Here is a 72,089-nt window from a genome sequence, read left to right on the forward strand (position 1 = left end):
ATTGGATAGGGCCCACTTTCCCGTATGCCTCTCCCAATCCATATAAAATAATATTGCATCTGCCGATCACAACCTAACCAACACAACGACTGCCACCTCAACATGCTTCACTTCAGACTGTGTCCAGAGACTTCACGTGTGGAATGACAACCCTTCAACTTCATTACTCGGGTGAGACCTTTCCTTTCATAGTATACTCTAATTTCATCTCAGGTGGTTCATTTTCTAACAAAGTCCCAAAACCTAGATATACACCAGTTTCTGTAAGAGAGAGCATATGTTCACACGTATCCGTAAACTACTGCAAAATATATGCCTGAAAGCAGAAGTGCACTAGAGTTTGCAGTGAGTACCCCCCTAACACTTCCTCTCCTCTATTTTAAGCTTTGGGTCCATGATTGCTCAACAATTTGTTTGGTTTCATATGTTAACTCTCTTTTCAGTCACCAGGTTCCAGATGTCATCAGGATGTCAGCCAGGCTTCCCTAGACTGAAGACCCCAGCAATGTGTCCTAGAGCTCTACTTCCCCAGAGACCCACCCTACTAGGGAAAGAGAGAGGCAGACTGGGAGTATGGACCTACCAGTCAACGCCCATGTTCAGCGGGGAAGCAATTACAGAAGCCAGACCTTCTACCTTCTGCAACCCACAATGACCCTGGGTCCATGCTCCCAGAGGGATAGAGAATGGGAAAGCTATCAGGGGAGGGGGTGGGAAATGGAGATTGGGTGGTGGGAATTGTGTGAATTGTACCCCTCCTACCCTATGGTTTTGTTAATTAATCCTTTCTTAAATAAAAAAATTAAATTAAATTAAATTAAAAAAAAGAAGTTGGGTCATTAAAGGTGCAATGGGGAACAAGTTGTAGGCAGAAGAGAGTCAATGCCCTGCAATGAAGAGAAAGAGTACATTGGTGGTGAATGAGGGGGACCAGCACCTCAGTGGAGAAATGTAAAATTCTACCTCTGAGACAGCAACAATCTTATAAAAAATAATTTCTCAAAAAAGTCAATTTAAAAAATAGGATATAGAGGAATGCTATAAGTTTTTACTAAAACAAAATTTCACAATAAGGAGGAACAGTCCAGCTACTAATTGGGCAACAGACCTATAAACTTCACTAAAGAAGATATACATTTGGCATATAATGGAATTTGAAAAAAATCTCATATCTTATACCATTAGAAACTGCAAAGTAAAGCAATAGTATTATAGACCTACAATATACATCTACTACAGTGACAAAAATTTGACACCAATACCACACATTCATTGTTTATGGGTGAAAAAAATAGTCACATTTGAGAACAGTTTTGTTATTTCTTATATCTTCACTCATAACATATTTTAGTAATCATACACTCTGGTATAATTTTATTTCCACACAAAAATCTGAACATGTCACTTTTATTCATTATAATGGCTTAATTCATAACTGCAAAATCTTAGAAGCAACCAGGGTGCCTTGCTATAAGTGAAAATATAAATTATGTTGCATATAATGGAATGTTCATCAGCACTAAATGGAAATGACCTATGAAGTCATAAAGAAAACTTAAACAAATATTACTTAAATAGATAAGTGAATTTGAAAAGGCTATGTACTATATGATTACAACTATGACATTATGGAAAAAAAAAACCACTATGGAAACAGAAAAAAAAAAGAACACTGTTTTTCTGGTCTTGAGGATAGAAATAAATATTAACTAGATAAAGAACAAATAATTTTTAAGACAGTGAATATGATTTATATTATATAACAAACACAAACTATATTGTACATTTTCCAAACTGAAAGAATGTATAACACTACAGGTGATCCCCTGGACTGGAGAAGTAAGTAATCTAAATATCGTTTTTGCCTTGCCAGGCACTCAACCCAGGTTCAAGTCCAGCCCCTACTGCACTGGTAGAAGATCCACTGCTGTGGTTTTATTTTCCCTTTTGTTGCCCTTGTTTTTTATTGTTGTAGTTATTATTATCGTTGTTGTTATTGATATCGTTGTTGTTAGATAGAACAGAGAGAAATGGAGAGAGGAGGGGAAGACAGAGGGGGGGAAAGATAGACACCTGCAGACTTGCTTCACTGCATGTGAAGTGACCCCCCTGCAGGTCACTTCAGAGCCGAGGGCTTGAACTGGGATCCTTATGCTGGTCCTTGTGCTTAGCGCCACGTGAGCTTAACCCGCTGCATTACCGCCCGACTACCGAGTTTCAATCTTTATCAAAAACAGTTGACTTGGAGAGGAGAAAGTCCCATTAACAATATCAACAAGAAAAAGTGATTCCTAATGTAAACCATGGATGCTGGATTATAGGACAATGTCAGTGAAGACCCATTAATTGTGACAGAGGATTCTCATAGTGGGAAGGCTATGGAGTATGGGAGGCAGAAATTATTCCAGAAATTTGTGTGCCTTGTTAAATTTTTGTTATATAATTTTCCTAAAATATATATATTTAAACACACATATTTAAAAAACTATAATGAACTATAATTACTAGTCCAGTAATATGACCTCTGCTGGGAGCAAACAAGACCTCATCTACTGCCAGAAATGTATGAAATAGTACAACCACTTAGAAAAACTGTTTAGCAGTTTCTTAAAATGTAAACGGACCATTGTCCTGAGTCTCAGCAAATATACACTTATGTGCTTATCCAAAATAAATGAAAACAAAGAATTGCAAAATAAAAGTCCTTCACAAAAATATCCACAGTAACTTATGTACATTAGTCACATCTGAGAAAAAAAAGGGGGGGGGAAGCTGTGATATGTCCGTAGTATCGAATTCATTTCACATTTATAAGAAGTGTCACTGGGGGTCCAGCGGTGGCGCAGTGGGGTTGAGCGCACGTGGCGCAGTGGGGTTGAGCGCAAGTGGCGCAGTGGGTTGAACTCATGTGGCGCAGTGGGTTGAGCGCACGTGGCGAAAAGAGCAAGGACCGGCTAAGGATCCCAGTTCGAGCCCTCGGCTCCCCACCTGCAGGGGAGTCACTTCACAGGCGGTGAAGCAGGTCTCCAGGTGTCTATCTTTCTCTCCCCCTCTGTCTTCCCCTCCTCTCTCCATTTCTCTCTGTCCTAGCCAACAACGAACAACATCAACAGTGGTAATAATAATAATAACCACAACGAGGCTACAACAACAAGGGTAACAAAAGGGGGCAAAAATGGCCTCCAGGAGCGGTGGATTCATGCATGGTGCAGGCACCTAGCCCAGCAATAACCCTGGAGGAAAAAAAAAAGTGTTACTTTATTCATGACCAGAATCTCAAAAATACGCTGTATGAAAAAATCCAGACACATATAAAATATGTTATATTATTTCACTTAAATGAAAATTATAATATAAGCAAAATAGAGGGGTGATAGGAGAGTTTCATAAAGACATATTCTGTGAGGATGTAAATATTCTGTCTTGATGTACATGTGTCAAAACTGACTAAAACACACTTAGGCTAGCTAAATTTTGTCTCACTTTAAAAAGGGAAATGCTCTCTGATAATTTCACACAAGCACAGATCAGTTTTTCAGACCAGTTACCTAATACCACAAGCTGCTTTAATCCCTGATTAAAGCCAAAGTTGAGTGGTGCTGTCTCTTTCTCTCTAATTAAAATTTTAATGGGGAAACACAGGTTTATTGGGGAAGAAATAGTTTACAGAACAGTTACTGGAAAATAGGTAAAATTGCCTCTCCCTAGGTGCTTGCACACCTCTCCCACCACTAACTAAGGTCAATTTCATCACCATCTGGTGGGTACCTGAGGTCCTTTCCCAAACCCTATCTCTCCCAAGTCTGGAGTCCTTTACTTTGCTGTAATATACCACACCGAGTCCAAGCCTCAGTCTATGCTTCTCTCATTTCTTTACTTCCTAAGAACCACCTATAAGTGACATTATCTGGTATTTACCTTTCTCTCTCTGGTTTATCTCACATAAAAACACTCCTTCAAATTCAATATAGGATATGAAAAAGGAAAGGATTTCATAATGTCTTAGAACTGAACATATGTATCCTTATCAACACTTCTTGGTTCTGTCTTCTTTTTTAAATTTTTTAAAATATTTATTTGTTTTCCCTTTTTGTTGCCCTTGTTTTTTTTATTGTTGTTGTAGTTATTATTGTTGTTGTTATTGATGTCCTTATTGCTAGACAGCACAGAGAGAAATGGAGAGAGGAGGGGAAGACAGAAAGGGGGAGAGAAAGACACCTGCATACCTTGTTTATCATCTGTGAAGTGACTCCCCTGCAGGTGGGGAATCAGGGGCTCCAATGGGGATTCTTATGCTGGTCCTTGTGCTTTGCACTATGTGCTTTGTGCCACAGGCACTTAACCTGCTGTGCTACTGCCCGACTCCCCTTCTTTTTATTATTCTTATTTAATACTGGTTTACAAAATTCCAAAATAAGAGAGGAACAATTCAACACTATTCCCACCACCAGAGTTCTGTGTCCTCATTCCCTCCATTCAAAACAGCAGTGGCTCTCCCTAGGTTACAGATATTAGTTGATTATTATTTCTATGATGATGTGTCTTTTCATGTATCTATCATCTATCTATTTATCTATCTAATCTATGTATTTATATCTGTCATCTATTACTTATCATCTGTCTAGCTACCACCTATCTATAATCTGCCTTCTATCTATCTATCTATCTATCTATCTATCTATCTATCTATCTATCATCATCTATTTGCCCATTTTTTGTATGGCCCTGACTTTTCTTCCTTTCTAAGTCACACCTAAATCTATTATAACTTCTCAATGTCCTTTTTTTTCTCTCTCCAGGTCTTGATGGAATTGGGGTTCATAGCCCTCTAGTCATCTCCCTCAAATATTTCTCTCCCTCTGTAAGTATGGACCAGAATTCTTTTTGGGATGCAGAATGTGGAAAGTATGGCTTGTGTATGCTTCTCCACTGGACATGGGCATTGGCAGGTCTATCTCTACCCCCCATCACATTTTTATTTTCCCCTAGTTGGGCAGAGCTCTGAAGCAAGATTCCAAGACACATTAGTGAGGTTATCTGCCCAGGGAAGTCAGGATAGAATCATAATAGAATCTGCAGCTTGATGTTTAAAAGGCAGTTAAGATATGAAGCAGGACAAAATATTTAATAAACAGAAACTATAAAGCAGGGATAGGGCAGGCAGAAATAGGAACTTAAGGTGATAAGAAGCTAGGAAGTATATTTTAGGCATGTCCCAAAGAGTCCATGACTTTAATAATTTTCTGTTGAGCTTGATAGTTAGCATGGAGATAGATTAAGGATATTTTCTGGAAAGATGTTGCCAGAGTTGAGAACAGAGTTGAGTTGAAAGCTGAAGATGTGGAGCCAAGATGACAACCAGAAGCCAATTCTGGGGAACTTCTTAGTGAAGTATCTTCAGATCCTGATGTCCAAAAAGAAGATACTGGAAAACACACAGAGCTTTATAAATCAGATGTAAAAGTTGAAAAGAAAAGAAAAGAAAAGAAAAAGAAACTGAAGAAAACACAAGATCTCTCCAAGGCTCTTTTACTTATTTTTTTCCTTTCTCCACCTCTATTTTACCCTCAAGCCTTGAATATAGGCACTCAAGTCTATGGAGACTGCATTTCTGAGGCAAACAGGCCTGTGTCCTCTACTTGCACTACGACATTCCAGACCTCAAATTATACTGTTAAATTGCTTAGACTGTCTGAACCAGAAAAGGGTATCACAGATGTACTAGACTCAGCAGCACACCAAGACACACACATAAAGGGGCCTGATACCCTTTGTGTGACTGTATTCCAACTGGTTAATAGAATGAAGACTGACTCTTTTGGTCCGTATAGAATATTGGGGGAGTGAATAGTAACTTAGGTGAAACCCAGTGAGGTGCTTGTGACTACTGGAAACCAGAAGATAGTTCAATCTACTGCCCAAATTACCCTAGTTTCAGTGCTGTGCCTAGACTGAGACCCCAGACCTACTGACAACACTGAGTAGTCCCAGTGGCAGTGGGCTTGTGGCACTGAGGTTCTTGAGCAGGAACCTCCATAAAGTTAGCCTGGCTTCAGGCCAGTCTTACTGGTGTCTGAAAACAGGGCTATTGGGTATGGCCTCTATTATTGACCTTGAATTACAGATAGCCCTAAGGCAACTAGACAGGTTGTTGACCTGCCTCTTGAAACAAATAAGTAGCCACACCATCAACCCAAGCAAGCCCAAAGTTCCACCCACTTACCACTGAATCATCATCAAACATGAATATTCTACCTAGAGCCACATACAGATTTAATGCATTCCCTCCTCAAGGTCCCAATAACTTTTTTTCAAAACATTTTTTCTTTACTAGGGGATTAATGTTTTATAGTTGACAGTGAACACAATAGTTTGTACATGCACAACATTTTGCAGTTTTCCACATAACAATACAACCCCCACTAGGACCTCTGTTCCAGGACCTGAGCTCCTCCCACACACCTTTTTTTAAAAAAAAAAAAAATAGACCAAAAGCTAAAAAAATTTATCTGGAACCAGAAAACACTTAGAATCTCCATAACAGTCTTGAGAAAAAATAAAAAAGAAAAAAAAAATGAAAGCATCACACTCCTAGATCTCAAACTATATTATAGGGACATTGTAATAAAAAATGCCTGGTACTGAAACAAAAATAGACACAATACCAGTGGAACAGAATTGAGAGCCAATAAATAATTCCCCACACCTATGGACAACTAATTTTTGACAAGGGGACTATTAAATGGAGAAAGGAGAGTTACTTCAACAAGTGGTATTGGGAAACTGGGTTGAAAAATATAGAAGAATGAAACTGTTTCACTCCATTTCAGCACACACAAAATTAAACAAATTGATCAAGGACTTGGATGTTAGACATAGAACTATCAAATATTTAGAAGGAAATATTGACAGAACTATTTTCCATCCAAATTTTATGAGTGGGCATCTTCAATGATACAAATCCAAGTACATGGAAGACTAAATAAACAAGTCAATGAAACTATATGAAATTAAAAAGATTCTCCACAGCAAAAGAAACTACCACCAAGACAAATGACTCCTGATAGAATGGGAGAAGATCTTTACGTGCAAAATACCATACAAAAGGCTAATAACCAAAAAATATAAAGAGATCACCAAACCCTGGAACAAAACAAACAAAAATACCATTTCAAAAATGGGAAGAGGATAAAAACAGAATATTCACCAAAGAAGAGATTCAAAATGCTTTAAGTCATTGATTATCAAGAAAATGCAAATACAGAAACAGTGAAATATCACTTCACCCCTGTAAGAATGTAATAAGTCAGAAACAATAGCAAGAACAGATGCTGGAGAGGCTATGGAGGTAAAGGAACCTTCCTGCACTTCTGGTAGGAATGTAAACTGGCTCAAGCCCTGTGAAGAACAGTATAGAGTACTCTCACAAGGCTAGCCATGGGCCTACCTAGGTTATGACCCAGCATTTTCCCTCCTGGGGATATACCTAAAGGAGTTAAACACATCCATCCCAAAAGATATGTGTATGCCTATGTTCATAGCAGCACAATTTGTAATAGTCAAACACCTGGAAACAACCAAAGTGTTCAACAACAGATGAGTGGCTGAGAAAATTGCGGTATATATACATAATGGAATACTACTCAGCTATTAAGAATAATAAACTCACTTTTTTTTTTGCTTCCAGTATTATTGCAGGGTCTTGGTGCCAGCACTAAGAATCCACTGCTCCTGGTGACCATTTTTTCCATTCTTTTATTGGATAAGACAGAGAGAAATTGAGAGAGAAGAGGGGAGAAGAAAGATAGACATCTGCAGACCTGCTTCACCACTTTTGAAGCTAACCCCTGCCGCAGGAGGAGGCTGGGGGCTCAAACAAGTATCCTTGCTTGAGTTACCAATTCGTATTATGCGTGCTTAACCCAGTGCATTACCACCCAACCTTCTAAATTCACTTTCTTTATCCCATCTTAGCAGAAGTTTGAAAATCGCATTAAGTGAGAAAGAATCATGAATATAGTATGATACAACTAATAAATAGAAATTGAGACAGAAAAACATAAAGCAGAATTTGGACAGGGTTTGGAGTATTACACCAAAGTAAAAGACTTTGAGGGGGGGATATGGTGGATTATCAGGTTCACTGTAGGTGAGTGAGGATAGAAATAAAGACCTTCAGTGGTGGGAATGGTGTTAAATATTAGCATATAATTTTATAAATCACTATTTATTTAATGTTAGGAAAAAATAGAATGTCTCAAGTTATTTAAATGCTCAGATTTCAGTTCTGACTATATATTCCTTTATCCAAGCACTTAATGTTTCAAAATCATAAACTGAATACTGACACTGGGCTTAAATTGTCAAAGCACTTCTAAAATAACTTATTTTTCAAATACCACTACTTATAACATTGGCCAGATAGTACAAAATCAATTGGTCTTGTCAATTCTAATATATAGTAATTTCCAGATAGCATTAAATGACATAAATCATTGTGAGATAAAAATAGAGTACAATAAATCCTAACCATGGGATTTTCAAAGTAAACCAAGCTCCCAAATAACTTGCTTATAATAATAATTACTTAGTGCTTTCTTAAACTCTAAGACTGCAAGGAAACTTCCCCATTCTCTTTAATATCCATACTTCTCCTAGTACTGGAACCTCTGTGCCTTCACTGTATCATTTTTTTTCTTTTTTTACTTATAAAATGGAAGCATTGACAAAACCATAGGATAAGAGGGGTACAACTCCACACAGTTCCTACCACCAGATCTCTATATCCCATCCCCTTCTCTGATAGCTTTTCTATTCTTTAACCCTCTGGGAGTATGGACCCAACGTCATTGTGGGATGTAGAAGATGGAAGGTCTGGCTTCTGTAATTGCTTCAATGCTGAACATGGGTGTTGGAAGGTCGATCCATAATCCCAGCCTACCTCTCTCTTTCCCTAGTTGGGTGGGGCTCTGGGGAAGCAGAGCTCCAGGACACATTCATTAGTGGGATTGTCTATCCAGGGAAGTCTGTTTGGCATCATGCTAGCATCTGTAATGTGGTGGCTGAAAAGAGAGTTAACATGCAAAGCCAAACAAATTGTTGAACAATCATGAACCTGAAGGCTGGAATAGTGCAGATGAAGAGTTGGGGGTTCCTCCATTTTGTAGCTAGCTAGTAGGAGTATTTTAGTTATATTCCAAAGGGCCTGTGACTATACTAGTTTATTTTTTCCCTGAGCCTGAAATCTGATATGCAGGTGAATTCAATTTATTGTCTGGGGAGATGAAGTCATGGCTGGAAAAGGAACAGAAAGCTGGATCAGGGAAGAGAGTGAGTAGCTCCCTAATATGGTAAAGGGGTATAAATATTGTTGACTGTAAATCCCATTGATTTGATTTGGTCTGGGTCCCATATTCAGCTTAGGAGCCTATGTGACCTCATACTGTATCCCTCTAGATCTGAGCTCACATTCTATGGTCATGAGTAGGAACATTCCAAGCTGCCCCAATATCAGAACCCATCTTCCTGAGGTGTAGGATAGAGTATGTTGTCCATCCTCCTTTCAGAGGATGGAACATTCTCTACCATTGTTGATCCAAGCTGAGGGCAATGTCCTATGGGGGGCCCGCAAAGGGGTCTATTGTTGTTCCTGATAGAGATGACCAATAACAATGGAGAGAGGGATTTATTTGAGTTCTAGGCCCATCATGTCTGTTTGGGAATCTCAGGACTCCCCACTAGGTCCCCAGCTGATGGGGTGGCCTGATAGTGGCTAAAGAGTCATTGTTAAAGTATGCCAGTCTCTTGCCCTTATTCAGCTTTTGCAGTCCTTGCTTTGGTAAGGTTAGCTTTGGAGTGAATAAAGGAACTGTAATAGGAAGTAGGTGAGGAGGGTATCTATGTCTAATTAGATACTATTTCATTAGGAACTTTATACTGACTCACTGCAGACTATTGTGCATTTTTGCTTTCAGGTACATATTTTGCCCTAATTTATGGATACATGTGAACATATGCTCTATCTCACAGGACCTGGTCTACATCTAGGTTTTGGCACTTTGTTAGGAAGTGAACTGCCTGGAATGGAATTAGAGAATACTATAAAAGGAAAGGTCTCACTGGAGTAATGAGGCCAAAGGGTTGACATTCCATGTCTGACGTCTTTGGACACAGTCTGAAGTGAAGCATGCTGAGGTGGTACTTGTTGCTTTGTTCACTGTATTTCTTGATTACTCTCCTCTTGATCCTCTACCCTGTTAAACTGCTTCTGATGGACTTAACTAAATCAATGTAACCAGTGCCATCATCCCACAATATGTTACCAATACCTCTGCTTAATTTTAGAAATAATATTCAATATATAGAACTAATGTAGTTTCCAGGGGAAGGAATGGAGAACATAGAAGTCTGGTGGTGGGAAAGGTATGAAATTATACCCATATTATCTTATAATTTTGTAATCAATATTAACTCACTAACAGAAAATTATATATATATATATATGAGTCATATGAACATCTTTGTTGAAGATTCTATTATGCTCATATTCTGTCATTTTTTTCATGTAATAAACATTTATTTATTTTTTAATTTCTTTATTGGGGAATTAATGTTTTACAATCAACAGTAAATACAATAGTTTGTACATGCATAACATTCCCCAGTTTCTCATATAACAATACAACCCCAACTAGGTCCTCTATCATCCTTCGTGGACCTGTATTCTCCCCACCCACCAACCCCAGAGTCTTTTACTTTGGTGCGATATGCCAATTCCATTTCAGGTTCTACTTGTGTTTTCTTTTCTGATCTTGTATTTCAAATTCTGCCTGAGAATGAGATCACTCCATATTCATCCTTCTGTTTCTGACTTATTTCACTTAACATGAATTTTTCAAGGTCCATCCAAGATCGGCTGAAAACGGTGAAGTCACCATTTTTTACAGATGAGTAGTATTCCATTGTGTATATATACCACAACTTGCTCAGCCACTCATCTGTTGTTGGACACCTGGGTTGCTTCCAGGTTTTGGCTATTACAAATTGTGCTGCCAAGAACATATGTGTACACAGATCTTTTTAGATGGATGTGTTGAGTTCCTTAGGATATATCCCCAGGGGATATATTCCTTAGGATATATCCCCAGGAGAGGAATTGCAGGGTCATAGGGTAGGTCCATTTCTAGCCTTCTGAGAGTTCTCCAGACTGTTCTCCACAAAGGTTGGGCCAATTGACATTCCCCCCAGCAGTGTAGGAGGGTTCCTTTGACCCCACACCCTCTCCAGCATTTGCTGCTCTTAACTTTCCTGATGTATGACATTCTCACAGGAGTGAAGTGGTATCTCATTGTTGTCTTTATTTGCATTTCTCTGACAATCAGAGACTTGGAGCATTTTTTCATGTGTTTCTCGGCCTTTTGGATCTCTTCTGTGGTGAATATTCTGTCCATATCCTCCCCCCATTTTTGGATGGGGTTATTTGTTGTCTTGTTGTTGAGTCTGGCAAGCTCTTTATATATGTTGGTTATTAAACTCTTGTCTGTTGTATGGCATGTAAAGATCTTCTCCCATTCTGTGAGGGGTCTCTTGGTTTGGGTAGTGGTTTCTTTTGCTGTGAAGAAGCTTTTGCATTTGATGGAGTCCCATAGGTTTATACTTGCCTTAGTCTTTGTAATAGGATTCGTTTCATTGAAGATGTCTTTAAAATTTATGTGGAAAAGAGTTCTGCCAATATTTTCCTCTAAGTATCTGATAGTTTGTGGTCTAACATCCAAGTCCTTGATCCACTTGGAATTTACTTTTGTATTTGGTGAAATACAGTGATTCAGTTTCATTCTTCTGCATGTTTCAACACATTGTTTCCAACACCATTTGTTGAAGAGACTCTGCTTTCCCCATTTAATAGTCTGGGCACTTTGTCAAAGATTAGGTGTCCATAGGTGTGCGGCCTCATTTCTGGGCTCTCAATTCTATTCCACTGGTCAGTGTGTCTATTCATGTTCCAGTACCAAGCAATTTTGATGACAGTGGCCCTATAATACAGTTTGAAATCTGGGAGTGTGATGCCTCTGGTTCAGTTCTTTTTTCTCAAGATTGTTTTGGCAGTTCTAGGTCTTTTCTGGTTCCAGATGAACATTTGTAGCATTTGTTCTATTCTCCTAAAAATGTGCTTGGGATCTTGATGGGGATAGCATTAAATTTGTAGATGGCTCTGGGTAGTATATTCATTTTGATGATGTTAATTCTTCCAACCATGAACATGGAATATCTTTCCACTTCTTTGTGTCTTTTTCAATTTCCTTGAGTAGTGACTCATAATTTTCAGTATACAAGTTTTTCACTTCTTTGGTTAGATTTACTCCTAGATATTTTATTGTTTTTGTTGCTATAGTAAAAGGAATTGATTTCTGGATTTCAATTTCTTCTAACTTAGTGTTTGCATAGAGGAATGCCACTGACTTTTGAATGTTAATTTTACAGCCTGATACCTTACTGTATTGCCTGAAGATTTCCAAAAGCGTCTTGCTGGAGTCCTTAGGTTTTTCCATGTATACTATCATGTCATCTGCAAATAAGGAGAGTTTGACTTCTTCTCTTCTAATATGTATCCCTTTAATTCCTTGCTCCTGCCTGATTGCTATGGCAAGAACTTCCAACACTATGTTGAATAGTAATGGTGATAGTGGGCAGCCCTATCTAGTACCTGATCTGAGTGGAAGTGCTTCCAGTTTTTCACCATTGATTATGATGTTGGGTGTAGGTTTGCTATATATAGACTCCAGTATCTTCAGGAATTTTCCATCTATTCCCATTTTTTGTAGTGCTTTGATTATAAAGGTATGTAGTATTTTGTCAAAGGCTTTCTCTGCATCTATCGATATGACCATGTGGTTTTTGGTCTTGCTTTTGTTGATGTGGTGGATCACATTGATTGATTTACATATATGAAACCAGCCTTGCATGCCTGGAATAAACCCCACTTGGTCATGAACAATCTTTTTGATATACTGCTGTATCTGGTTGGCTAGAATTTTGTTCAGTATTTTCACATCTATGTTCATCAGAGATATTGGTCTGTAGTTTTCTTTTTTTGTTGTGTTCCTGTCTGCTTTTGGTATCAGAGTGATGTTGGCTTTATAGAAGCTAGCAGGGAGTATTCCAGTATCTTCAATCTTCTGTAAGACTTTTAAAAGTAGAGGTATTAGTTCTTCTTTGTAGGTTTTGTAGAATTCATTTGTAAAACCATCTGGTCCAGGACTTTTGTTTTTGGGGAGATTTTTGATAACTGTTTCAATTTCCTTAGCTGTGATGGGCCTGTTCATGTTATCTACTTCCTCTTTACTTAGTTTTGGAAGTTGGTAGGTATCTAGTAAATCGTACATTTCTTCCAGGTTCTTTAGCTTGTTGGCATATAGTTGTTCATAGAAGCCTCTCATGATATGTTGAATTTCTGCAGTGTTTGTTGTGGTAACTCCTTTTTTCATTTAGTATCCGATTTATTTGGGTATTCTCCCTTTTTTGTTTTGTGAGTCTGGTTAAAGGTTTGTCAATTTTGTTCACTGATTTGAAGAACCAACATTTAATTTCGTTGATCTTTTGTATGGTTTTCTTATTCTCAATGTTATTTATTTCTGCTCTAACTTTAGTGATTTCTGTCCTTCTGGTTGATTTAGGGTTCTTTTGTTCTTCTTCTTCAAGGTCTAAGATGTGCAATCAGGCTGTTTATTTGTGCTTTTTCTTGTTTCCTAATGTGTGCTTGTAAAGCTATAAACTTCCATCCTAGTACTGCCTTAGCTATGTCCTAAATATTTTGATAGCTTGTGTCTTCATTTTCATTGAATTCTCAAAACATTTTGATTTCTTCCTTTATTTCCTCTTTGACCCAGAAGTTGTTAAGAAGCGTACTATTGAGCTTTACATTTTGGGACTGTTACTAATCTTTTGTTGATTATAAAGTGTTAGTTTAATTCCACTGTGGTCTGAAAAGATGCTAGGGATGATTTCAATGCTCCTGAATTTTCTGATGCTGTCTTTGTGGCCTAACATATGGTCTATCCTTGGGGATATTGACACATGTGGATTTGAGTAAAATGTGTATTCCAGTTTCTTGGGATGAATGACTCTGAAAATGTCCAACAGTTCTAGTTTATATATCTCTTCATTTAGCTCCCTTATGTCTTTATTGATTTACTGCCTGGATGATCTGTCAAGTTGAGAGAGTGGGGTGTTGAAGTCCCCTACTATGATTGTGTTACTGTTAATATATTGCTGTAGCTCTTTCAGTAGATATTTGATGTATTTAGATGGCTTCTCATTGGGTGCATAGATGTTAATAATTGTTGAGTCCTCTTGATTGACTGATCCTCTGAGCATTAAGTAGTGTCCATTCCTATATTTTTAAAATTTATTTATTTTAAAGTCTATCATGTCAGATATGAGAACAGCTGCTCCTGCCTTTTTTTGTTGGCCATTGGCTTGAATGATAGTTTTCCATCCTTTCACTTTAAGTCTGTGTTTGTCTTGTTGAGTTAGGTGGGTTTCCTGTAGACCGCATATTGTTGGGTTGTATTTTCTGATCCATCTTCCAACTCTGTGCCTTTTAATAGGTGAATTCAGGCCATTGACATTTATTGATATCAAAGATTGAAGATATTTTAATGGCATTCTTGTAGAGTTTTATAGTGTTCTGACATATGTCCTATTTATGGTGGTGTGATTGTTTATAGGAGAACTTTCAGAACTTCTTTCAGGGCAGGCTTGGTGAGTTGATTCCTTCAACTGTTGCTTGTCTGAGAAGGTTTTGATGCCTCCATCTAGTCTGAATGACAGTCTAGCAGGATATAGTATTCTTGGCTAAAAGCCTTTCTCATTGAGCACTCGATAGATATCTTGCCATTCTCTTCTGGCCTGTAGTGTTTGTATGGAGAAGTCTGCTGCTAATCTTAGGGGTTTTCCTTTGTAGGTGACTCTTTGTTTTTCTCTTACAGCCTTCAGGATCCTTTCTTTATCCTTATTCATTTCCATTCTAAGTATGATATGTCTTGGTGTCTTTAGGTCTGGGTTAATTCTGTTTGAGACCCTCTGGGCTTCTTGAATCTTTATGTCTTTGGTGTTGTCTAGACTAGAGAAGTTTTCAGCTATTATGGCCTGGAGAATGTTTTCTTCCTCTCCTTCTCTTTCTTCCTCTGGTATGCCAATAATGTGTATATTGTTTCTTTTGAAGTCATCCCATAGGACTCTGTTGTTGTTTTCAGCATCTCTTAATCTCTTTTTGAGATCTCTTACTTCTTTTTTAGTTGTCTCTAATTCGTCCTCAATCTTGCTAATTCTGTCTTCAGCCCCATGGATTCTATTCTCTCTGCCTTCTACTGTTTTCTGGAGTTCATCTATTTTGTTGCCCTGTTCTGATACTGTTTTAGCTTGTTCAGCTAGTTGCGTTCTTAGCTCAGTGATTTCAGCTTTCAGCTTTCTAATAACCATGAGACAATTAGTATTTTCTTACATAGTCTCATATGCTGTTCCTGTATTTCTGATTACAATTTTTTCTAATTCTTTACTCAGTCCTATGATTATTTACTTAGCTATTGTTTGGATGTTGAACTTATTTTGTGCTTCACCCTCTATGGAACTTTTAGCTGGTCTCTTGTCCTGGTTCATTTCTCCAGTATTTCTTCTTGTTGTTTTAACCATTTTATATATTATGAGTTCCCTCTCTCAATACTTTTCAAATTACTGATCACTATTGCCTGGATTGTCTTGTGTCTAAGTAAGTTAATTAAAGGGTTCACAGTGGTGGAAGTTAACAGTTGTTTCACTAGTATTTTAATTCCTGAGTTGGAGCTCAGTGGTTTAAAACCCTTTTTTTTCTTTTTCTTCCCTGTAGGCTATGGGAGCCTGTGGGCTTTTAAACTATCAATAGATTGTTAGCTTAATCACTGACTCTTGACCAAGAGATAAAGCAGGGTGTGGCAGAGATAATCCAGTGGTTATGCAAAGAGACTTTCATGGCCCCTCAGCTATGCCACCAGGTATAGGTCTTCTCCTTAGTTTCCTGGTTAGATCTCTGTCCCCTGGTGTCCCTCCAGATTCTGAGGGCAGTAGCAGTGGAGACTCAGAGTTGCACTTGGTGAGTCTCTGGGGAGTCCTCTCCTCCCTTCAGCTGTCCCCTTGTTGGTGGAGCAGACTGGAGGTGGTGTCTCAACTGATAAACTGCTGGACTGTTAGCAGTCACTTAATCTCTCCTTATGCTCCTCTCTCCTCTCTGTCACCAACCACTCGTGTTGTACTCACCAGTGATTTAGTGGGCTCCTGTGGTCATTCTAGTCCTGTCTTGTTTCAGTCCCGGGTGGTGTCCCTTTGTATTCCTAGTTGATCTGGGAGAGGAGAGGAGAGGAGAGAAAGAGATCTGCTGTTGCTCATAGCTCTGCCTCCAGAAGACTCATCTGTCTTCAGTTTTAATGGGGATTTTTTGTGAATTCTTTATTTGATTATTCCCCTTTATGTTATGTATAACACTCAGTTGGGAACTTTATATTTTTCTTTCTTTTTTTATTCCATTTCTTTGATAGGACAGAGAGATTGGGTTGGGAGATAAGAGATAGAGAGAGGGAGAAAACAATAGACACCAGCAGACCTGCTTTACCATCTGTGAATGGTAAATCTCCAACTTTCTATTTTTAAAAAAATTTTTATTATTATTTATTTCCCTTTTTATTGCCCTTGTATTTTTTTATTGTTGTAGTAGTTTTTATTGTTGTTGTCGTTGGATAGGACAGAGAGAAATGGAGAGAAGAGGGGAAGACAGAGAGAGGGGAGAGACAGATAGATACCTGCAGAACTGCTTCACCGCTTATGAAGCGACCCCCCTGCAGGTGGGAAGCCAGGGGCTCAAACCCGGATCCTCGTGCCAGTCCTTCCACTTTGTGCCACCTGTGCTTAACCCACTGCACTACTGACCAAACCCCATCCCCCAACTTTCTATTTTGATGATGGTTACTTTTATTGTTTAAACATTTTTCAGTTTGATGTAGTTTTCTTGGCTTACTTTTGCTTTTGTTTTCCTTGCTGTTAAGGCTTGAGTCATCAAAGAAGATGTGCTTGGATAATTTGTAATATATTTGATAATGGTTAAATTTCCAATCTTTGACCCACTTGGAATTGACTTTTGTGTAAAGTGCTATGTGGTGGCCCACTTTTAGTTTTCTATCTTCTCAATCCAATGTTCATAGCACCATTTGTTAAAATAACTCTTCTTCCTCCACTCTGGGTACCTTTGACAAATTAGTTGTCCATATGCATGAGAACTTTTTTTGTAGACTTTAAATTCTGTTCCAGTGACATGTATGCCTATCTTTCTTGGACTGATATTGCTAAGAATATGAAGCTCTGGGGTTGTGGATCAATCTGCCGAAGTTCATGTCCAGCAGAGAAGCAATTACAGATGTCAGAACTCCCACCTTCTACACCTTATAAAGAATGTTGGTTCAGACTCCCAGAGAGGGAGAAATAATAGGGGATGATGACCAGAGGGGTCAGAACTCCAAATCATAGAGAAAAGAAATAAAAAAGGAAAGATACACAGAAGTAGTAACAGGTCCAGGTGGGACTTACAAAGAGAAGGCAGGACCATAGAATAAATGGGGAAATACATATAAATATAGATACTTATAGAAATAATACTCAACCCATATTTATGATCTTGGGAGAACTACCGCAGTTTCCAACGGAGAGAATGGTATTGGGAAAAGTGCTAAATTATGCCCCAAGTATCTCATAGTTTTATAAATCAACTTTAAATCACTAAAAAAAAAAAGAATGCTAAGCTCCTAGCATAATTAAAAACTTGAGTAATGGCAATGAATCTTCAGGATTCCTCTAGTCTACCTGGGCCCTACCAAGATAATAAAAGTGGCCAGGAAGCAAACCCTGGATGTTACAAAGAAACAACTACATAAAGGAGTGCTGAAGCCATAGCTTTCCATTTGCTTATTATCTGTTTTTGTTATTCTGTTGTTGTTTTCACAATATTTTCCCGTTGTCGAAAGTGAGACACTTCACCATCTTACTCTGAGTTTCTGAGTTCTTTAGAATGATTGAAAGATCTGTTTTCAGAAATCAATGGAGAAAGTGTCATTTTTGATGACATAAAATGATGTAGAGGAAATATGGTATCATCCATCTTCTCTTTACTGGAGGAAGCTAAGTACACTAAAAAGTGTCATGAGGCCTCAGAAAGAACTACTCACTTTTTAAAACACACCCAAGCAACATGCTGGTGATCAGGCTGCTACATGTTTAAACCAGACATGGCACACTGGCAGAGTTCTGACCCACTAAGCTGCCAACTGTAAGAAACTGAGTGTATAAACCACTGAAATTTCTTTATCCCAGCTTCTGTAGAAAAATCAGAACAATACAAAAGTATTGTAAATATAGATATTCTGAATCCACTCAATTCCCTCCTAGCAAAGTCTAATATTTTGGGGCAAGAGTATGCATCCTCACTTGCCCACGACCCCCTGCTTGACACTGTTGACCAATTTTAAGATTTTCTTTAAATTGCAGCCATTTGACCTTTGTCAGTTCCAAGAACCAAGGAAAAAATTTCCATTGACAATAAAACAACTTCTCATATAAAATTGCAAAAATTGAACTGCTGAGTTAATTCCTGCCTGAGTTACTTGCTCTCATACTGTTTTTTAGTAGGTGGGTTATGACCTTAAGAAATATCTTACTTCTCCCTGGGACTCAATTTTCCAACATATAAGAATATGTATTTAGCCATCTCTGTTGGCTCATTCCTCTAGGAATGTATCTAACCCTAACAATCTTGGCAGAGATAGCCTCTCAGCAGCTGGGAGGCACAGGCCTGGTCTGTTTTTCATGCAGTTCATTCAGAAAAGCACATGTTCATAATAATCTTTCTTCATGCCCAAGCCAGCATGTAAATGATCACTCAGAGCAGCGAGCACTTAAAATTATTGTGCTTTGAATAAAGCTCAAAACCAAAATGAAGGGAGATACATAGTCTGAGTATCTGTTCATATACTGCAGCTTAGTCTGTTCAGGCTCTGTGATGGCAACATCAGTGACTCCCACATGTCAAGGACAGAATTAAACATAAAAAAAAGCAGTCCCTTCTCTAGGAATTTTCTGCCCTCCCCCAACTAAATTAAAAAAAAAAAGCTTTAAAAAGAGGTCTATATTTATAGAAGCACAGTTTGTAAAAGTTCAAATTTGGAAATAAGCTAGATGCCCAGCAATAGATAGTGGCTTTAAGTGTTATGCTGTTCATCTGTAAGAAATGAAGAAATCTTTCTTTTTAATTAGCACAATTCCATTTATTTAAAAAATATTTATTTATTCTTTATTCCCTTTTGTTGACCTTGTTGTTTTATTGTTGTAGCTATGATTGATGTCATTGTTGTTGGATAGAACAGAAAGAAATGGAGAGAGGAGGGGAAGACAGAGAGGGGGAAAGACAGACACCTGCAGACCTGCTTAACCGCTTGTGAAGCGACCCCCCTGCAGGTGGGGAGCTGGGGCTTGAACCAGGATTCTTATGCCAGTTCTTGCACTTTGCGCCACCTATGCTTAACCTGCTACACTACTGCCCAACTCCCCAAAGAAATCTTTTTTGTTACTTCCTGGATAGAAGTTGATGTTATCATGTTATATGAGATAAACCACTCTCACCAATCCTATTCAACATAGTCCTACAAGTTCTTTCCAGTGAAATCAGGCAAGAAAAAAATGTCAAAGGATTTGATATCAAAGAAGCACCAAAGGATGTTGTTAAATTATCATTATCTCATATGATATGCTGTTATACCTAGAGGACCCCAAACACACTACCAAAAAAAAAAGCTAGCATGTTATCAATAAATCCAATAAAGTAGCAGGTTACAAAATCAGTACTCATAAATTTGTGGCACTTCTTTACACAAAATATTGATCAGAGGAAAGAGAACTGAACTAAATAATTTCATTTACAAATGACCCCCCACCCCCACAAAAAAAAATACCCAGGAGGTGAAAGAACTTTACAATGAAAAGAACAGGATATTGTTAAAAGAAATAGAAGACAACATAAAGAGATGAAAGAACATTCTTTGTTCAGCAATCAGAAGACTAAATATCATTAAAATGGCTGTCCTGCCAAAAGTCATCTATACACTCAATACAATCCCTATCAAAACTCCACTGTTATATTTCAAAAAAAAAGAAGAACAAGTTGTCCAAAAATTTATGTGGAATCATAAAAAAGATACAATTATAAAATAAAAGATACAAATTTAATATAATCCTCATTAAGACCCCCCACATTATTAATTATTATTATTATTATTATTATTATTATTATTATTATTTTTAGGAGAATAGAACAAAAGCTACAAATGTTTATCTGGAACCGGAGAAAGACCTAGAATTGCCAAAATAATTTTGAGAAGAATGAACAGAACTGGAGGCATCACACTCCCAGATATCAAATTGTATTATAGGGCTATTGTGATCAAAACTGCTTGGTACTGGAACATAAATAGACACACTGAGCAGCAGAATAGAATTGAGAGCCCAGAAGTAAGCCTCCACACCTATGGACATCTAATCTTTAACAAAGATGCTCAGACTATTTAATTGGGAAAGAGAGTCTCTTCAACAAATGGCGTTGGAAAAATCAGGTTGAAACATGCAGAAGAATGAAACTGAACCACTACAATTTGTGAAACACAAAAGTAAATTCCAAATGGATCAAGAACTTGGATGTGAGACAAAAAACTATCAAATACTTAGTGGAAAATATTGGCAGAACTCTTTTCTGTACAAATTTTAAAGACATTTTCAGTGATTCAAATCCAATTACTAAGAAGACTAAATAAAAAATAAATCAGTGGGACTACATCAAATTGAGCAACTTCTTCACAGCAAAAGAAACCACCACCCAAATAAAGAGACCTCTTACAGAATGGGAGAAGATCTTTACATCAGACAAGAGGCTAATAACCAAAATATATAAAAAGCTGACGAAACCCAGAAACAAGAAAACAAATGACCCCATTCCTGCACTGCTGGCAGGAATATAAGGTGGCCCAACCCCTGTGGAGAGTAGTCTGAAGAACTTTCAGAAGGCTAAAAGTGGAACTATTCTATGACCCTGCAATTCCTCTTGGAGATATCCTAAAAAACCAACCCCCCCAAAAAAAACCCTGTATACCTATGTTCATAGCAGCAAAATTTTTAATAGCTGAAAAATGCAAGCAACTCAGGTGTCCACCAAACAGGTGAACAGAAGACTGAGTAAGTGGTGGTATAGATACTCAACGGAATACTACTCACCTATTAGAAATGGTGATTCCCTAAACCTCAAGGACAACTTTGATGAAACAAAACCAATTGCAAGGAAGACTAAAGCAGGAACAAACCAATGGGACTAGATCAAATTGAAAAGCTTCTGCACAGCCAAAGAAACTATCACACAAACAAAGAAACCCCTCACAGAATGGGAGAAGATCTTCACATGCCATATATCAGACAAGAGACTAATCACCAAAATATACAAAGGGCTCAGCAAACTTAGCAACAAAAAAGCAAATGACCCCATCCAAAAATGGGCAGAGGATATGAACAGAACATTCACTAAAGAAGAGATCCAAAAGGCTAACAAACACATGAAAAGTTGCACCAGGTCACTGATTTTAGAGAAATGCAAATAAAGACAACCTTGAGGAACCACCTCAACCCTGTGAGAATGGCACACATCAACAAGGACAGCAGCAACAAATGCTGGAGAGGCTGTGGGGACAGAGGAACCCTTCTGCACTGCTGGTGGGAATGTAAATTGGTCCAGCCTCTGTGGAGAGCAGTCTGGAGAACTCTCACAAGGCTAGACATGGACCTTCCATATGACTCAGTAATTCTTCTCCTGGGGATATATTCTAAGGAATCCATGACACCCAACCAAAAAGGTATGCATACACCCATGTTCATAGCAGCACAATTCGTAATAACTAAAACCTGGAAGCAACCTAGGTACCCAACAACAGATGAGTGGCTGAGAAAGCTGTGGTATATGTACACAATGGAATATTACACAGCTATTAAGAAAAATGAACCCACCTTCTCTGACCCATCTTGGATGGAGCTTGAAGGAATTATGTTAAGTGAGCTAAGTCAGAAATATAAAGATGAGTATGGGATGACCCTACTCATAAACAGAAGTTGAGAAAGAATAACAGAAAGGGAAACTAAAAGCAGGATTTGACTAAATCTGGAGTAGGGCACCAAAAAAAAAAACCCTGGCTTTTGGTGAGGATGGATGTTTGGTTTCCTGGGGCAACAGTGGTGGGGTGGGTGGGTTGGAACACAGTTTTTTGGTGGTGGGAATGGTGTTTATGTACACTCCTATTAATGTGTAATCACATAAATTACTATTTAATTAATATTAGAGGGGAAAATTGATTGTATGTCTCAAACTTTTTAAAGCCTAGACTGGGTCTTTTTAATACATAGGCTGAGTCTTTCATATGTTTACTCTCTTAAAAGCCTAGATTGGGGGAACAGAAGTAACTGGTGGCACAGCTATATACAAATAATATCAAAGGATATAAATTATGGTGATGTTATGTATGATAGAGCAAATCCTAACAAAGATATTTTTCAAAATTAACCCAATTACCAAATAATGTGATTATAGCTGTAACTATCTATTGTCTCCTTAACCCTAAGACAGCAGGAACCTCACATTTACAATATGGACCCTATATTTCCCCCACTCCTGGAACCTCTAGGGTGGGGCTTACTTTCCTGCATGGTTCTCTCCATTCATACCAAATGATATTGCATCTGCTGATCCCAAGCTAATCAAGCAATGAATATCACCTCAGCATGCTTCACTTCAAACTGTGTACAGAGATGTCAGTCATGGAGAGTCAAATCTTCAGCCTCATTACTTGGGTGATACCTTTCCTTTCATAGGATTCTCTAATTCCATTCCAGGTGGTTCACTTCCTAACAAAGTCCCAAAACCTATTTATAGACCAGGTCCCACAAGATAGAGCATATGTTCACATGTATCCATAAAGTAGGGCAAAATATATACCTGAAAGCAAAAGTACACAGTAATCTGTAGTGAGTCAGTATAAAGTTTTTAATGAAATTGTATCTAACTAGACATAGATACCCTCCTAACCTACTTCTCATTTCAGTTCTTTCACTCTCTCCAAAGCTAACCTTTGCAAATCAACGACTGCAAAAGCTCAATAAGTGCAAGAGACTGACATACTTTAATGATGACTCTTTAGTCACTATCATGCCACCCCATCAGCTACTATTCAGGGAGTCCTGAGATTCCCAAAAAGACAGATGGGCCTAGCCCTCAGATTGATGATATTTTTATGCCATTCTTGTAGAGTTTTAGAGTGTTCTTACATATGGAATATTTACAGTGGTCTGACTGTTTATAGGAGATCTTTCAGAAGTTCTTTCAGGGCAGGCTTGGTGATAGTTGGTTCTTTCAACTGTTGTTTGTCTGAGGTTTTTATGCCTCCATTCTAGTTGGAATGACAGTCTAGTAGGATACAGTAGTCTTGGTTGAAAGCCTTTCTCACTGAGCACTCGATAAATATCTTACCATTCTCTTCTGGCCATTAGTGTTTGTGTGAGAGGTTTGCTGCTAATATTATGGGTTTTCCTCAGTAGGTTACTTTTTGTTTTTGTCTTGCAGCCTTCAGGATCTTTTATTTTCTTTTTTATTCCTTTTAATTCTAAATATGATGTGTCTTGGTGTCTTTAAGTCTGTGTTAATTCTGTTTGGGACCCTTTGGGCTTACTTGAACCTTTATGTTTGATGTTGTCTAGACTAGAGAAGTTCTCAGCTATTATGTCCTGAAGAATGCTTTCTTCCTCTCCCTCTCTTTCTTCCCCTGGTAAGCCAATAATGCGTACATTTTATCTTTTGAATCCATCCCATAGGTCTCTATTTTTGTTTTCAGTAACTCAATCTCTTTTTGATCTCTTACTTCTTTTTTAGTTGTCTCTAATTCATCCTTTATTTCTGTCTTTAGTCTCATTTATTCTATTCTCTCTCCTCTCTACTGTTTTCTGGAGTTCATCTATTTTGTTACCCTGTTCTGATACTGTTTTAGCTTGTTCAGCTAGTTGTATTCTTAGCACAGCTATTTCAGCTTTCAGCTCTCCAATAATCTTGAAATAATTAATGTTTTCTTTCAGGGTCTCATTTGTTGTTTCTGCATTTCTGATGACAATTCTTTCAAACTCTTTCCTCACTCCTGTAATTATTTCTTTAACTAGTGTTTGGATGTTGACCTCATTATTTTGTGCTTCAACCTTTTGGGGGCTTTCTGCTGGACTCTTGTTCTGGTTCATTTCTCCAATATTTCTTCTTGTTGGTTTAGCCATTCTATGTTATGAGGTCTCTCTCTCAGTACTTTTCAAATTACTGATCACTCTTGTCTGGATTGACTTGTGTCTAAGTAAGGTACTTAAAGTGCTCACAGTTGTGGTAATTAACAGTTATTCCAATATTATTTTAATCCCTTTGTTGAAGCATAGTGCCTTTTAAAGCCTCCATTGTTCTTTTTCTTCCCTGTATGCTTGAGGGCTTTTAAACTCTAAGTAGGCTTCTTAGCTTAATTGCTCACTCCTTACCAAGACATAAAGCAGGGTGGGGGAGAGATAATACAGTGGTTATGCAAAGAGACTCTCACACCCCAAGGATTTAAAGCTTCAGGCTCTACTCAGCTTCTCTGCCAAGCCAGGCAGCACTGCTAGGGCCTGTGAGTTTCTAAACAATCCTGTTTGTAGTCTGTAGGTTCTGAGGCAACTACTATGTTCTCATAAGGAGAACAACATGGAAAGGCTTTCACCACACAGCCCTACTGCTAGGCCACCAGGGTATAGATCTCCTCAGTTTGCTGGTTAGTTCTCTGTTCCCAGGTGTCAACACAGGGCCTCCCTGCTCCTGCTCCAGCCTCTGAGGACAGTAGCAATGGATACTCACAGTTGCATTTGGTGAGTCTTAGCAGAGGCCTCTCTTCCCTTCAGCTGTCTTTTTGTTTGTAAAACAGACTGTAGGTGGTACCTCAACTGGTAAACTGCTGGACTGTTACCAGCCACTTAATCTTTTCCTTGGCTCCTCTCTGTTCACGAGGCACATGTATTTGCACTCACCAGTGATTTGGTGGGTTCTTGAAGTCGTTCTAATCCTGCCTTGTTGCGGTCACAGTTGATTTCCTTTGGTATTCTTAGTTGACCTGGGAGAGGAGAGAAATACAGCTGCTGCTGCTGTATAGCCCTGTCTCTGGAAGTTCTCTGATCACAGCAGCACAATTTGTAATATCCAAAACCTGGAAGCAACCCAGGTGTCCAACAAGAGCAAGTTGTAGTATATATACACAATGGAATACTACTCAGCTATTAAAAATAGTGACTTCATTGTTTTTAGCCCATCTTAGATGGAGCTTGAAGTTATCATGTTAATTGTAATAAGTTAGAAACAGAAGGATGAATCCCATGATGATCTCACACACAGATAGAAATTGAAAAACAAGATCAATACAGGAAACACAAGTAGAACCTGAAGTGGAGTTGGAGTATTGCACCAAAGTAAAAGACTCTGGTGTGTGTGGGGGTGAGAATTCAGGTCCAGAAAGGATGACAGAAGACTTACTGGGGGTTGTATTGTTATGTGGAAAACTGAGGAATGTTATACATGTATAAACTATTGTATTTAGTGTTGAATGTAAAACGTTAATCCCCAAAAAAATAAATTTAAAAAAAGAACTCATACAGCTCTACAAAAACAAAAACAATAAAAAAGTGGGTAGATTATATGATTAGTCAGTTCTCTAAAGTAGAGATACACATGACCCACAGACATTTGTTGAAATTCTCCAATTTCCTCATCACCTGAGAAATGCAAATTAAAACTATATTGAGATACCACCTCATACCTGTTGGAATGCCCTTCATCAACAAAAAAGGAGAGGATACATGTTGGGTATGATATGACATGGAGAGAAAGGAACTCTTACATTGATAGTGGGCATCCAAACTGATCCAACCACTATGAGGAATAATATGCTGAATCCTTAATCAAATACAAATGGGAATCTAGCTATCCCACTCCTAGTATTTATGCAAAAGAGATAATAACATAGCTTCATTATTCATAATAGCCAAAATATGGAAGCAACCAAAATACCTTCAAGAGATGACTGGATTTAAAAAAAGATGATGTGACATATACTCAGTGAAGTACTACCCAACTATAAAAATAGTAATATTTAGGTCCATGATTGTTCAACAATTTGGCAAACAAGGTTCTAGATGCCAGCAAGATGCTGACTAGACTTCCCTGGACAGACGACCCCATCAATGTGTACTGGAGCTCCACTTCCTCAGAGCCCCACCCTACTAGGGAAAGAGAGGCAGACTGGGAATATGGATCGACCAGTCAATGCCCATGTTCAGCGGGGAAGCAATTACAGAAGTCAGACCTTCCACCCTCTGCAACCCACAATGACTCTGGATCCATACTCTCAGAGAGATAGAGAATGGGAAGGCTATCAGGGGAGGGGATGGGATATGGAGAGCAGGTTATGGGAATTGTGAGGAATTGGTTTTGTTAATGTCTCCTTTCTTAAATTAAAGTCATAAAATAGTAATATTTTGTCCTTAGTGAAGTAAGTACAGAGGCAAAGTAAAACTACAGAATGGTTTCACTCACATATCAAATATAGAGAATTGAATACAGGATCACGAAAGCAAACAACTACAACAACAACAACAACAAAATCAACCCATATCCAAGACTGTGGGAAAACACTAGTGGTTACCTGGGGTGGGGGCTAGAGAACTTGGTTGCAGAAGTGGTGTGAAATTATACTTCTATTAACCAATAATTTTATAAAGCACTATTGATTCAGTATGTCATATGTAGAAAAATAGATTTAATACTTCTGGTTGTCTAATTGCCTAGATCATAGCTCTGAGTGAGAATACACATTTTCTTTAGCTTCAGTATTTATGTCTCAGATTTGTAAAATTATCAAATTCTGACAATGAGCTATATTTAAATACTTAAGTTACCTAAAACCGTAGGTCACATAGCTCAGAATCATTTGTATCTGTCAGTAGCTATGATGCCATTATTAGAAGACGTCCTTGAATGTTATAAAGCATAGCAAGATCAAGTGCATTATGAATAAATTCTAACCTTTAGATTTTCAGAGAAAAGCAAGCTTCCAACTAACTTGGTTATAATAACAATTAACCATTGCTATTTTAAACTCTTTCTAAGACTACTGGGAACTCTTCTGATTCTCTTTAAGATCCATATTTCTCCTAGTCCTAAAGTCTGTAGGACCTTGCTTATATTTCTTGATGTTTCTTCTCTCTGATACTGTACCCTATTATACTGCCTCTGTTGACCTCAACTAAATCACTGTTTACAGTGCCACATCCCATGTGATGCTACTACAGGCTTGTTACTATGGACTGTCTCCAGAGACACCAAGACAAGCCTGAGATTTCTAATACATGGGACTGACTAGTTAAATTTCAGATGGCACATTTTCTAACATAGCTACAGATACTAGATACAATCTATGGCCTAGGATACTAGGTACATGCATACATGTATCCACAAGTAAAGGGTAATTATATACCTCAAAGTAAAAGTAAAAGCCCTTTGAGATTAGACTTAGTCCTAATAAACCTGGCATTCTAGTAGAATGGCCTAAAAAAAGCACAGTAAATTATTTAATCATATATTTATTGTTAGGTCTAAATACCCTCCTGTCCTACCCCTTACTTCACTTCCCTCAATAACTCTATTTACTCAATTAATATTCAAAAGGAAGTAAGAAATATTATTCTATCTTTATTTTACTTCTTTTTAAAAATTTTTTTATTTATAAAAAGGAAACATTGACAAAACCGTAGGATAAAAGGGGTACAGCTTCACACAATTCCCACCACCAGACCTCCATATACCAACCCCTCCCCTGATCTGGGAGTATGGACACAAGATCACTGTGTGATGGAGAAGGTTGAAGGTCTGGCTTCTGTAATTGCTTCCCTTCTGAACATGGGCACTGACAGATCCATCCATACTCCCATCCTGTCTCTCTCTTTCCCTAGTGGGAAGGGCTCTGGGGAAGTGGGGTTGTCTATCCAGGGAAGTCTGTTCGCATCCTGCTAGCATCTGGAACCTGGTGGCTGAAAAGAGAGTTAATATACAAAGCCAGACAAACTGTTGGACAATTATGGACTTTAAGGCTGGAATATTGCAGGTGAAGCGTAGGGGCCCCTCCATTTTGTAGATAGCTAGTAGGCATATTTTAGTTATATTTCAAAGGGCCTGTAGCTATACTAGTGTTTGTTTGTTTTTCCCTGAGCCTGAAATCTGATATGCAGGTGAATCCTAATTATTGTCTGGGGAGATGATGTCATGGCTGGGAAAAGGACCAGAAAGCTGGATCAAGGAAGAGACCTTCTCAGACCACAGTGGAAAAAAGTTAACATTTAACAACAAATATAAAATTACTAAAAGACACAGAATTTGGAATCTAAACAACATACTGCTTAAGAGCCACTGAGTCAGAGAGACACTTAAATAAGAAATTCAAATGTTCCTGGAAACAAATTAAAATGAAGACACAAGCTATCAAAATATTTGGAACATAACTAAAGTAGTACTGAGAGGGAAACTCAAAGCCATAGAGTCACATGTTAAAAAACAAGGAAAAGGGAGTTGGGCTGTAGCGCAGTGGGTTAAGCGCAGGTGGCGCAAAGCTCAAGGACCGGCATAAGGATCCCGGTTCGAACTCTGGCTCCCCACCTGCAGGGGAGTCGCTTCACAGGCGGTGAAGCAGGTCTGCAGGTGTCTATCTTTCTCTCCTCCTCTCTGTCTTCCCCTCCTCTCTCCATTTCTCTCTGTCCTATCCAACAACAACAACAATAAAACAACAAGGGCAACAAAAGGGAATAAATAAATAAAATAAATATTTAAAAAAATTAAAAAAAAAAGGAAAAGCCCAAATAAACGGCCTTACTGCACACCTTAAGGACTTAGAGGAAGAGGAACAAAGGAACCCTAAATCAACCAGAAGGGCAGAAATCACTAAAATTAGAGCAGAAATAAACAACATTGAAAATAAGAAAAACATACAAATGATCAATGAAGCCAAATGTTGGTTCTTTGAAAAATTAAACAAGATTGACAACCACCTAGCAAGACTCACTAAAAAAAAATGGGGAGAAGATTCAAATTAATAGAATTGTAAATGATAGAGGAGATATCACAACTGATACCACAGAAATCCAGAAAATCATGTGAAACTTCTATGAAAAACTATACGCTACCAAGCTAGAGAATCTGGAAGAAATGGAAGAATTCCTAGAAACATATGCCCTTCCAAAACTGAACCAAGAAGAACTACAAAACCTAAATACAACAATCATAGACAAAGAAATCAAAACACTTATTAAGAATCTCCCCAACAACAAAACTCCTGGACCAGATGGCTTCACAAAGGAATTCTACAAAACCTTCAGGAAACAGTTAATGCCTGTAGTTCTAAACCTCTTCCATAAGATCAAAGAAACAGGAAAACTTCCTTTCATCTTCTATGAAGTCAACATCACCCTGATACCAAAAGCAGATAGGGACACAACAAGAAAGGAAAACTACAGACCAATATCTCTAATGAACATAGATGCCAAAATATTAAACAAGATCCTGGCCAACCAGATACAGTAGTATATCAAAAAGATTGTTCATCACAACCAAGTTGGATTTATCCCAGGAATGCAAGGCTGGTTCAACATACTTAAGTCAATCAATGTCATTCACCACATCAATAAAAGCAAAACCAAAAACCACATGATCATCTCAATAGATGCAGAGAAAGCCTTTGACAAAATCCAACATTCATTCATGCCCAAAACACAACAAAAATGAGAATAGATGGGAAATTCCTCAAGATAGTAAAATACATATATAGCAAACCTGCAGCCAACATCATACTCAATTGACAGAAGCTGAAAGCATTCCCCCTCAGATTGGGGACTAGACAGGGCTGTCCATTATCACCATTACTCTTCAACATAGTATTAAAATTCTTGCCATAGCAATCAGGCAAGAGAAAGAAATCAGAGGATTACAGATTGCAAGGAAGAAGTCAAGCTCTCACTATTTGCAGATGATATAATAGTATGCATAGAAAAACCTAAAGAATCCAGCAGAAAACTACTGGAAGTTATTAGGCAATATAGCAAGGTGTCAGGATACAAAAATAAGTGTACAAAAATCAGTGGCATTTCTTTATGCAAACACTAAATCTGAAGAAGAAAACATCCAGAAATCACTCCCACTCACTGTTGCAGCAAAATCAATAAAATACCTAGGAATAAAGCTGACCAAAGAAGTGAAAGACTTGTATACTGAAAACCATGAGTCACTATTCAAGGAAATAGAAACTGATACCAAGAAATAGAAAGACATTCCATGCTCATGGATTGGAAGAATAAATATCATCAAAATGAATATTCTCCCCAGAGCCATACACAAATTTAATGCAATACCCATCAAAGTTCCACCAAGCTTCTTTAAGAGAATAGAACAAAAACTACAATCATTTATCTGGAACCAGAAAACACCTAGAATTGCCAAAACCATCTTGAGGAAAAGAAACAGAAATGGAGGCTTCACACTCCCAGATCTCAAATTATATTATAAGGCCATCATCATCAAAACAGCTTGGTGCTGGAACAAAAATAGGCAGACAGACCAGTGGAACAGAATTGAAAGCCCATAACTAAACCCCCACACCTGTGGACATCTAATCTATCTTTTAAAGTCTCTTCTAACGAGAGTCAGCATTATTGTTGGCCCTTTATAAGCTTTAGAAGAAATACTATACAATTAGAGAAAGGTTATACTGGCAAAAAACTATATATAAAGTAAAGGATATTGTTCCTGATAACCTTTGTTAATCATAAAACAAATAAATCCAGAAAAGCATGAGGCTAAGCCTCCAATAAAATTCCAGGTTTACTTTCTCCCATACTTGAGGCCAAATCCCATAAACCTAATATTTGTGTGGATACAACAAAAGGCACTAAATGTTTAAACAATTGGGAAAAAGTCTAAATTTGTTAGATAAAGTGACTACAAATGCTGGGTAAGAGCAAAAGACTGGATCATTTAATGATGGCCTTTTTGGCCATTACCAGGGGATCCTAGAGGGAGATTCCTCAGATTCCCTCATAGACAATATTGGCCTAGACTTCTGATAGATCCCTCTTTCCACCATCACTGATCACACCCATTGGAAACATCATTATAAGCTTCTGTAGACTTCTTCAGGACTGTACCTTCACTATGAAACAGCAATCGCAGGGACTTCCTCACTCTCCAAAGAGAGGCTGGATCATCCTACTCTGTCACGAGAGGAAGATTAGCTCTGAAATGAGCACAGTCTATAATGTTCCCAACTGTGACTATGGACTGTGAGCTCAGTCTGACAAGGACTCAAGAGTTGTACAAGCTCCTGTGCTGAATATGAATAGATATGGGCCTCAAGTTAGATCATTATGGTAAACAGTTTGCAAGCAACAGTTTGTTTGCAAGCAATACTCTGACCTAATCCTGCTTTCAAGTTCTATTCTCAACTGTGACATCATCTTCCCAGAAATTCTTTTTTTTATATATTCACTAATTTAATACTTATCGTAAAGACCATAGGATAAGAGGGGTGTAATTCCATACAATTCCCAACACCAGAGTACCATATCTATCCTCTCCATAGGAAATTTTCCTGTTCTTTATGCATCTGGGAATATGGATCCAGAATCATCACAGGGTGCAGAAAGTGGAAGGTATGGCTTCTATAATTGCTTCTCTTGTGGACATGGCTGTTGGTAGTTGACCCATACATACTTCTAGCCTGTTTCTGTCTTTCCCTAGTGGGGCAGGGCTCTGGAGAGGTGAAGTTCCAGGACACATTGGTGGCTCCTGGATACATTCCTGAAATAGACTTCCTAGCTTCCTTTTACCCTAATATCCCTACTTTCATCTTCTCTGTTCCTACTTCGTGGTTGCTGTTTATCAAACATTTTGTCCTGATTTTCATCTTATGGCATTTCAACCACCAAGTTGCAGATGATAATATGATTCCATCCTGACTTCCCTAGGAAAATGACTTTACTAGTGCTTCGTCTCCAGAGCTATACTCCACTAGGGAAAAACAGAATCAAGTTGGGGGTATGAATTGACCTTCCAGTGTCCATATGCAGTAGAGACGCAATTACAGAAGTCAGAACTCCCACTTTCTGAACCCCACAAAGAATTTTGTTCTATACTGCCAGAGGGATAAACAATAGGAAAGTTTCCAATGAAGGGGATGGGACACAGAACTCTGGTGATGGGAATTATATGGAATTACACCCCTATTACAACTACATTCCTTAAAATATTGTAAATCAATATTGAATCACTAATAAATATAAAACACTATAAAATTAGATATAATGTATTGAATTAACCCTGTTCAGATCAGACACATTCTGGATTTAAGATGAAAAGTTACAGGTGGGACCCTTTGCAAATTCCTGGGCCCCAGGAGTATCCTGGCTAAGAAGTTGTTTTCTTAATAGTTTCTCTAACATAGTCCTCATCAAATGCAGGTGTCAATTCTGAAGCAAAAGTATTTGCCTATATTTCATGCCTCCTCTCTGTTCTTTAGCTAGTAATTAGGTATGCATAGCTACAGATGTGTCACAGGAAGATATCATCCAAATCCTGACAAAGAACCAAAATTATTCATATAATTTATCATTCCAGCCATCTTGAATGCTAACAAGAACGCTGCTTGATTAGAATTGTCAAGAAGCATTTGAGCCCATGTCCTATCAGGGAGCATTTCCTCTGCCAGATGTTGCTTTTCATAACCACAAAGACTGGTGCTTTCTTCTCTTGCAATCTCCCTGGCCCCACAGAAACAAAATGCAATAAAATAAGCATTTACCCCCACTCACATTTCTCTGATGAGTAGCTTTTCCTAAGGTTTTTATTTGTGTTTTGGAAGGGAATGATTGTTGTTGTCAGCTTGATTTTAAGCCCTTTTAAAGAGCTGTAATACAGACCAGCCAGACCCATCCCCACTAGTTCAGAGTCCAGAAATAGGTGCTGGAATGTGAGGTTCTTAACTTCCCATATAAAAATACAGAGATTGGCTCAAGTTTTCTTGGAAATAACCTTGATTTATAGAACTGACTTACTTGAAATTTAACTCTATCATTACAGTACATTGTTATACTTCACTGTTGTGGAGAGGGTTCTTGGAAGACCAGAGTCTCAAATCCTGACACTGGGATGAGGTAGAAGAGAAATTTGAATGGATTATAAAGGTGATATATTACCTCCAATCATCCCTCCTCCCATTTTAATTTTTTTTAGAAGTATACTTCTTTAGGAAAGAAGAGAGTTCTCGGATTTATTTTCCTGTGGACTCTCCTAAGCCAGATATAGATCTACTCTCAATGCTAGCTTTTAGTCCATGAAGATAAATGAGATTTTAATGCAGCATTGTGCCAGCATATTAAATTTTCATAAATTAGTCCTTAGGTTGATACATTGATTTGAAAATGAATTAAGCACAAGCCCATCTAACTATACCTAATCTAAAGTCTTGTTCAGACTTCCACGAGGGGGAATGTGCTTAGAAAGACATAATGTTGAAATTTACTGCAGTAAACCCTGGAGAGATATAGCCCTCAATTCCAGAAATGAACTGGCCATGAGTTAGACAGAGTACACTTAGAAAACTTTGCCATATGACCTGTTCCATGACCTCAAGAAGAGGTTAGAACATGGAGAAGAAGTTATCTCCCTTTATTTAAGTCTCTATCAAAATTATTTATATTTATATCCAACAGGTGTGAAAATTTAAGAGGAGAAAATATAACGAAGAGACTGCCTTCACATCTACTTTTCTTTCTTTTTAAGTTTTTTTCTGTTCAAAAGAATTTTTACTGTATAATTTAAAAAAATATTTATTTATTTATTATTATTGGATATAGACAGAGATAAATTGAGAGAGAAGAGGGAGATAGACAGAGAGACACCTGCAGACCTGCTTCACCACCTGTGAAGTGACTCCTCTGCAGGTGGGGAGCCTGGGGCTTGAACCGGGATCCTAACCGGTCAGTGAGTTTTGTGCCACATGAGCTTAACCTGCTGGGCTACCGCCCGACTCCCTACTGTATAATTTTTATTAGTGATTTAATAATGATTGTCAAGACTATAGGAGAAGTGGTCTGGGAGGTGGCATAGTAGATAAGGTATTAGACTTTCAAGCATGAGGTCCTAAGTTGAATCCGCAGCAGCACATGTGCCAGAGTGATGTCTGGTTCTTTCTCTTTCTCCTATCATTTATCATGAATCAATAAATAAAATCTTAAAAAATAAAAACTGTAGGAGAAGAGGGGTACAATTCCATATGATTCCCACCACCAGAGTTCCATAACCCATTCACTCCTTTGGAAGTTTCCCTATTCCTTATCCCTCTGGGAGTATGGACCCCAGGATCATTACGGTACAGAAGATAGTAGGTCTGACTTCTGTAATTGCTTCTCCACTGAACATGGGCATTAACAGGTTGATTCATAACTCCAACCTGTCTCTGTCTTTCCCTATTGGGGTAGGGCTCTGGGGAGGTAAGGTTCCAGGACACACTGGTGAGGTCGTTTGTCCAGAGAAGTAAGGATGGCATCATGGTAGCATCTACAACTTGGTGGCTAAAATGCATTAAGATATAAAGCAGGATAAAAAGTTTCATAAACAGAAATCAAAATGCCTTTCCTGGGGGTGACTTTTTCTGGATCCCCATATCTCCCTGGATTTTCAGTTTTCTTGTCTCTCTCATTGTCTCTCTCAATGTGCACAGTACTACTGAATCCTGGTTAAGATCCTCATCCCTAGCCTCCTAGTCACTCACACAGAGCTGTGGCATGGATCCTGAAAACTGGTCTAGTGCATGGGTCTGTGAAGACAAATATCATCAACAAAGCTCTTTCTGCCTTGCACCATGAAAGAGTCCAAGCAAATAAATAAACTAGTGTTACCAGTGCTAAAACAAAGGATGATAAGAATCTAGGGGTGTGTGAGAAGGAAAGGCCTCTCTGAGGAGAGGCCACCTGACCTCATTCTGATATTGAACAGAAGAGGAGAAGGGAGATTAGTGGAACAGCACTGGTGGATGGTAAACTGAGAGGAGAGGCACCAGGAGAGGTCATTCTATGCAGCTATACTAGGAATCATGAAGGTGGATGGAGTCTGGAGGAGGCATCACCAAAAACTATAGGTAAACTGGTTATAATTGTGTACTAGATTTTTACTCTGTTTTTGACTGAAAGCATTTGCTGAAACACTGTGATAGTGCATGTAACTGAACAGATACAGATGCATGTTTAAAGTTGGTTTCTTAGATAACCCTGTGGCAGGTAGAATGCTGCAAGAGAGCAAAGCCCCAGACAAGAGATGCTGCTTCTATCCAGGATAAGTCCCAACTGCAACAGTCTTAAGGATGGGGAGGGAGAGGATAAAATAGTGGGTTGTCAGAAAAGTCACAATATATTTTTTCTATGTTTTTCTTTGCAAATATGTGTCATGACTTTCCAACAGCCAAATAAATACAGAGACACGATTATTGTGTGAGCAGTTGCTCTCAGGATCTCTTGGTCTGGAGAAAGGCAAGTTAAGGTAGAGAACTCCCAGCAGAGGAAGAGTCAACAGAAGTCCTGAAGGGAATACAGCAGGTCGAGAAGCCTCCCATTTTAGTACTGCCTGAGTGTGACTGTGATGAAATTCTGAAATTGTCAGTGTTTAGAAGCTTCAATATAAATTTAACAGAGCAACAGAGTATAACTTCATAATAAAAAAGGAAACTTGTATTTTGAATGACTTTTTAATTTCATAACTCAATTTTTCTTATATTTTGTAGAAGTATTAGTCTACAACTGATGGGAAATAAACACCTGATTTGCCACTGCAGCTGAGTTGAGTATTGTTCTAGAGGAACTTCTCTGCAGTTTTTATTGTCAAAACCAAGCTCTTCCTATCCTAGAGTTTGGCTTTCATTTATTATTTTCTCCTTATGTGAAAAAAAATTCTCTCTCTGAGCTTAGCAAGCAAAGATGAATGCCCCCACCACCCTAAGTTCAAATTTCTTCTAGTTCCATAGACCTATAGTACTTTTTTTTTTTCTTTTCTTTCTCTCTCTCTCTTCTCCAGTTTTCATCATTTTATTCGGTAGGACAGAGAGAAATTGAAAAGGAAGGAAACATAGGGAGAAAGAAAGATAGATATCTGCAGACCTGCTTGAGAAATGTCCCCTCTGGGGAGGGTGTCCAAGGAGGTTTGGGGGAGGGGATCAAACCTGGATCCTTGTGCAGGTCCTTTGTGTTTAACCCAACCAGGTGTACCACTAACCAGCCCTGACCTAGCACTTTCTAGCTTTGTGTTGTTTGACTCTGAACACACAGAAATGTGGATACCAGTACATGGTCTTAAGGTCAAGCTGGACAGAGGGACTATTTGTGACTACAGAAATAAATAAACTCTTTGGTGCTTTACTGTGCTGCTCCTCAGAGATTCAGTAATAAACTTCACACTGTTTCATTCATTTTGCAAGAATCTGAACAGCTCCATAACTTACACACACACACACACAAACACACACACACACACACACACACACACACACACACACACACACACACACACACACACAGAGAGAGAGAGAGAGAGAACACTCTGAGTCACATTTCTCTCACAAAATAATTCACAAACGAGTTAGTGAATTCGAGAACAAAAGAAGGAATAAGAAAAAAATAGTGAAAGGAAAGAGATTTTTATTTTATTTTATTTGTAAAAAGGAAACACCGACAAAACCTTAGGATAAGAGGGCTACAACTCCACACATTTCCCACCACCAGAACTCTGTATCCCATCCTATTCTTTTTTTTTTTTTTAGAATTTTTAAATCATTTTATTGGGAAGTTTATTAGTTTACAGTGCAATGACTGATAACACTGCTGCCATTTCTCAACTCCCTGTGAAGATTCTCTGCTCAATGTTAGGCTCCTGTCCATCATCATGCATAAGGACTCTGGAATGTTCCCGAGTTCCTTAACCTTCTCCAGAGTCCTTTTCTTTGATGCAATCCACCATGTCCAGCCCAAGTTTTCTGTGCATTTACTCTCCCTATCCTTATTTATTTATTTATTTATTTATTTTTTATTTTAATTTCTTTATTGGGGAATTAATGTTTTACATTTGACAGTAAATACAATAGTCTGTACATGCATAACATTTCTCAGTTTTCCATATAACAATACAACCCCCACTAGGTCCTCTGTCATCCTTCTTGGACCTGTATTCTCCCTCCCCAAGCTTTCCTATTCTTTAACCCTCTGGGTCTATGGACCCAAGGTCATTGTGGGATACAGAAGGTGGAAGGTCTGGCTTTTGTAATTGCTTCCCCGCTGAACATGGGCATTGTCAGGTCGATTCATACTCCAGCCTGCCTCTCTCTTTCCCTAGTGGAGTGGGGTCCTGGGAATTGGAGCTCCAGGACTCATTGGTGGGGTTATCTGTCCAGGGAAGTTTGGTTGGCATCATGATAGCATCTGGCATCTGGTGGTTGAAAAGAGAGTTAACATATCAAGCCAAACAAGTTGTTGACTAATCATGAACCTAAAGGCTGGAGTAGTGCAGATGAAGACTGGCAGGGTTGGGGGGGGGTGTCCTCTGTTTTGTAGATAGCTATTTTAGCTATTTTTATATTCCAAAGGACCTGTGGCTATAATAGTTTTTTTTTTTTACCCTGAGCATGAAATCTGATATGCAGATGGATCCAAGTTATTGTCTGGGGAGATGATGTCATGGCTGGAAAAAGGACCAGAAAGCGGGATCAGGGAAGAGAGTAGCTCCCAAATATGGAAAAGGTGTATAAATATTGTTGACTGTAAACGCCATCAATTTAATGTGATCTGGGGCCCATATTCAGCTTAGTAGAAAAGCGAGCTACACAGACACAGACACAGACACACACACACACACACACACACACACACACACATAGAGACCACTCTGAGTCAGATTTCTCCCACAAAATAATTCACAAATCTGCATCAGTGAATTAAGAAAAGAAGGAAGAAAAAAAATTAATAAAAAGCAGTGAAATAGGTTTTTTTTTTTTAATTAGCTATGTGGAGAGAAAAAGGAGGGTGGGTGGAGGGAGGAAGGAAAGAGAAACAAGTTTCTCCCACAATGGATAGGACGGTTAGTCATCTATCAATGGAAAAAGCAAAACAGTTAATTTTGGTCAACCTGAAGAGGAGGGAAATGGGACATGTGTATATAATAATAGTAATAATAAAATAAAATAGAGAAGAAAAAAACCCTAACAGTTAGTCTGCAGCTTGGACCACTCCAGATTGGCTGCATGCAGCTTGTCCTCTTCCTAAACCAAGGAAAGATATCTAATTACAAAAAGCATCAAAAAAAAAAAAAATGGAGTCAGGCAGTAGTGCAGCAGGTTAAGCTCATGTGGCGCAAGTGCAAGGACTGGTTTGAGGATTCCCCTTTGGTTTGAGCCCCTGGCTCCCCACCTGCAGGAGAATCTCTTCACAGGTGGTGAAGCAGGTCTTCAGGTGTCTATCTTTCTCTCCCCCCTCTGTCTTCTCCTCCCTCTCCATTTCTCTCTGTCCTATCTAACAATGACAACATCAATAACAGCAACAACAATAATAACTACAACAACAATAAAAAACAACAAGGGCAATAAATGGGAAAACAAATAAATAAATATAAAAATATTAAAAAACAAACTAACAAAAATCTTCCAGCTAGACTTTCTCAGGCAGGGCTGAGTCCATGATTGGTCAGGTATTCTGTCCCTCAAACAGAGCTCCAGCCCCCTTCAAAAGGAAAGTAAAAAGAAAAAGAAAAAAGCGTGGAATGACACCCCTGCTGTGCCAGGAATCTTGGTAAAGAAAATAGCTCCATAGGAAGCCTGCTAAAAGTGGCTGGCCAGCCTGGGGACTGGTTCTGGGGTGGGAGAGTAGGGTGAGTTCAGAAATAATCAAGTCAAAGATTTTCCTTTCTTTGTTCTTTTGGCCTCTGTTTGGCAGCCCAAGTGTGGGACTCTTTTTTTTTTTTTTGGTGTCACCCTGACCCCCCTTTCCTGTTCAACCTTTCATGGATGCACCAATTGTCCTACCCTCTCCAGAGAATCCCAGCTGCATAGCTCATACCAGGTGTTGTCTCCAAGCCTGCATCTTGGATACACCCCCCAGAAAATAATGTTTTAAGTTTCTTTTTCAGTTCACTGGAGATATTACAAAATCAGAGTTGGGAGCATTTATTTTAATATCACCCTTCCTGTCCTTACATGGGTAAATGGGTCTCTGTAGAAATTATCCAGTGAAGCGCTTTGCCCTTACATTACATTACATTAAATTAAATGTTTGTAATTTTTGTTCTATTCTCTTAAAAGGAAATTGGTGGTGCCTTGATGGATATTGCCTTAAATTTGTGTATTGTTCTGGGTGGAATATTCATTTTTATATTAATTTTTCCTAACCATGAGCATAGGATATCTTTCCACTTCTTTGTAGAACTTTCTATTTCTTTGAATAGAGACTCATAGTTTTCCATATACAGGTCTTTCACTCCTTTAGTTAGGTTTATTCCTAGATATTTTATTGATTTTGCTGCTATAGTGAATGGGACTGATTTCTGGATTTCCTCTTCTTTGGACTTAATGTTTTCATAAAGAAATGCTCCTGACTTTTGTATGTTAATTTTGTGGCCTGATACCTTTCCAACTTTTTGAAAGATTCTTCAGGGTTTTCTATGTATACTATTGTATCTGCAAATAATGAGTCTGACTTCTTCCCTTCCAATATGTATTCCTTTCCCTTGCCTGATTTCTATGGCAAGAACTTCCAATACTATGTTGAAAAGTAATGGTAATAGTGGGCAATCCTGTCTAGTACCTGATCTGCATGGGAATGCTTTTAGCTTCTTCCCATTGAGTGTGATGTTGGCTGTAGGTTTGCTATATATAGACTCCACTATTTTGAGAAGTTTCCACCTATTCCAACTTTTTGTAGTGTTTTGATTATGAACAGATGCTATTGTGTCAAAGGCTTTCTCTGCATCTATTGAGATAATCATGTAGCTTTTGGTTTTACTTTTATTGATGTGGTGAATCACAGTGATTGAACCAGACTTGCATTCCTGGGATAAATCCCACTAGGTTTTGATGAACAATCTTTCTAATATACTGTAGTATCAGTATTTTAACATCTATGTTCATCAGAGATATTGGTCTGTAGTTTTATTTTTGTTGTTGTTGTTGTTGTATCCTTGTCTGCTTTTGTTATCAAGGTGATACTGGCTTCCTGGAAGCTGAAAGAGAATATTCCTGTGTCTTCAGCTTTTTGGAAGAGCTTTAAAAGTAGAGGCATTAGCTGCTCCTTGAAGGTTTTGTAGAATACATTATAAAGCTATTTAGTCCCAGAGTTTTATTGTTGAGGAGATTCTTAATACCTGTTTTGATTTCTTTGTCTGCTTATGTTTAAACCTTCCTTATGACCCAGTAATTCCTCTCCTAGGGATATATCCTAAGGAATCAAACACATTCATCCAAAGAGATGCCTATATATCTATGTTTATACAGCACAATTCATAATAACTAACAGCTGGAAACAGCCCAGGTGTCCAACAAGAAATGGATGGCTGAGAAAGTTGTAGTATACATACAAAATGGAATACTACTCATCTATTAAGAATAATAAATACGGGGAGTCGGGCTGTAGCGCAGAGGGTTAAGCGCAAGTGGCACAAAGCACAAGGACCGGCATAAGGATCCTGGTTCGAACCCGGCTTCCCACCTGCAGGGGAGTCGCTTCACAGGCGGTGAAGCAGGTCTGCAGGTGTCTATCTTTCTCTCCCCCTCTCTGTCTTCCCCTCCTCTCTCCGTTTCTCTCTGTCCTATCCAACAACGACGACAATAATAACTACAACAATAAAACAACAAGGGCAACAAAAGGGAATAAATAAATAAAATAAAATATTAAAAAAAAGAATAATAAATACAACTCTACAACCTATCTTGACCTGAGCTTGAAGGAATTATGTTAAATGAGATAAGCCAGATGGGTGTGGGATGATCTCATCAATAAACAGAAGTTGAGAAAGAAAGATAGAAGGGGAGATATAAAATAGAATTTAACTTGGTTTGGAGTATTGCACCAAAGTAAAAGACTCTGGGGTAGGAATAAATTTTTCAGCTCCACCGTAGGGGTGTGGGGGCAGCGACACAGGCCTTGCATGGCAGGAATGGTGTTAATATACATTTCTGTTAACATATAGTCTTATAAATTACTATTAATTCATATGAGAGGATAAAATAGTTTAAATGTTTCAAGCTTTTAAATGCATAGATTTCAGTTCTGAGTATATATTTCTTTTTTGTTTGTTTTTTTATTTTTATTTTTTCTTGCCTCCAGGGTTGTTGCTGGAGCTCAGTGCATGCACTAAGAAAAGAAACTACTGCTCCTGAGGCCATTTCCCCCATTTTGTTGCCCTTGTTGTTATTACTGTTATTGCTATTGGATAGGACAGAAAATTGAGAGAAGAGGGGATGACAGAGAGGGAGAGATAGATACCTGCAGACCTGCTCCACCACTTGTGAGTGAAGTGGTACAGGTGGGGAGCCAGGGGCTCAAACTGGTATTCTTACACCAGACTTTGCACTAAGCACACTGTGCACTTAATCATCTGGCCCTCTGTGTATATTACTTTAATCTAAACACTTAATGTTTCAAATTTGTAAACTGACTGAATTCTAATGCTGGGCTTAATGCATTGTTAATGCATTTGTAATACTAATTTTTTAAAAAATATATTAAATCACTTATAATTTTAGACCAGAAGCAACAGGTGTTGTCAGTGTCTAAGATATAGTTATTTGTAAATAGCATTAAATCACAAAAAATGTGGTTAGGTCTTATATGGTACAGTAAATCCTAACCAAGGGATTTTCAAAGTAAATCAAGTTCCTAAATAACTTGGCTATAATAATAACTATCTATTGCCTTTTTAAACTCTAAGACAAAAAGGAACTTTCCTTTTTAAAATTTATATTTATCCCAGTTCTGGACGTCTGGGACTTTGCTGTTCTGCTTCATGCTTCTCTCGATCTATACTGCATCTGCTGATCTCAACCAGATCAATGTAACCAGTACCACCTCCACATGTTTCATTTTAGACTGTGTCCAGAGACACCAGGCCTGTAATGTCAACCCTTCAGCTCCAGTACTATGGTGAGACCTTGCCTAGCTCACAGGACTCCTTAGTTGCATTTCAGGTGGTGCACTTCATAACAAAGTTACAGAACCTAGATGCAGACCAGGATGCAAGTGATAGGGTACATGTACATATATATCCATAAGTTAGTGGAAAATATATACCTTAATGTAATAGTGCACAATAGTCTGCAGTGAGTAGACATACACTTAATAACTGAAGCAAACAAGTAGAAAGACCTAAAAAAGACATCATAAATTACTTAATCAAATATTATCTACTTAGACCTAGATACCCTCCGCTCCTACTCACTATTTCACTTCCCAAAATTCTAAGTCTAACCCTATTGGATAAAGTAAGGGCTATAAAAGCTGGATAAGGGCAAGAGACTGGTACAATTTAATGATGGTCCTTTTGGTCAATACCAGGCCACCCCATCATCTGGGGATCTAGTCAGAGAATCCTGAGATTCCCACATAGGTATGATGGGCGTAGAGCTCTAACAAATTCCTCTCTCCACCATCACTGGCCATGTCCATCAGGAACATCATCATAAACCCCAGTCTGGGCCTCTCCAGGATACTGCCCTCAATGTAGAACAGCAATGGTAGAAACTGACCCACTCTCCAAAGGGAGGTTGGGTCAGCATCTTCCGCCACTCAAGGAAAACTGGTCCTAAAATGAGTGCAGCATAGAATGTTCATAGCTATGACCATGGAATGTGAGCTCAGACTGGCACAGGCTCCTGTGCTAAATATAAATAGATATGGGCTCTAGGCCAGATCGACAGGGTCCTCCATTAACAGTATTTATATTCTTTCCCCGTATTTGGGAGCTACTCTCTGCCCTGATCCAGCTTTTATTCCTATTCTCAACTCTGATATCATTTTCCCAAACAATACTTTTAGCCAAACATGTTAGTTCAGGAAAATTTATAAAAGTCATGGACTTCTTGAAATATTTAAAATAAACTTCCTAGCTTCTTCCCACACAATGGACACTTAGTTCCATTTTCTCTGTTCTGACCTTAATTTAGGTTCCTGATTATTAAAGTTTGTCCTGTTTCATATCTTAACTCTTTTCAGCTATCAATTTGCAGATGTTACCATTATGTCAGCCTGACTTCCCTGGGCATATGACCTCACCAATGTGTCCTAGAACCTCACCTCTCCTGAGCCCTACCCCGTCAGGGAAAGATAGAAACAGGCTAGGGGTATGGCTCAACCTGCCAACTCCCGTGTCCAGCAAAGAAGCAGTTACAGAAGCCAGACCTTCCACCTTCTGCATCCCATAAAGAATTATGGTCCATACTCCCAGAATGATAAAGAGTAGAACCTTTCAATGGAGTGGATGGGATACTGAATTCTGATGGTGGGAATTGTATGGAATTGTACCCCTTTTATCCTGTAATCATGTCAATCGTTATTAAATCACAAATAAAAAAAGTTGAGCATTCCACAATATATATTTTTTAATTTTTTTTATTTGTTCCCTTTTGTTGCCCTAGTTGTCTTATTGTTGTAGTTATTATTGTTGTCATCGTTGTTGGATAGGAGAGAAATGGAGAGAGAAGGGGAAGACAGAGAAGGGGAGAGAAAGATAGACACCTGCAGACCTGCTTCACTGCCTGTGAAGCGACTTCCCTGTAGGTGAGGAGCTGGGGGCTTGAACTGGGATCCTTACGCAGGTCCTTGTGCTTTGCGTCACCTGTGCTTAACCCGCTGTGCTACTGCCTGACTCCCTCAACAATAATTTTTAAAGCTTAGATCACAATTTTGAATCAATTGAAAATAATTCAGAAGATGTGACAAGAGACCCTTTATTATCTGGTGGCTCTTGGAGACCACAGTATGTGCTCCCTACTTTGCTTTTGCCTGCCCTGGCCTGTGACAGTGCTATCCAATTTGTTTTTGGGTAGTATCACAGTTACCATCCAACTATAGTCTCAGCAGCACTGTAGATGTCTCAAAAGGAACTTGGTGTTTGTCCTGTCACTGAGATGGCTGATGTAGAAAACGACTCACTGACTGTCCTGTGTATTATCACCATGAAACCTCCATTCTCCATCTTCCCTGTAGCATCTAATACAAGACTGTGATAATAGCAAGGAATGTTATGACAGCCCAGTTTGTGACTGGCTATTTCTGCCTTAGATAGTAGGGGATTTAAAATTGAATGCAAATATTATTTATATTAAATGGCTCCTAAAGCAATTTATGGAGATTAACTATTAGATCAGAATCTCTTGTTTAATATAGCCTCCCCAGAATAATTGGCACTATTTTGATCTAGGTGATGTACCTAGATTTAGAGAAGTACAAGTCAGCTCTAAAGTAAAAAGATCATCTGTAGCCTTTTGCTTGAAGGAGGAGAGAAATAAGTTATTTCCTCATGAGAGAAATAGCCCCAGGCTCTCCCATGAAGCCAAAATTGCTAGTGTCACTTAATCAATGAATGCTGATTCAAAACTATAGTGTTATTACAGATGTATCTGTGTTATCTCCTTCCCTCCCTCCCTCCCTCCTTTCTACCCTCCCTCCCTTCTTTTCTTCTTTCTTTCTCTCTTTTTCCTCTCTCTTTCTTTCCTTCTTCCTTCTTTTTGACATTTTCCCTAATCCTAGCCCTAATGTTTGTGTTCTCACCATCCCTCAATGCCTCAGTAACTATGTTGTGTTCCAGCCTCCTAGGGAACTGGGCTGTCATCTTTCTGCTAGTTAATCAGGGTTCACATGCTATGACATACCAAAAGAAAATAAAGGAAGACTTTTGGAAAAGTCAAGAATTTAGACTTTTAAATGAAATGCTCAGTTTGAAACTGTAGACTACCAAAGTAATTAGTTAGAAGGCAGCAGGAAGAGGGGGCAGCTCTCTTCCAAATAGGCACATGTTAATGTTCTTCTAATCATAAAAAAGGGAATAAATATAGTGCCCTTTTTGTATCAATGGAAATGCCCTTCATCTTAAAATACATGGTATTTCTAACTGTCTCATGCATATGTAGAGGAGGAATTTCACACCTATTGGAAGCTTGACTCAATTTTTGTGTGATCTGAAATGGTACCTTGATGGAAGTGGTAAAATTCTCATTATAGTCTGATGAATAAAATATATATGATCCAGCTGTAGCAGTTCCCTTTGGCTTCTAAGAAAACTCATTCTGATAGTAATTGGATAATTGTGAATATAGCTTCATGGCTTAATTTTATTTGAAAGGCAATATCTATTTTGTATACTGTCCTTATTATGCTAATAAATATATTTATTTATTATATTGTATCTGTTTCCTTATACTTCAAAGTTAAATATCTTTCTAAGCAGCTCCCTTCTGTCTTGGTAAGCAAGAGATAGTGCTTCAGATAAGATGAGGGAAAAATCAAAAGTCACTAACCATCCAGAAACAATGTAAGAATTACTTTTTTCTAATTTCAGACAAGATCTCTGTGTTAGATACTATCTTTTTCACTGCCCATCCTAGCCTCCTTCAACTGTCTTTAACATTTATATTATCTGAAGTTAAATTTTGGTGCTCAAGAGATCCACTGAATGCAACTTGAGGGTTAGCATCACAAATAATACCAAGTATTATTCTGGAATAAATTCACTTTTTTCACAATTTTGAGAACAAATATATTTTATGGCATTTCCCAGTGTATCTTCAATGTCCAAAGCAGAGTTCACCCCAGAGTAGATGCCCAAATATGTTAATATTACTAAGAAGAGGCAGATAATATTGCAGAGTAACATTATTCACCTGGTACTGGACAGACATTGATTTCCCATATCTTGATTATTGAGTTCTGATCCCAGTCTAGTAGTTGATTTGGAGCAAACCCCTTTGCTTACTCATCCAGGGGAGAAAGGCTCAAAGGGAGGTGGCTGATAGTTAAGTTATTTTAATTAAATTTTTGGTCTGGTACTCAGTTTCTCTACCCTCAAAGAAGGAGTTTAAGACAAGTTAACCTTAAAATTCCATCCACCTTAAATACTACAACACAAAACTAAATGTTCTTTGTACACAAAGTCAAGAAGTCCTCAAGGTGAAACACTGCCAAAGTCAACAAATTCACTCCCTACCTCTACTACTGCTGTCTGGTGTCTGGTGGTGTCCCTCATGTCCACCTTACAGCCAGGAACTTGCCCTCAGTATATATATATATATATATATATATATATATATATATATATATATATATATATATATGTATATATTTATGTGCAGCCATAAATTTGACCCCCCATTCATTCTTTCTGTTCCCATGTCACATCACAATTGACAGCAAAGTCCAGCTCCAAGGGCCAATTTTCAGGAACTCATTTTTTACTAACAACATTTGGCCCAAAGGCAAGGCAATTAGGGGTGTTCATCCATGCTCCACCCTCTCAGTGCCCTGGTAGCAGGAAAGTGGCAAAGCTGCCAGGTTCAGAAGCAGCCTCCCTCTTTCTACTTCATAGCTCATTTGACACTGCTTGAAATGCCCTGGCATTTGTTATTAAAGAATATTATGAAGCAGCTTGACACAATATGTAGTTCTGTTGGGCATGCTACACTGCTTACAACAGAATGGGAATACATGATGCTTACATAGAAGGGGGCTATCTACTCAGCTCTAGGCTTAGTGCCAGGAGTTCTCTTGCCTTTCCAATATCATTTGGGTGCTCTGTTTCTCTTATTCTTCTGAGATGGGGCCAATGGATCTTGTTAAGTGCTATCTCATATCATAGGTCCAGTCCTCCAAAGCAGGGTTCATAAGGAGTCAATCAGGAATATAGAGTTGGGCCCAGTAAGTAAAATTCCTATTTATTTATTTATTTATTTATTTATTTATTTATTGCCTTCAGAATTATTGCTGGGGCTTGGTGCCAGCACTATGAATCCACTACTTCTGATGGCCATTTTTTTTTTTCCATTTTATAGGATAGGACAGAAAGAAATTGAGAGGGGAGGGAAAGTTAGAGAGGGAGAGACAAAGACACCTGCAGACTTCTTTCTTCTGAAACATCTCTCCTGAAGGTGGGGATCAGGGGCTTGAACCCAGGTCCTTGCACTTCTTACTATGCACACTTAACCAGATACCCCACTGCCTGTTCCCAGTAAGTGCAATTCTAAGAAAAAAATATATGCCAGAGGTTACCAAGCCTAGAGTTTGGAATGAGCTTTTCAAAATTATTCTTCCTTCCACATAAACTGAGAGAGTTCTGTATTGAATGACTCCTAGAAGAAAGATGACCTCAGAAGTACTATATGGGCAAGTAATTTACTTAACATTGTTTTCACTCTGATGCTTTAACAAGTCCTGCACTAATGTTCAAGTCAGATGCCACCCTCTGTCATAATCATGCTAGTGCTACTGGAAAGTTTATTCACTTTGTGAGTGCATTTTTTTCTTTCTCTCCCCTTTAAGAGGATCAATGCTTAAAGAATTCCAACTCTTTCCATTGCATTCATGCCTGACTACACACATTAGAGGCTTTTGATGTGATATCAGGTAAATCTTTCTTATTCATATAATTCCTCTTTGTTAAGACTCTTGAAATAATTCAATCTAATTAAATCAAATAGCTAAGATCCCTGTGATCAAACTGAAGATGAACAGTGAAATGAACAATATGTCACTGGTCTCCAGTAAAAACATTGCAAGTCCTTTTACTAACACCCCCCCAACACTATCATCCCTGAACTTCTTTCAAAATATCTTGAACTTTATTTATTCCTGGGTCCTTTATTCCTCTAACCTTTATGCCAGACATGAGTTTCATTCTTTGTGGTATATCCATGATCCTAGACCCCTTGACATTTTTCACTGCTGATTAGAAAAATTCTGCTTTGGGAGTCGGGTAGTAGTGCAGCGGGTTAAGCGTAAGTGGCACAAAGCACAGCAAAGCACAAGGACCGGCGTAAGGATCCCGGTTCAAGCCCCGGGCTCCCCACCTGCAGGGGAGTCGCTTCACAAGCAGTGAAGCAAGTCTGCAGGTGTCTATCTTTCTCTCCCCCTTTCTGTCTTCCCCTCCTCTCTCAATTTCTCTCTGTCCTACCCAACAACAAAGACAGACAACAATAATAGCTACAACAATAAAACAAAAAGGGAATAAATAAATAAATAAATAAATATTTTTTTTAAAAAGTCTGCTTTATCTTTGGTTATCTGCTTTATTTTTGTTATGTTTTTATTTGGTTGTTCCTAAATATCTAAAGTAAGTGGTTTACACCTGACATTGCACAGCCAATGTGCAAAACTTTTTGTTGAATTGAATTATGAGATCTTTTTGTTGTTACAGAGACTTCATTTCTCCAGTTCAACATTTTTTTTTGTGTGTGTATGTATGTGTGTGTGTGGGGGGGGACAACATACCACCAAAGCTTTCTTCAAAGCTGTAGGAGTGTTGAACTTGGATTGTACATGTAGCAAAGCAATCACACTGTCCAGGTGAGCAATTTTGACGGTCTGATTCAAGAAAAACCCTTACTTTGACCTCCTTCATGTATTGCGAACAAATCTACTGACTAAATTTTTTCTGAACCAGATTTAAAAGTATGTATGTGAAGAACTAGGCAGTGGGACACCTGGTTTAGAGCACATACTATCAGTCACAAGGACTGGTGTTTAAGCCCCTAGTCCCTACCTGCAGGGTGAAGCTTCACAAAGAGTGAAGTATTCTATAGGTGCCTTTCATTCTCTCACAGTCCCTATCTCCCTCATTTTTCTCAACTTGTCTCTACAAAAAAGAAGGAGGAGGAGGAGAAGGAGGAAGAGGAGGAGGTGGAGGAGGAGGAGGAGAAGGAGAAGGAGAAGGAGAAGAAAATGGCCACTAGGGAGCAATACAGTTACTATGTAAGCACTGAGTCTGAGTGATACATGGTAAAAATAAAGGGGTGGTGGGGGTGGGGGGCTTGGAAAGCATGTATATGAAGGGGCTGGATAGTGGTGCACCCCATAGAGTGCATATGTTACCAACATATGTGGATTCAAGCTCTGGCTCCCTACCTGCACAGGGCAGCTTAATGACTTGTGAAGCAGTGTTGTAGGTGACTCTCCCCGTCCTTCCTCCTCTCACAATTTTCTCTGTCCTATTAAGTAAAAGAAGGAAAATAAAAATGTACATGAGTTCAATTGGAAGGCAAATACTAGGTTTGCTTACACAAATTACAGAAGATTCAGGTTTTCTCATCTAAATTCAGAGTTTCTCTGATACCCCATACCAATGGAATATGCATGTAAATGTTACTCAGATATCATTACATCATCCAAGTGTGAATTGGAGGATCAGAAGAATGGTGAAAGAAAATTTTTCTGACCCAAGAACCCTAAGACTGTTGCCGGTAACCATGGAACTTAGTTTGCTAGTAGGCTATAAATTCAGATGCTTCATAATTTTCAAAAATATCTCTGCAAAGAAGGTGGGACTATAAAAAGATGGGCAAACATATATATTGCTAGTTATAAGAGGCTGAGCAGCTAAAGGACCATAGTTTGAGTTCCCACTTCTCAGCTTCACAAGAGGTGAAGCAGAAGAGTTGTAGCAGATCTACAGGTGTCTCTCTTTCTCTCACCCTATCTCCCCTTGCTCTTACAGTAAATTTCTCTCTGTCCTATCTAATTAAAAAAAGTAAAAAATGGCCACTAGAAACAGTGGATTGGTAGTTTCAACACCAAACCCCAGTGATAACCCTGAAGGGAAAATAAACAAATAATAATAATAATACAGCTAGTTATAGAAGTAATAGTCAACCCCTATCTGTGGTGTTGAGAGAACTCATGCAATTTACAAGGTAGGGAATGGTGACACAGAACTTGAGAGGGTAGTGGGAAAAATGTGGAATCTTATAAGTTTGCAAATCAATATTAAATCGCTAATAATTTTTCAAATATCTCTGCAAATACAGCCTTGGCAAGCAAAATTGTCCTCTTTCCAGTCCTAGTTACTGAATTATAATCATAGAAGATGACTTTTCTAACCACCCCCAACCCCTAGATCCTTCCTGCAGTATGATGAGAGTCATAAAGAAAATTAAACAACTCGGGTTGGGCAGTAGCACAGCGGGTTAAGTGCACGCGACACCAAGCACGAGGACCCGCACAAGGACCGGCTCTCCACCTGCAGGGGAGTTGCTTCAGAAGTGATGAAGCAGGTCTGCAGGTGTCTTATCTTTCTCTCCCCCTCTCTGTCTTCCCTCCTCTCTCCATTTCTCTCTGTCCTATCCAACAACGAACGACATCATCAACAACAATAATGACCACACCAAGGCTACAACAAGTTCAGTAAAAAGGGGGATAAATGGCCTCCAGGAACAGTGGATTCATGATGCAGGCACTAAGTCCTAGCAATAACCCTGGAGGCAAAAAAAAAAAAAATTAAACAACTCCACACTAAACTCAAACTTCATTCAGTCCTTCCAAATATTCATAAGTAAAGACATTCTTGGTAATGATGAGCAGAAGTGTTGCATGTGCATCTTCATTTGGTTTTTCCTATAACAGTACTCTTTCCAGAGATCAGAAACCCAGCTCTAGGAAGATCAGAAATCAGACTGTAGAACTCCAAATGTCCTCTGATGGGTAGCACTGGGGTCAGTTCCCTGAAATATTGTTACAAAGAGCCAACAGATGACCACTTCTCAACTCACTCCAAGTCAGTACCTTCACAACTCTTAGCAAAGTGACCATTGAAGTTTACTTAAAATTTTTGCCTTTACATACATTTCCAGAAAGCCCACTCTGAAGAGTACCATGTGTCCTTTCACTACTTGGAGCTAGAGTGATTGCTTGAGCTCTCAAGCAGAAAATCAGGACCTAGCTCTCAAGGGAAGGCTGGGAGCTCAGGAAAGTTCTGGTGTCTTATAAACCAGAATTTTCCAGACCTTATGTCCCCTTGTGGCTGAGATCCTTCTCCCAGCTTTTACCCCAGTACTTCAGGGCCATGGTGTTGGTGAGAGCAGTCAAACTTTCCCCCATCTTCACTTATCTATAGGTTTTGCTAAGTGACCACCAAGGGGACTTGCTCCCTGGAGGAAGAAACCAAGGGGGTGTTTGAGAGTGGGTGTCTAGGCCCTGAAGTAGAGTTCTTAGCATCTTTTAATGTTCAGGCTTCTCTGGAATTGAATCCATCCTCAGTGATTCCAGTCACATCTCCTTCTGGGACCAGTGGGATATGTAGAAAATTTATCTGGTTTAACTAAGATTACCCTGAATAAGCTATTTTCCATGTTCCAATTTTCCATTGAGAAGTTGGACCCTGGCAGGGCTGGGTGAATTATTTTCAACATTTATACCTTCAGTTAAGGTTTAATTAATCAATAGGAGAGGATATTGATGAGCCCCTAAGGAGTCCAACTCACTCCTAAACTTGGGATCCAGTAAACAGAGGGGCTCAGGTGCGACTAAGAGGGACTTCTAAAGCTTTGTGCTGGCCTTTGTCCTACCAGGTGTTACTGCCTCATTAAAAAGAGTCCAGTGGTGAGGACGGAGCTCCATAGGGAAAGCACAGGACTTGTGTGAATGAAGTTCAATCCCCTGCATCCAAATATGCTAGCGTGAAATATATTGGTAGCCTTATTTCTATCTCTTTTGCAATGAGAGAGAGAGAGAGAGAGAGAGAGAGAATAAACCTTTAACAAAAGAGTCTGGCAGACAATTTAAGGACCACCAGACCAAGAGCTCTCCTCAAGAGGATTCTCTATTATTTCTTCCCTTCTAGTTTCCCTATAGTAAGAGAGCTCCTAAATAGCAAAATTAGGAAAGAGAGCAGCAAGGGAACAATATAGACAGATAAATCACAGGGAGTTAGGGAAAGAGCACTGAAGAGTCTACAGAATCACCTCCCAGACTGCCCTCCCCATTCTACTTCTCTGAACCCATGGTTAATGCTCTATTACCTAGCCTTTCATGAGTATATTTATTACTGAGTTGGGGAAGCCTGAACTTTTTTGAAAAATGATTCTGGAAACACTGAATATGCCTGAAGGAAAGAAAGTGAAGTCACAGATCCTATATATGAGTAAGCACAGGCTTTTATGATTTATTTGGAGAGGTATCAAATTGGGACAACACATAAGAAAAAATATAAAGAATTCACAAAAAAACTAGGCTCCTGGTCACTTGGAAATCAGAAAACTTGGTAATTTTGATCTCAAATGGTTGTATAATGACTAGAGATTAATTCAACTGTTTATGATATAATTCATCACTTTGTTACTTGGGGACACTGACAGTAAGATGGTGTCTGAAAAGCACTGTATTTAGGGTACCTAGAAACCTAAGACAGAGTATGTGAACTGCCCAGAGATCCATGAAAGTGACCAGCCTAGTGGAGAGGAGTCTTTTCCAAAGGTCTAGGGAAGTGGCCTTTGTGCTGCAGTTTTGCAGGCCCACTAATTGTGCTGATGGATGGGGAAATAGCCAAAGGACAGGGGTGGAAAAAGACTTCCATGAGAGCTAACCACACTGATGCTAAATCATGGTGACATATTATCTCAAACCTCTTTCCTGAGCATGTTTCAACACAAAACTAATTTTCTCCACCTGACATAGCTCAAGTATTCGCTGCTCTGAAGTGGGGTCTAGACCCGAAACAGTATCATCTCATTATACAAGGGCATCCTTTTCTGCACTGAGAGCCTGGGATCAAGTCATGGAAATCAATACCTCAAGCATGAAGTAACCCTTAGGAGCTCTTGACAGTGCTTGGATGTGCTTGGGAATATGGGTACAGTTGACACTCCAGGTGGATTTCAGTTCATTCTTTGCAGATGTATTGACAGTTATAAAAGGCAAATGGGGTCTAGGTGGTAGTTCATTTGGTTGAACAAGGACTCAAGTCCTCAGTTCCTACTTGTAGAAGAAAAGCTTCACTAGTGGTGAAGAAGTGTTTCAGGTATCTCTCTGTCTCTCTCACTCTCTGTAAGACCCCTCCTTCTTGATTTCTGGTTGTCTCTATAAAAAATAGAGATAATACTAAAAATAAAGTAAAAAGGCAAATGTTGTGTAGAACATAAAGAGAAATAAGCTCATATCCCTACAGACAAGCCAGACTCAGAAGCCCAGGGAGAGCTTGGATACCTCCTGTTCTTTCCTTACTTTTGTGCCTAGGGTTACAGTAATTCACATTTGAGGCCAGGGAGATAACACAAATGATTATTCAAAAGGCTCTTAGGCCTTAAACCCTAACATCACTATAAGTCAAAGCCACGCAGCTCTTGTTCAAACATTTCTGATGGAAAGTATCAGTCAATGGTAGAGCCTTAGGCTTGGAGCCTTTAGACATATGTATATACTCATGCTTGCATGTTTATGCACATATGTGGGGTGCACAGAAGCAAACACACACACACACACACACACACACACACACACACACATTTAAATCCCTGAAATCCTTAGAAGCCTCATGCATTATTGAATTCAGTCCCTGCAGCCATGCTCTAGACCCAGAGGGTTTCTGAAAGCACATATTTTGGAAACGAATTACAAGATTGAAAGAGTGGAGGGAACTGGTGCTTTAAGACAATGCCACTGAGATAAAATTTAATGGTGGAAGAAATACAGTGTTTTGAAAACATGAAAATAAACATGCTGCAGTGCCAGGATATAAAGCTGTGCAGTACAGCCTGTGAAAGCTGCTCTGTCGCAGAAGGAATCTAATAATTTTTAATAGTCCTGTAAATCTCCCTTATGAAGTGCAGCTCCTGTAAACACTTCTCCATATTTTTTCAAGTATTTATATAGTGCTGTTAGAAGTTATTAAATGGGGATGATTTTCACTGATAACTCTCTCATTCTAAAGGAGCTGCCAACTGACTCAACCTGGAGATAGTAACAGCAGAAATAGCCCTTACAGGGATAGAAGCATGATAATGATTTTTGAATTTTCCTTTTCAATAAAGTAGTTCATATATTTACCATGTGTTAGCACCTGCTATGTAGCTTCAGGCATTATGTAAGATACCGGTATTACGGAATGTAAAGGAAAAGAGCCACTATCACTGCTTTTACAAATATTATGATTCAAAGTCAAACAGAAGTATTAAACAATCACATAATAAATAAAAATGCACATTTGCATTCTGTCTTTCAGAGAGAGATATCTAGATTGATCTCATCTGCAAACAGAAAAAACCTTTCCTATGAAGAAAACTTTGAACTGATACCTGTAATGGCTATAAAACTAGGAGTTAAGTAGTCTGAGGGAGGAAAACATTCTGAGAGTGAAGAGATCATATACCTATGTAATGATATATATATATATATATATATATATATATATATATATATATATATATGAAGCATGGTGGGAAAGGAGATTATAGAGGGAGGTTATAGTTCTTCCCACCATGGATAGTCTTGGGTCAGGTTGACAAATCCATATTTTAGTGTAGGTTAGGGAAAGCCATTGGAGGACTGTAGAGGATATTAAGAGATGTCATACACACATATGGTTTAAAAGTGATAGCTCCAGCTGCAATTAAATATAGACCAAAGGGAGTGTAGAGCATAAGCAGACTGACCAATGAGAAGGCTTCTGCATGGATGGGGCATTCAGTAGATTAAGAAATTAAGAGAAGGTATTAAAGAGATTCCTGCATATGAGATGAACAGAATGTGGTGCCAGGTTCCATTCAAGTAATGACAAGTATGACATTTTAAGGATAAAGCTTATTTTAAAGATGAATGCTTTATGGATAACTGTACTAAGTTTGGGTTGTCTGTAAAAGAGTTGGAACACACAGAAATGAATGAAGAGTGAGATATGAATTTGTAAGTAATCTTCAGGGAGAGGGAAACTGATCTCTTAGTATATGTACAATTTTATTGAGACATGATATAAAATGAGAAAATAAATGGATTAATCTTGTGAAGTCTGCCACATTAGCTAGAAGACTTGGTTGCTATTGAGAACCTCTTGGTGCCTGGTGCCTGGGCAACACCAATGGAGATTATGATTTTTCTATTACATTAGTCTGGCAGTGTGACTTGAGTCTGAATTTTTTAAAGGTTTATAGGTAATTCTAAGCTGCAAAAATAAGACAAAAACAAACTTCAAAGGAAGCAAAGCACCATCTAAAAAAGCCAGAAAACCAAGCGGAAACATCATGTTCTAATGAGGGTCATAGAAAAACTATATTTTCCCACATAAAAGTCAGTGGTGATCTTGGTAAGAGTGTTTCAGTACCATTTTCCTTGGTCTTTCAGGAGCTGAGATAATGTCACATGGTTCACACTTTAAAAAGATGATGTGGAAGGTCTAGCCAGACCTTACACCTTCTGCAACCCACAAGGACCCTGGATCCATACTCCCAGAGGGCTAGAGAATGGGAAAGCTATTGGAAAGGGGATGGGATATGGAGATCGGGTGGCGGAAATTGTATGAAGTTTTACCCCTCCTATTCTACGGTTTTGTTAATGTCTCCTTTCTTAAATAAATAAATAAATAAATAAATAAATAAATATAACTTACATTGAAAAAAAAGAAAGAAAAAAGATCATGTGGGTGGCATGAAGCAGCAGGATTTGTAATATGTTTAGTCATTAGTGATGGAGACTTGATGCTGAGGAATTATTCTTTTTTTTTTTTTCCCCTCCAGGGTTATTGCTGGGCTCGGTGCCTGCACCATGAATCCACCGCTCCTGGAGGCCATTTCCCCCCCCTTTGTTGCCCTTGTTGTTGTAGCCTCGTTGTGGTTATTATTATTGCCCTTGTTGACGCTATTCGTTGTTGGATAGGACAGAGAGAAATGGAGAGAGGAGGGGAAGACAGAGTGGGGGAGAGAAAGAGAGACACCTGCAGATCTGCTCCACAGCCTGTGAAGCGACCCCCCTGCAGGTGGGGAGCTGGGGGCTGAGGAATTATTCTGATGCAGTCTCCGCTCTCAGGTTTTTTTTTTTTTTCCTCCTCCAGGGTTATTGCTGGGCTCGGTGCCTGCACCATGAATCCACCGCTCCTGGAGGCCATTTTTTCCCCCTTTTGTTGCCCTTGTTGTAGCTAATTATCTCAAGATTATTAGACAGCTGAAAACTGAAATAGCTGAGCTAAGAACACAACTAGCTGAACAAGCTAAAACAGTAGCAGAACAGGATAACAAAATAGATGAACTCCAGAAAACAGTAGAAGGCAGAGAGAATAGAATCAATGAGGCTGAAGACAGAATTAGCAAGATCAAGGATGAATTAGAGACAAGTAAAAAAGAAGCAAGAGATCTCAAAAAGAGATTAAAATATACTGAAGACAACAACAGAGATCTATGGGATGACTTAAAAAGAAATAATATACACATTATTGGCTTACCAAAGGAAGAAAGAGAGGGAGGGGAAGAAAGCATTCTTCAGAACATAATAGCTGACAACTTCCCTAATCTAGACAACATAAAAGACATAAAGGTTCAAGAAGCCCAGAGGGTCCCTAACAGAATTAACCCAGACTTAAAGACACCAAGACACATCATATTGAGAATGGAAAGTAATAAGGATAAAGAAAGTATCCTGAAGGCTGCAAGAGAAAAACAAAGAGTCACCTACAGAGGAAAACCCATAAGATTAGCAGCAGACTTCTCCACACAAACACTACAGGCCAGAAGAGAATGGAAAGATATCTGCCGAGTGCTCAATGAGAAAGGCTTTCAACCAAGAATACTATATCCTGCTAGACTGTCATACAGACTATATGGATATATATATATATATATATATATATATATATATATATATATATATATATATATACCTCAGAAAAGCAACAGTTGAAGGAATCAACTATCACCAAGCCTGCCCTGAAAGAACATCTGAAAGTTCTCTGAAACAGTCAGACCACCATAAATAGGACATATATAAGAACACTCTAAATATCTACAAGAATGGCATAAAAATATCTTCAGTCCTTGATATCAATAAATGTCAATGACCTGAATTCACCTATTAAAAGGTACAGAGTAGGAAAATGGATCAGAAAATGTAACCAACAATATGCTGTCTACAGGAAACTCACCTAACTCAACATGATAAAAACAGACTCAAAGTGAAAGGATGGAAAACTATCATACAAGCCAATAGCTCACAAAAAGGGCAGTAACAGCTACTCTCATAACCACTGGATTATCTCTGCTCCACCCTGATTTATCTCTTGGTCAGGAGTTAGTAATTAACCTAAGAGGCTTACTTATAATTTAAAAGTGCTCGGGCTCCCAAAGCCTACGGGGAAGAAAAAGAACAAAAGAGGCTTTCAGGGCACTGTGCTCCAAATCAGTGGAGCATATCTGACATGATAAACTTTTAAATAAATAAAATTACAGAAGATAGGGATGGACACTATTTAATGCTCAGAGGATCAATCAATCAAGAAGACTTAAAAATTATTAACATCTATACACCCAATGAGAAGCAATCTAAGTACATCAAACATCTACTGAGAGAGCTACAGCAATATATTAACAGCAACACAGTCATAGTAGGGGACTTCAACACCCTACTCTATCAACTTGAAAGATCATCCAGGAAGAAAATAAATAAAGACATGAGGGAGCTAAATGAGGAGAGAGATAAACTAGAACTATTGGACATTTTCAGAGTCATTCATCCCAAGAAACTGGAATACAAATTCTACTCAAGTCCACATGAGTCATTCTCAAGGATAGACCATATGTTAGGCCACAAAGACAGCATCAGAAAATTCAAAAGCATTGAAATCATCCCAAGCATCTTGTCACAGCACAGTGGAATGAAACTAACATTTACTAATCAAGAAAAGATTAGTAAGAGTCCCAAAATGTGGAATCTCAACAGCACACTCCTTAACAACTACTGAGTCAAAGAGAAAATTAAGGAAGAAATCAAAATGTTTTGAGAGTTCAATGAAAATGAAGACACAAGCTATCAAAATATTTGGGTCACAGGTAAGGCAGTATTGAGAGGAAAGTTCATAGCCATAAAAGCACACACTAGGAAACAAGAAAAAACACAAGTAAACAGCCTGATTGCACATCTGAAAGTCCTAGAAGAAGAACAAAGGAAACCTAAAGCAACCAGAAAGACAGAAATCACTAAAGTTAGGACAGAAATAAATAACATTGAAAATAAGAAAACAATATAAAAGATCAACGAATGTAAATATTGGTTCTTTGAAAGAGTGAACAAAATCGACAAACCTTTAGCCAGATTCACAAAACAAAAAAGGGAGAAGACCCAAATAAATTGGATTGTAAATGAAAGAGGAGATATCACAACAGACACCACAGAAATTCAACACATTATGCAAGGCTTCTTTGAACAACTATATGTCAACAACCTAAAGAACCTAGAAGAAATGGACAATTTCCTAGATACCTACCAACTTCCAAAACTGAGTAAAGAGGAACTAGATAACATGAACTGGCCCATCACAGCTGATGAAACTGAAACAGTTATCAAAAACCTTCCCAAAAATAAAAGTGCTGGACCAGATGGTTTTACAAATGAATTCTACAAAACCTTCAAAGAACTAACACCTCTACTTTTAAAAGTCTTCCAGAAGATTGCAGATGCTGGAATACTCGCTTCCAGCTTCTATGAAGCCAACATCACTTTGATGCCAAAAGCAGACAGGGAAACAACCAAAAAAGAAAACTCTAGACCCATATCTCTGATGAACATAGATACTAAAATAGTAAACATAATTCTAGCCAACCAGATACAGCAGTATATAAAAAAAATGTTCATCATGACCAAGTGGAGTTTATCCAAGGGATAAAAGGTTGGCTTAATATAAGTAAATCAATCAATGTGATCCACCACATCAATAAAAGCAAGACCAAAAACCACATGGTCATATCAATAGATGCAGAGAAAGCCTTTGACAAAACACAACATCCCTCTATGATGAAAATACTACAAAAAATGGGAATAGATGGAAAATTCCTGAAGATAGTGGAGTCTATATATAGCAAACCTACCCTATGATCTCCTGGGGATATATCTTAAGGAACTCGATACACTCATACAAAACGATCTGTTTACACATATGTTCTTGGCAGCACAATTTGTAATACCCAAAACCTGGAAGCAACCCAGGTGTCCAACAAAAGATGAGTGGCTGAGAAGTTGTGGTATATATACACAATGGAATACTACTCAACTGTAAAAAATGGTGACTTCAAAGTTTTCAGCTGGTCTTGGATGGACCTTGTATAATTCATGTTAAGTGAAATAAGTCAGAAATAGAAGGATGAATATGGGATAATCTCACGCTCAGGCAGAAGCTGAAAAACAAGATCAGAAGAGAAAACACAGGTAGAACCTGAACTGGAATTGGTGTATTGCACCAAAGTAAAAGACTCTGGGATTTATGTGTGTGTGGGAGAATACAGGTCCAAAAAGGATGATAAAGGACCTAGTGGGGGTTGTATTGTTATACAGAAAACCGGGAAATCTTATGCATGTATGTATCTTATGTATTGTATTTACTGTCAAATGTAAAACATTAATTCCCCAATAAAGAAATTTAAAAAAATAAGATAAAATCAAGGAGTGAAAACTTGTTGTAGAGGACAGAAGAAAAAGCCAGTGGAAGAAATATCAAGGGTGGGGTAGAGGAGGGCTTTGTGGGATGCATAAGAGAGCAAATGGTACAGACCAGAAAGCAAAGTTGATTTTCTTCATCCTATGTATTCCCCAATTAATGCAAAAGATGATTCTTCAACACAGGAAACAGGCCAGCATACTTCACTCATCATTGATGAAATGTGTATAAATCCAGATATAAACTATACAATCCTGGTCAATTATAGCATGGCTTACTATTAGTTTTTTTTCTTTTTTATTTCAAAGTCTTATAGCAACTTTTATATTGGTAAAAAACTTGTCATAATGATTAAAATATATGTTTTTCACAATGCCCCTGTAGGTTGTCCTCTGCCATTGTGTTCCAGGACCTGAACTCTCTCCCCCACCACACCCCAAAGTCCTTTACTTTGTTGCACTACACCAGACCCAGTCCAAGTTCTCCTTTGTGTTCAACTTTTTTTTTTGTAATTGGAGTCATTTCATTAAAGGTGCCTTAGAAGTTTAGATGGAAAAGAGCTCTGCCAATATTTTCCTCTCAGTATTTGATAGTTTCTGTTCTAACATCCAAAGGATATTGAAATCCCCTATTACTACTGTGTTGCTGTTAATACATTGCTGTAGCCATTTCAGTAGATGCTTGATGTATTTAGATGGCCTCTCATTGGGTGCAGAGATGTTAATAACAGTTAAGTCATTTTGATTGACTGAATCTCTGAGCATTAAGTAATATCCAGTAATATCCATTCATATCTTTTTAGATGTTATTTGTTTTAAGGTCTATCATGTCAGATTGAGAATAGCTGTTCCTGCCCTTTTTTGTGGTTCATTGGCTTGTATGGTAGTTTTCCATTCTATCACTTTGAGTCTGTTTGTCTTACTGAGTTAGGTGGGATTCCTGCAGGCAACATATAGTTGAGTTGTGTTTTCTGATCCATCTTCCTACTCTGTGTCTTTTAATAGGTGAGTTCAGGCCACTGACATTTATTGATATTATAGAATGAATATATTTTAATGCCATTATTCTAAAGAGGGCATAATGGTTGTGCAAAGATACTCTTATTCCTGAGCTCCAAAGTCCCAGGCTCATGGTGAATACACCTTCCTTTTGTTTTGTTTGTTTGTTTTTTAAAGATTTTATTTATTTATGTGAAAGATAGGAGGAGAGAGAGAAAGAACCAGACATCACTCTGGCACATGTGCTGCTAGGGATCGAACACGTGACCTCATGCTTGAGAGTCCAAAGTTTTACCACTATACAAACTCCTGGACCACAACTTTCTTATTTTTTTGGATAGAGGCTTCTGTGTTTACACTCAACAGTGATTTGGTGGCTTCCTGAAGTCATTTTAGTCCTGCATTATTGTGGCCCCAGGTGGTCTCCTTTAGTATCTCATTTTTTAATTTTTTATTTATAAAAAGGAAAACATTGACAAAATCATAGGATAAGAGGGGTACAACTCCACACAATTCCCAACACCAGATCTCCGTATCCCATCCCCTGATAGCTTTCCTATTATTTATCCCTCTGGGAGTATGGACCCAAGGTCATTGTGGGATGCAGGAAGTAGAAGATCTGGCTTCTGTAAATTGCTTCCCCAGGAAGATCTGGATTCTGTAAATTGCTTCCCCACTGAACATGGGCATTGACTGGTTGATCCATACTCCCACCCTGCCTCTCTCTTTACCTAATAGGGTGGGGCTCTGGGGAATCAGATCTCCAGGACACATTGGCGGGGTTGTCTGTCCAGAGATGTCTGGTTTGCATCATGCTATCATCTGGAACCTGGAGGTAGAAAAGAGAGTTAACGTATAAAGCCAAACAAATTGTTGACTAATCATGGACCTAAAGGCTGGGATAGTGCAGATGAAGAGTTGGGGAGGTCTTCATTTTTAAAATAGCTAGTAGGCATATTTTATTTTATTTTTTTCTTTTTTATAATTTTTTTTAATTTAAGAAAGGATTAATTAACAAAACCATAGGGTAGGAGGAGTACAACTCCACACATTTCCCACGAACCAATCTCCATATCCCACCCCCTCCCCTGATAGCTTTCCCATTCTCTATCCCTCTGGGAGCATGGACCCAGGGTCATTGAGGGTTGCAGAAAGTAGAAGGTCTGGCTTCTGTAATTGCTTCCCAGCTGAACATGCTCCCAGTCTGCCTCTCTCTTTCCCTAGTAGGGTAGATCTCTGGGGAAGCTGAGCTCCAGGACATATTGGTGGGGTCTTCAATCCAGGGAAGCCTGGCTAGCATCCTGATGGCATCTGGAACCTGGTGATTGAAAAGAGAGTTAACATACAAAGCCAAACAAGTTGTTGAGCAATCATGGACCCAAAGCTTGCAATAGTGGAGATGAAGTGTTAGGGAGGTACTCACTGCAAACTCTAGTGTACTTCTGCTTTCAGGTATATATTTTGCAGTAGTTTATGGATACGTGTTTGAACAAAAGCTCTCTCTCACAGAAACTGGTGTATATCTAGGTTATGGGACTTTGTTAGAAGGTGAACGACCTGAGATGAAATTAGAGTGTACTATAAAAGGAAAGGTCTCACCCGAGTAATGAAGCTGAAGGGTTGTCATTCCACACGTGAAGTCTCTGGACACAGTCTGAGGTGAAGCATGTTGAGGTGGCAATCGTTGCGTTGGTTAGGTTGTGATCAGCAGATGCAATATTATTTGATATGGATTTGGAGAGGCATATGGGAAAGTGGGCCCTATCCAAGGGTTCCAGGACTGGGGGAAGTAGGGACTCTATAGTGGAGATGTGAGGTTACTGCTGTCTTAGGGTTCAAAAAGACAATCGATAGTTAATGTTATCATCACATTATTTGGTAATTGGGTTAACTTTGAAAAGTCCTTTTGTTAGGGTTTGCTGTACAGTACCCAGTATCTTGTATATAGCTGTGCTATTGATGCTTCTAGTCTACTTGGTCTAGGCTTTTGAGAGAGTCCGCATATCAAATACACAGCCTATATATTAAAAAGATTCAGTGTGTGTTTTAAAAAACTTTGAAACATACAATTGATTTTCCCCCTCTCATATTAATTAACTAGTGACTTATATGTCTACATTTTGCTGGGAGTGTACATAAACACCATTCCCACCACCAAAAGACTGTGACCCACCCCTCCCACCCACTCCCACCCCCCACTGGCCCAGGAAGCTGCATGTCTACCCCTCACCACAGGGTTTTTACTTTGGTGCCCTACTTACAATTTGGTCAGGTCCTGCTTTTAGTTTCCCTTTCAGATCTTCTTACTCAACTTCTGTTGATGAGTGGGATCATCCCATACTCATCTTTATCATTCTGACTTAGCTCACTTAACATAATTTCTTCTAGCTCTGTCCAAGATGGGTCAGAGAAGGTGGGTTCATTGTTCTTGATAGCTGCATAGTATTCCATTGTGTATATATACCACAGCTTTCTCAGAGTAGGCATATTTTAATTATATTCCAAAGGGCCTGTGGTTATACTAGTGGTTTTTTTTTTTTTTTTTTTTGCCTGAGCTTATTGGTCATTACGCCAGATCCCCTGCTTTGCCTGACGCTGTGGTCTATTTATATAATCATTGTTTTGCCTGAGAGCTGCCCTGCCTGTAAGGTATTGGTTTAATCCCCACTGGTTAGAACCTTCGCAACAGCTACTATGGAGGCTTGCTACCTTCGCGCTCTTTTTCTCCACCCCCTCTCCTAGCTATTTCCTTTTCCCACTTGCCACTTCCATTTCAAAATATATAAAGGTATTGTCTCTGATCAATAAAGGCATTTCATTGCGTTCCCACTCAGCCACAAGTTCCTGGTCTATTCTCTCTCTGGCGAAGCTAGCCCGGCAGAGCTGAAATCTGATATGCAGGTGGGTGCTAACTATTGTTTGGGGAGATGATGTCATGGCTGGTAGATGGACCAGAAAGATGAATCAGGGAAGATTGTAGCTCCTAAGTATGGGAAAGGTGTATACATATTGGTGAATTGACCTTCATTACCCCTTCTTGGATGGAGCTTGAAGACATCATGTTAAATGAGATAAATCAGAAACAAAATGTGATATGGGATGAAAGATGAACTCATAGGCAGCAGTTGAAAAACAAGATCATAAGAGAAAACTCTAAGCAGAATCTGGAATGGAGTTGGTTTATTTTTTATTTATTTATTTTTTATTTAAGAAAGAATTAATTAACAAAACCATAGGGTAGGAGGGGTACAACTCCACACAATTCCCACGACCCAATCTCCATATCCCACCCCCTCCCCTGATAGCTTTCCCACTCTCTATCCCTCTGGAAGCATGGACCCAGGGTCATTGTGGGTTACAGAAGGTAGAAGGTCTGGTTTCTGTAATTGCTTCCCTGCTGAACATGGGTGTTGACTGGTTGGTCCATACTCCCAGTATGCCTCTCTCTTTCCCTAGTAGGGTGGGTCTCTGGGGAAGCTGAGCTCCAGGACATATTGGTGGGGTCTTCAGTCCAGGGAAGCCTGGCTGGCATCCTGATGACATCTGGAACCTGGTGCCTGAAAAGAGTTAACATACAAAGCCAAACAAATTGTTGAGCAATCATGGACCCAAAGCTTGGAATAGTGAAGAGGAAGTGTTAGGGGGATACTCACTGCATACTCTAGTGTACTTCTGATTTCAGGAATATATTTGCAGTAGTTTATGGATACGTGTGAACATATGCTCTCTCTCACAGAAACTGGTGTATATCTAGGTTATGGGACTTTGTTAGAAAGTGAACCACCTGAGATGGAATTAGAGTATACTATGAAAGGAAAGGTCTCACCCGAGTAATGAAGCTGAAGGGTTGTCATTCCACACGTGAAGTCTCTGGACACAGTCTGAAGTGAAGCATGTTGAGGGGGCAATCGTAGTGTTGATTAGGTTGTGATCAGCAGATGCAATATTATTTGATATGGATTGGGAGAGGCATATGGGAAAGTGGGCCCTATCCAAGGGTTCCAGGACTGGGGGAAGTAGGGACTCTATAGTGGAGATGTGAGGTTACTGCTGTCTTAGGGTTCAAAAAGACAATTAATAGTTAATGTTATCATCACATTAATTGGTAATTGGGTTAACTTTGAAAAGTCCTTTTGTTAGGGTTTGCTGTACAGTACCCAGTATCTTGTATATAGCGGTGCTATTGGTTGCTTCTGATCTACTTGGTCTAGGCTTTTGAGAGAGTCCCCATATCAATTACACAGCCTATATATTAAAAAGATTCAGTGTGTGTTTTAAAAAACTTTGAGACATACAATTAATTTTCCCCCTCTCATATTAATTAACTAGTGATTTATAAGACTACATTTTACTAGGAGTGTACATAAGCACCATTCCCACCACCAAAAGACTGTGACCCATCCCTCCCACCCACTCCCAGCCCCCACTGGCCCAGGAAGCTGCATGTCTACCCCTCACCACAGGGTTTTTACTTTGGTGCCCTACTTACAATTTGGTCAGGTCCTGCTTTTAGTTTCCCTTTCAGATCTTCTTACTCAACTTCTGTTGATGAGTGGGATCATCCCATACTTATCTTCATCTTTCTGACTTAGCTCACTTAACATAATTCCTTCTAGCTCTGTCCAGATGGGTCAGAGAAGGTGGGTTCATTGTTCTTGATAGCTGCATAGTATTCCATTGTGTATATATACCATAGCTTTCTCAGCCACTCATCTGTTGTTGGGCACCTGGGTTGCCTCCAGATTTTAGCTATTGTGAATTGTGCTGCTATGAACATAGGAGTACACACCTCTTTTTGGTTGGATGTTATGGAGTCCTTGGGGTATAACCCCAGGAGAGGAATTACTGGATCATATGGAAGGTCCATGTCTAGCTTTCTGAGAGTTTTCCAGACTGTTCTCCACAGAGGCTGTACCAATTTACATTCCCACCAGCAATGCAAAAGGGTTCCTCTGTCCCCACAAACTCTCCAGCATTTGTTGCTAATGTCCTTTTTGATGTATGCCATTCTTACAGGAGTGAGGTGGTATCTTAGTGTTGTCTTACTTTGCATTTCTCTGACAATCAGTGATCTAGAGCAGTTTTTCATATGTTTGTTAGCCTTTTGGATCTCCTCTGAGGTGAATGTTTTGTTCATATCCTCAGCCCATTTTTGGATGGGGTCATTTGCTTTTTTGGTACTAAGTTTGCTGAGCTCTTTATCTATTTTGGTGATTAGTTTCTTGTCTGATGTATGGCATGTGAAGATCTTCTCCCATTCTGTGAGAGGTCTCTTTGTTTGTGTGATAGTTTCTTTGGATGTGCAGAAGCTTTTCAATTTGATGTAGTCCCATTGGTTCGTTTCTGCTTTAGTCTTCCTTGCAATTGGGTTTGATTCATCAAAGATGTCCTTGAGGTGTAGGTGGGAAACTGTTTTACCAAAGTTTTCCTCTAAGTATTTGATTGTTTCTGGTCTGACATCCAGGTCTTTGATCCATTTGGAGTTGATTTTGGTTTCTGGTGAGATAAAGTGGTTCAATTTCATTTTTCTGCATGTTACAACCCAGTTTTCCCAGCACCATTTATTGAAGAGAGCCTCCTTTTTCCATTTAATACTTTGAGCCCCTTTATCAAAGATTAGATGTCCATAGGTGTGGGGATTTATTTCTAGGCTTTCAATTCTGCTCCACTGGTCTGTGTGCCTATTTTTGTTCCAGTACCATGCTGTTTTGATGATGATGGCTTTATAATATAGTTTAAGGTCTGGGAGTGTGATGCTTCCATTTCTGTTTCTTTTCCTCAAGTTGGTTTTGGCAATTCAAGGTGTTTTCAGGTTCCAGATAAATGATTATAGTGTTTGCTCTATTCTCTTAAAGAAGCTTGGTGGAACTTTTTGGGTATTGCATTAAATTTGTATATGACTCTGGGGAGAATATTCATTTTTATGTTATTTATTCTTCCAATCCATGAGCATGGGATATCTTTCCATTTCTTGGTATCAGTTTCTATTTCCTTGAGTAGTGACTCATAGTTTTCAGTATACAAGTCTTTCACTTCTTTGGTCAATTTTATTCCTAGCTATTTGATTGATTTTGTTGAAACAGTAAATGGTAGTGATTTCTGGATGTCTTCTTCTTCAAAATTAGTGCTTGCATAAAGAAACAAACATAGTGTTTGCCACTGTTTTTTGTACATTGATTTTGTAGCCTGCTATCTTGCTATATTGCCTAATAACTTCCAGTAGTTTTCTGCTGGATTCTTTAGGTCTTTCTATGTATACTATCATATCATATGCAAATAGTGGGAGCTTGACTTCATCCCTTCCAATCTGTATTCCTTTGATTTCTTTCTCTTGCCTGATTGCTATGGCAAGAACTAGACAGTGGACAGCCCTGTCTAGTCCCCCAACTGAGGGGGAATGCTTTTAGCTTCTGTCCATTGAGTATGATGTTGGCTGTAGGTTTGCTATATATATACTACACTATCTTGAGGAATTTTCCATCTATTCCCATTTTTTGTAGAGTTTTGAGCATGAATGGGTGTTGAATTTTGTCAAAAGCTTTCTCTGCATCTGTTGAGATAATCATGTGCTTTTTGGCTTTGCTTTTATTGATTTGGTGAATGACATTAATTGAATTAAGGATGTTGATCCAGCCTTGCATTCCTGGGATGATCCCACTTGGTCCTGATGAACAATCTTTTTGATATGTTGCTGTATCCAGTTGGCCAAGATCTTGTTTAGTATCTTGGCATCTATGTTCATCAAAGATATTGGTCTGTAGTTTTCCTTTTTTGTTCTGTCCATATCTGCTTTTGGTATCAGGGTGATGTTGGCTTCATAGAAGGTGGAAGGGAGTATTCCTTTTTCTTCAATCTTATGGAATAGCTTAAGAAGTATGGGTACTGTTTCCTGAAAGTTTTGTAGAATTCGTTTGTGATGCCATCTGGTCCAGGACTTTTGTTGTTGGGGACATTCTTAATAACGGTTTCAATTTCTTAGTCTGTGATTGGTGCATTTAGATTTTGTAGTTCATCTTGGTTCAGTTTTGGAAGGGCATATGCTTCTAGAAATTGTTCCATTTCTTCCAGATTCTCTAGCTTGGTGGCGTATAGTTCTTTATAAAAGTTTCGCAGTATTCTCTGGATTTCTGTGGTGTCAGTTGTGATATCTCCTCCATCGTTTACAATTCTATTAATTTGAGTCTTCTCTCTTTTTTGTTTGGTGAGTCTGGCTAGGGGTTTGTCAATTTTGTTTAATCTTTCAATGAACCAACATTTGGCTTCATTGATCTTTTGTATGCCTCTTTTATTTTCGATGTTGTTTATTTCTGCTCTAATTTTACTGATTTCTGTCCTTTGGGTTGCCTTAGGGTTCCTTTGTTCCTCTTCCTCTAAGTCCTTGAGGTGTGCAGTAAGGTCGTTCATTTGAGCTTTTCCTTGGTGTTTAATATGTGATTGTAGGGCTATAAGTTTCCCTCTCAGTACTGCTTTGGCCGTGTCCCAAATATTTTGATAGGTTGTGTCTTCATTTTCATTTGTTTCCAGGAAAATTTGAATTTCCTGCTTGAGTGAATCTCTGACCCAGTGGTTCTTAAGGAGTATGTTGTCTAGTTTCCAAATTCTATGAGTTTTATTAATTTTCTGTTTGTTGTTAAATGTTCGTTTTACTCCACTGTGGTCTGAGAAGATACTTGGGATGATTTCGATGTTCTTGAATTTATTGATGCTGTCTTTGTGGCCTAACATGTGGTCTATCCTTGAGTATGTGTTATGTGGATTTGAAAAGAAGGTGTATTCCAGTTTTTTGGGGTGAAGGACTCTGAAAATGTCCAAGAGGTCTAGTCTGTCAATCTCTTCATTCAATTCTCTTGTATCTTTGTTGGTTCTCTGCTTTGTTGATCTGTCTAAGTGTGAGAGTGGGGTATTGAAGTCTCCCACTATTATTGTATTACTATTGATGTAGTTTTGAAATTCTTTCAGTAAGTGCTTGACTTATTTAGATGGTCCCTCATTGGGTGCATAGATGTTAATAATTGTTAAGTCTTCTTGGCTGATTGATTCTCTAATCACTATGTAATGTCCCTGCCTATGTTTTATTACTTTATTTAATTTAAAATCTATCGTGTCTGAGATGAGAATGGCTGTTCCTGCCCTTTTTTGTGGTCCGTTATCCTGTATGATAGTTTTCCATCCTTTCACTTTAAGTCTGTGTTTATCTTGTTGTGACAGATGGGATTCTTGCTAGCAGCATATGGTTGGGTTATGTTTTCTGATCCATTCCCCCACTCTGTGCCTTTTGATGGGTGAGTTTAAGCCATTGACATTTATTGATATTATGGATTTAATGTATTGTAGTGCCATTGTTCAAAAAAAAATTTTGTTTGTTCTGATCTATTGCAAGTATAATAGTGATGTTCTTGTTTATAAGAGATCTTTTAGAACCTCTTTCAGGGCCGGTTTGGTGATGGTTGCCTCCTTTAACTGTTGTTTGTCTAAGAAGGTTTCGATCCCTCCATCTAGTTTGAATGAAAGTCTAGCAGGATATATTATCCTTGGTTGAAACCCTTTTTCATTCAGGGCTTGATAGATATCTTGCCATTCTCGTCTGGCTTTTAGATTTTGAGTGGAGAAGTCTGCAGATAATATTATGGGTTTTTCCCTGTATGTGACTTTTTCTTTCTCTCTTGCAGCCTTTAGGATCCTTTCTTTATCCTTACTCCTTCTCATTGTGACTATGATGTGTCTTGGTGTCTTCAGGTCTGTGTTGTTTCTGTTTGGAACTCTCTGGGCCTCTTGAATCTTGATGTTCTTTCTGTTATTCAGGTCTGGGAAGTTTTCTTCTATTATTTCCTCTAGAATGTTTGCTTCCCCTTCCTCTCTTTCTTCCTTTGGCAGGCCAATTATATGAATGTTACTTCTTTTGAGATCATCCCATATGTCTCTGTTGTTGTTTTCAGTGTCGCCTAATCTCTTTTTAAGCTCTTTCACCTCTTTCTTAGTTTTCTCTAACTCATCCTCTGTCTGACTAATTCTGTTTTCTGCTTCTGTTAGTCTGCTTTCCCTTCCCTTGGCTTCTTTCTTCATTACAACTATTTCAGCTTTCCGTTCTCTTATTGTCTCAAGATAATCAGTATTTTCCTTGGGGGTATCATCTGTTCTTTCCCTAATACTGCCATTCCTGTCCTCAAATGTTGTTTTAAATCTGTGATTAATAAGTTTATAATTGCTTGCATACTTTTCTTGTCTATGGTTACTTCTGGCTGATTTGTAGTTTCTTCTGGACTCTTGTCTTCATTCATTGGAGTAGCAGTTTTATTTGGTTTTGATCTACCCATTTTTTTGATTTATGTGTTTCTTTTTTTATGCTCTGTTGTTCCTCAGTTGTTGTGTCTTGAGTACAAGCAATACTGTACTACATACCTTTAGGACAATTGCACTCACAAATTCAGGAATTACAGTAGCAACTGAAGCAAGTATTGAAGCAGTTTAATCACTACCAGTTAGCCAAACAATTTCTCCAGTCCGTGAAAAAATAGTAACCATATCCCAGTGAAGAAGAAAAAGAAAGAAGCGATAGCAAGAATAGACAGTTATGCAAATCTACTATCCACTGTATATTCTAGGGGTAACAAGAGGGAAAATGGAACTAGAGCAGAGAGTCACACATAGAGATTCCAACCTGAGTCAGATTTCTTCCCCAAAATAATTCACAAATTCAGAAAGGCAAAGACGAAGAAAGCAAGAAGTGTATGGCAAGTTAAAAAAGAGAAAACAAAGAAAAAAGAAAGAAGTTAGAGAAAAGATAAAAGATAAGAAAAAGAGCTGTAATTAAAGAGCAGTGAAAGGAAAGTTTTTTTATTACTTTATTTTTAATTTAATTTAATTTAATTTTTTTAATTATCTAGGAGGAGGAGGAAGGGGAGAGTCTGTAGAGGAGGTAGGAGTAACGAGACAAATTCCTCCCACAATAGATAAGATGCCCACTACCCTAGCAATGAAAGATACCCTAAGCGTTAATTCTGATCAACCTAAAGGGGGGGGGGAAGATATATGCCTTTATATAATATTATAATAAAATAGAGCAGGGTAAAAAAAAACCCTGTCCCACATTACCTCAAACCTCGTGATCAGAGGTAGCTGATTGTTAAGAAAGAAAGAAAAAAAATTTAAAAAATTAAAAAAAAAAAAACCTCAGGACTAGACAAGGATAGCTGAAATAGACAGTTATGCAAATCTACTATCCACTGTATATTCTAGGGGTAGCTAAAGGAGAAAGGGAAGTGGAGCAGAGATACTCACAGTGAGAGTCCACTCTAAGTCAGAATTCTGCCCCCCAAATAATTCCCAAACGTGTATCCATGAGTTCAGTGAAAGCACACTGTTTGGTGGTGTGGGGGGTGGGGCCTGTGGCTTTGGAAGCTGTAGGGTTAAGGAAGAAAGGATGACAGGAATGAAAAAAAAAAGAGAGAGAGAAAAAAGAAAAAGATAAGAAAAAGAACAGTAATAAAAGTGCAGTGAAAGGAAAGAGTTATTTATTTATTTTTATTTATTTTATTAGCTATGTGGGGTGGAGGGTTGGCTACTTAGAAAGATAAAAGGCCAGACATTTTAGAAGGGAACAGACTTAGAATGAATGATACTCCCTGGTGGGACAGGAATCTTGGTAAAGAAAGAAGCTCAGCAGGGAAGCCTGCTAGGAGCTGGTCCCCAGGGACTGGTTATTGGGTGGCGGGAGGGAGAGGAGGTGTGCTTTGGGATTAATAATTTAAAAGAAAAAAATTTATTTTCCTTTTTTTCTACTCTATTTTTTAACCCAAATTAAGTTATAGTCACCTCCTTGGTGTCACCGCTAGGACCCCTTATTGACTGGCCTACTAAATGCAGAAAATCCTACCGTTTTCAGAAGATGTGGTCAGAGCTCAAGCCACTAGCAGCTTCTCAGTCCGCCATCTTCCGGGAACCTCCAGAGTTGGTTTATTTTACCGAAGTAAAGGACTCTAGGATCGGGGTGGAGGGTGATTCAGGTTCTGGAACATGATAGCAGAGGAGGAACTAGTGGGGGTTGTATTGTTGTTTGGAAATGTTATTCATGTACAAAGTATTGCATTTTACTGTTGACTGTGCCATTAATCCCTCATAAAGAAATTGTATATGTACCTAGAGATCTTGAAGATCTCAAAGCCACTCTGAAAACACCTGGGAATGCAGTGATCTAGTGAACTGTTCACAGA

This window comes from Erinaceus europaeus, chromosome 2 (assembly GCF_950295315.1).
Source record: "Erinaceus europaeus chromosome 2, mEriEur2.1, whole genome shotgun sequence".
Taxonomy (NCBI): Eukaryota; Metazoa; Chordata; class Mammalia; order Eulipotyphla; family Erinaceidae; genus Erinaceus; species Erinaceus europaeus.